This window comes from Nansenia antarctica (genome assembly GCF_963989245.1).
Source record: "Nansenia antarctica genome assembly, contig: SUPER_8_unloc_1, whole genome shotgun sequence".
NCBI lineage: Eukaryota > Metazoa > Chordata > Actinopteri > Argentiniformes > Microstomatidae > Nansenia > Nansenia antarctica.
Genome location: NW_027663471.1, coordinates 523949 through 596037, shown reverse-complemented (window position 1 = coordinate 596037; position 72089 = coordinate 523949). Strand labels below are relative to the sequence as shown.

Genomic DNA, 72089 nt, shown 5'->3' with positions numbered 1-72089 from the left:
AGAATGCAGTGGGGTTCTCCCCCTTTCCAAGGCCACTCCCCATGCCTCTTATTGGACCAGAGCAGAGCACCCACAGGCCACTCTGATTGGACCAGAGCACAGCTAGTGTGTATAACATTATTATTACCCATTTAAAACCTAAAATATAATGATAGAAAGCTGGTTGAAAATGGGTGAAGCCGTCTTTTAACTGCGAGGGCAGAGTAGCCTCCGCACTATAGTCTCACCAAACAAGAGAAAATCTACTTCAAAGCCCATTGCACACCGACCGTTTCACACCACTTTGAGGAAACATGCAAGTCATTAATATCTGTATTTTTTCGATTGCAGATACAGCATGTTCAATGCTCTCAAGAAACGGGCCGAGAGGAAGATCCTGCCAACCTCCACAGAGGCTGAAGTGAAAAATTTGGTTCAGAGAGCCACCAAGCTTGCTTTCAAGCATATGGGAGGGAACGGGAGGGAACTGAATGAGTCGTGCCACAGCATGACAGACGTTTTTCTGTTGGCGTGGCACAAGGCAGTGCAAAGTGATAAAGATGCACAGACCGCAGCAGTTAACGCTGTTAAAGACAATGATTTATGATTTTACTTAGATTTTTGTACAGTTTTTTTTTTATTATTTGTTACATAAACGGCTGTCATGCTGTGGCATGACTTGTTCAGTTCCCTCCCATATTTTATAAAAATGAAATTGTATATACCGTAATAATTTAATATATTTACAGCCCCGCGGTGGTGTAGCGGTCTACGCACTGGCCGCTAGTGCATGCTGCCCACCGGGGCCGGGGTTCGTATCCCGGCTCGCCAGATCCAGAATATGGCCGAGGCACACGGGAAGCGGCATATTGGCCGGCCGCTTCCGAGGGGGGGTATAGGAGTATTTCTGGACTAGGATCCGTCGCGCAACACCGCCCCCTGGGGTGCCGGAATAACGGTACTGGGCTCGAGGAGCCAGTCAGCCTAGTCTGCCTGGCGCCCTCCTCTGGGACTGCCGGCCACGGGGTCGGGCGGCGGATCCAATGCAATAGGCAGGGGATAATTGGATGCTAAGTTGGGTTAAATTGGCTACCAAATTGGGTGAAAAAGGGAAAAAATCTGAAAAACAAATTTTATAAAAAAAAAATAATTTAATATATTTAATAATGTAATATATTTGTTATATATTTATTCTATTTATTTAATTAATATTTATTATACTATTTACTTGTTCTAATATTTAATGATTTGTTACATATTTAAAAAGATAAAAATGAAATTGTATAATCATTTAATATATTTAATAATATATTTGATATATATTTGTTCTATTTATTTAATTAATTAATATTTATTATACTATTTACTTGTTTTCATATTTAATACACTGTATTTACTTGTATTAAACTATTTTGTACTTTTCTATTTAATTGTACTTGTATTAAATGTTTTATCAACTTCCCAGAGATGTCACTCGTTGTTTATGCTCATCGTGAAGGCCGGGAGTGCATTCTGAATAGCCTAAAGTGCCTGTAAGTAAAAAATGATAGGTCAAAAAGTGTTTTATCTTGTTTGATTCCTATGCAAATCAGAGACCCTATAAAAACAAAGATATTGATTCCAAAATTACATTAACTATTATCCTTGCATTAATGCTCCGTTTTTTCATTCTCATCCATTTTATGTTATTGTTCTTGATGCCTATATAGTTTACCTTGTATTTTTGTAATTTATTTTTTATAAAATCTATTATTTATTATATATTATTTTAATTCACATTATTTAAGATCAATTCAACTTATTGAGTGATTCGTTGATTACATTTTTTGCTTTCTTACGCGATTTGAAAAGTACACGCACAGATTTGATAGGGGCGGAGAATCACGTGTTTGCACCACGTGTTTGGAAAGGTCAGGGGTGACGCACACTCAGGCTTTGATTCCGTCCAACTTTATTTGATCGTCGACGACGATAGAAAATGGCAACGAACAAGGTGCAGCAGCACTTTTGGAGCGAGGAAGAGACCTCAGTCTTCCTTCAAATTATGAAGGAATAAACATTAAATATAATGGAATACGTCGATGGAAGACGTCGTCGAAATAACGACATATTTAAAACATGTGTGTGACAAACTTCATGGGGCGGGGACTGGGCCTGGGATATCTCCCTCAGGGTCAGGGTCATCTGGGATGTGAGGAAGTGGCAAGCGGTACATGATGCAGATGTTGTGGAGGATGAATGCACGGGGGATGATTTTACACGCCCTTTCAGGAGTGTATTGGAGCACTCCACCAGAACGGTCAATGCATCTGAATCGGGATTTTACTACCCCAATGCACCTCTCCACAACACCCCGGGTTTTGCGTTGCGCACGGCTGTAGCGCTCGTCTGGCTCTGTTGCTGCGTGGAGGATTGGGGTCATCAGCCATGGCCTTAGGGCGTAGCCACTGTCACCTATCAGTAGTATAGGAAAGTAGTTAGGATAATACAGTGCATGTCTTTGTGTAACCTAAAGTACAATTCATGACTAGTTACTCACCTCAGTCAACAACCATCCATCAGGCATTTCTCCCTCATTGAATTTTATCCCTGTGCCTGAATTGCTCAGTATGAAGCCGTCCTCCTCATCACTTGGTGCCTATGGAATAAAGATGAATAAAATGAAACACTATTTAAGTTAACACTTTAAACACCACGTAAAATGTGTTTTGATTCAAGCTGATACTTTTATAAACAACATAAAAAAAAACATGATAGATTTGCAAAAAGGAATAGGATTTTTACTTTGATTGCAATATGTGTCCCATCAACTGCCCCCTAACACATTAGGAAATCCTGCTACTTCAAAGAATTGCTGCTTGGTTCTAATGCATTCTGCATTTGTTGCTGGAAACTTAATGAGCTGCCTTGCTCTTCTACAGAGTGCATTTGATACATCTCTGACCACTCGGCTAATAGAGGACTGGCTCACACCCAGTGTGACCCCACCACCATTTGAAAAGACCCAGAGGCGTAGAATCTCAGGGCAGCCGTAATCTGCAACACCACTGGAAGAGATATCTCCCTCAGGGTCAGGGTCATCTGGGATGTGAGGAAGTGGCAAGCGGTACATGATGCAGATGTTGTGGAGGATGAATGCACGGGGGATGATTTTACACGCCCTTTCAGGAGTGTATTGGAGCACTCCACCAGAACGGTCAATGCATCTGAATCGGGATTTTACTACCCCAATGCACCTCTCCACAACACCCCGGGTTTTGCGTTGCGCACGGCTGTAGCGCTCGTCTGGCTCTGTTGCTGCGTGGAGGATTGGGGTCATCAGCCATGGCCTTAGGGCGTAGCCACTGTCACCTATCAGTAGTATAGGAAAGTAGTTAGGATAATACAGTGCATGTCTTTGTGTAACCTAAAGTACAATTCATGACTAGTTACTCACCTCAGTCAACAACCATCCATCAGGCATTTCTCCCTCATTGAATTTTATCCCTGTGCCTGAATTGCTCAGTATGAAGCCGTCCTCCTCATCACTTGGTGCCTATGGAATAAAGATGAATAAAATGAAACACTATTTAAGTTAACACTTTAAACACCACGTAAAATGTGTTTTGATTCAAGCTGATACTTTTATAAACAACATAAAAAAAAACATGATAGATTTGCAAAAAGGAATAGGATTTTTACTTTGATTGCAATATGTGTCCCATCAACTGCCCCCTAACACATTAGGAAATCCTGCTACTTCAAAGAATTGCTGCTTGGTTCTAATGCATTCTGCATTTGTTGCTGGAAACTTAATGAGCTGCCTTGCTCTTCTACAGAGTGCATTTGATACATCTCTGACCACTCGGCTAATAGAGGACTGGCTCACACCCAGTGTGACCCCACCACCATTTGAAAAGACCCAGAGGCGTAGAATCTCAGGGCAGCCGTAATCTGCAACACCACTGGAAGAGATATCTCCCTCAGGGTCAGGGTCATCTGGGATGTGAGGAAGTGGCAAGCGGTACATGATGCAGATGTTGTGGAGGATGAATGCACGGGGGATGATTTTACACGCCCTTTCAGGAGTGTATTGGAGCACTCCACCAGAACGGTCAATGCATCTGAATCGGGATTTTACTACCCCAATGCACCTCTCCACAACACCCCGGGTTTTGCGTTGCGCACGGCTGTAGCGCTCGTCTGGCTCTGTTGCTGCGTGGAGGATTGGGGTCATCAGCCATGGCCTTAGGGCGTAGCCACTGTCACCTATCAGTAGTATAGGAAAGTAGTTAGGATAATACAGTGCATGTCTTTGTGTAACCTAAAGTACAATTCATGACTAGTTACTCACCTCAGTCAACAACCATCCATCAGGCATTTCTCCCTCATTGAATTTTATCCCTGTGCCTGAATTGCTCAGTATGAAGCCGTCCTCCTCATCACTTGGTGCCTATGGAATAAAGATGAATAAAATGAAACACTATTTAAGTTAACACTTTAAACACCACGTAAAATGTGTTTTGATTCAAGCTGATACTTTTATAAACAACATAAAAAAAAACATGATAGATTTGCAAAAAGGAATAGGATTTTTACTTTGATTGCAATATGTGTCCCATCAACTGCCCCCTAACACATTAGGAAATCCTGCTACTTCAAAGAATTGCTGCTTGGTTCTAATGCATTCTGCATTTGTTGCTGGAAACTTAATGAGCTGCCTTGCTCTTCTACAGAGTGCATTTGATACATCTCTGACCACTCGGCTAATAGAGGACTGGCTCACACCCAGTGTGACCCCACCACCATTTGAAAAGACCCAGAGGCGTAGAATCTCAGGGCAGCCGTAATCTGCAACACCACTGGAAGAGATATCTCCCTCAGGGTCAGGGTCATCTGGGATGTGAGGAAGTGGCAAGCGGTACATGATGCAGATGTTGTGGAGGATGAATGCACGGGGGATGATTTTACACGCCCTTTCAGGAGTGTATTGGAGCACTCCACCAGAACGGTCAATGCATCTGAATCGGGATTTTACTACCCCAATGCACCTCTCCACAACACCCCGGGTTTTGCGTTGCGCACGGCTGTAGCGCTCGTCTGGCTCTGTTGCTGCGTGGAGGATTGGGGTCATCAGCCATGGCCTTAGGGCGTAGCCACTGTCACCTATCAGTAGTATAGGAAAGTAGTTAGGATAATACAGTGCATGTCTTTGTGTAACCTAAAGTACAATTCATGACTAGTTACTCACCTCAGTCAACAACCATCCATCAGGCATTTCTCCCTCATTGAATTTTATCCCTGTGCCTGAATTGCTCAGTATGAAGCCGTCCTCCTCATCACTTGGTGCCTATGGAATAAAGATGAATAAAATGAAACACTATTTAAGTTAACACTTTAAACACCACGTAAAATGTGTTTTGATTCAAGCTGATACTTTTATAAACAACATAAAAAAAAACATGATAGATTTGCAAAAAGGAATAGGATTTTTACTTTGATTGCAATATGTGTCCCATCAACTGCCCCCTAACACATTAGGAAATCCTGCTACTTCAAAGAATTGCTGCTTGGTTCTAATGCATTCTGCATTTGTTGCTGGAAACTTAATGAGCTGCCTTGCTCTTCTACAGAGTGCATTTGATACATCTCTGACCACTCGGCTAATAGAGGACTGGCTCACACCCAGTGTGACCCCACCACCATTTGAAAAGACCCAGAGGCGTAGAATCTCAGGGCAGCCGTAATCTGCAACACCACTGGAAGAGATATCTCCCTCAGGGTCAGGGTCATCTGGGATGTGAGGAAGTGGCAAGCGGTACATGATGCAGATGTTGTGGAGGATGAATGCACGGGGGATGATTTTACACGCCCTTTCAGGAGTGTATTGGAGCACTCCACCAGAACGGTCAATGCATCTGAATCGGGATTTTACTACCCCAATGCACCTCTCCACAACACCCCGGGTTTTGCGTTGCGCACGGCTGTAGCGCTCGTCTGGCTCTGTTGCTGCGTGGAGGATTGGGGTCATCAGCCATGGCCTTAGGGCGTAGCCACTGTCACCTATCAGTAGTATAGGAAAGTAGTTAGGATAATACAGTGCATGTCTTTGTGTAACCTAAAGTACAATTCATGACTAGTTACTCACCTCAGTCAACAACCATCCATCAGGCATTTCTCCCTCATTGAATTTTATCCCTGTGCCTGAATTGCTCAGTATGAAGCCGTCCTCCTCATCACTTGGTGCCTATGGAATAAAGATGAATAAAATGAAACACTATTTAAGTTAACACTTTAAACACCACGTAAAATGTGTTTTGATTCAAGCTGATACTTTTATAAACAACATAAAAAAAAACATGATAGATTTGCAAAAAGGAATAGGATTTTTACTTTGATTGCAATATGTGTCCCATCAACTGCCCCCTAACACATTAGGAAATCCTGCTACTTCAAAGAATTGCTGCTTGGTTCTAATGCATTCTGCATTTGTTGCTGGAAACTTAATGAGCTGCCTTGCTCTTCTACAGAGTGCATTTGATACATCTCTGACCACTCGGCTAATAGAGGACTGGCTCACACCCAGTGTGACCCCACCACCATTTGAAAAGACCCAGAGGCGTAGAATCTCAGGGCAGCCGTAATCTGCAACACCACTGGAAGAGATATCTCCCTCAGGGTCAGGGTCATCTGGGATGTGAGGAAGTGGCAAGCGGTACATGATGCAGATGTTGTGGAGGATGAATGCACGGGGGATGATTTTACACGCCCTTTCAGGAGTGTATTGGAGCACTCCACCAGAACGGTCAATGCATCTGAATCGGGATTTTACTACCCCAATGCACCTCTCCACAACACCCCGGGTTTTGCGTTGCGCACGGCTGTAGCGCTCGTCTGGCTCTGTTGCTGCGTGGAGGATTGGGGTCATCAGCCATGGCCTTAGGGCGTAGCCACTGTCACCTATCAGTAGTATAGGAAAGTAGTTAGGATAATACAGTGCATGTCTTTGTGTAACCTAAAGTACAATTCATGACTAGTTACTCACCTCAGTCAACAACCATCCATCAGGCATTTCTCCCTCATTGAATTTTATCCCTGTGCCTGAATTGCTCAGTATGAAGCCGTCCTCCTCATCACTTGGTGCCTATGGAATAAAGATGAATAAAATGAAACACTATTTAAGTTAACACTTTAAACACCACGTAAAATGTGTTTTGATTCAAGCTGATACTTTTATAAACAACATAAAAAAAAACATGATAGATTTGCAAAAAGGAATAGGATTTTTACTTTGATTGCAATATGTGTCCCATCAACTGCCCCCTAACACATTAGGAAATCCTGCTACTTCAAAGAATTGCTGCTTGGTTCTAATGCATTCTGCATTTGTTGCTGGAAACTTAATGAGCTGCCTTGCTCTTCTACAGAGTGCATTTGATACATCTCTGACCACTCGGCTAATAGAGGACTGGCTCACACCCAGTGTGACCCCACCACCATTTGAAAAGACCCAGAGGCGTAGAATCTCAGGGCAGCCGTAATCTGCAACACCACTGGAAGAGATATCTCCCTCAGGGTCAGGGTCATCTGGGATGTGAGGAAGTGGCAAGCGGTACATGATGCAGATGTTGTGGAGGATGAATGCACGGGGGATGATTTTACACGCCCTTTCAGGAGTGTATTGGAGCACTCCACCAGAACGGTCAATGCATCTGAATCGGGATTTTACTACCCCAATGCACCTCTCCACAACACCCCGGGTTTTGCGTTGCGCACGGCTGTAGCGCTCGTCTGGCTCTGTTGCTGCGTGGAGGATTGGGGTCATCAGCCATGGCCTTAGGGCGTAGCCACTGTCACCTATCAGTAGTATAGGAAAGTAGTTAGGATAATACAGTGCATGTCTTTGTGTAACCTAAAGTACAATTCATGACTAGTTACTCACCTCAGTCAACAACCATCCATCAGGCATTTCTCCCTCATTGAATTTTATCCCTGTGCCTGAATTGCTCAGTATGAAGCCGTCCTCCTCATCACTTGGTGCCTATGGAATAAAGATGAATAAAATGAAACACTATTTAAGTTAACACTTTAAACACCACGTAAAATGTGTTTTGATTCAAGCTGATACTTTTATAAACAACATAAAAAAAAACATGATAGATTTGCAAAAAGGAATAGGATTTTTACTTTGATTGCAATATGTGTCCCATCAACTGCCCCCTAACACATTAGGAAATCCTGCTACTTCAAAGAATTGCTGCTTGGTTCTAATGCATTCTGCATTTGTTGCTGGAAACTTAATGAGCTGCCTTGCTCTTCTACAGAGTGCATTTGATACATCTCTGACCACTCGGCTAATAGAGGACTGGCTCACACCCAGTGTGACCCCACCACCATTTGAAAAGACCCAGAGGCGTAGAATCTCAGGGCAGCCGTAATCTGCAACACCACTGGAAGAGATATCTCCCTCAGGGTCAGGGTCATCTGGGATGTGAGGAAGTGGCAAGCGGTACATGATGCAGATGTTGTGGAGGATGAATGCACGGGGGATGATTTTACACGCCCTTTCAGGAGTGTATTGGAGCACTCCACCAGAACGGTCAATGCATCTGAATCGGGATTTTACTACCCCAATGCACCTCTCCACAACACCCCGGGTTTTGCGTTGCGCACGGCTGTAGCGCTCGTCTGGCTCTGTTGCTGCGTGGAGGATTGGGGTCATCAGCCATGGCCTTAGGGCGTAGCCACTGTCACCTATCAGTAGTATAGGAAAGTAGTTAGGATAATACAGTGCATGTCTTTGTGTAACCTAAAGTACAATTCATGACTAGTTACTCACCTCAGTCAACAACCATCCATCAGGCATTTCTCCCTCATTGAATTTTATCCCTGTGCCTGAATTGCTCAGTATGAAGCCGTCCTCCTCATCACTTGGTGCCTATGGAACAAAGATGAATAAAATGAAACACTATTTAAGTTAACACTTTAAACACCACGTAAAATGTGTTTTGATTCAAGCTGATACTTTTATAAACAACATAAAAAAAAACATGATAGATTTGCAAAAAGGAATAGGATTTTTACTTTGATTGCAATATGTGTCCCATCAACTGCCCCCTAACACATTAGGAAATCCTGCTACTTCAAAGAATTGCTGCTTGGTTCTAATGCATTCTGCATTTGTTGCTGGAAACTTAATGAGCTGCCTTGCTCTTCTACAGAGTGCATTTGATACATCTCTGACCACTCGGCTAATAGAGGACTGGCTCACACCCAGTGTGACCCCACCACCATTTGAAAAGACCCAGAGGCGTAGAATCTCAGGGCAGCCGTAATCTGCAACACCACTGGAAGAGGTGTCGATCGCCTTGTTTCCCTTTTCAGATCATCTGACAAATGATCAGCCAGAAAAACAATTGCGGGCCTAGGAAGCCTATATTGTCTAAGTAAGACATGATCAGGTAGTGTATTCATTATGTCTCTCAGAGGCCTTGGTGGATTTTCCTCCCTAGCTGCTACCCAAATAACTTCCATCTAAAATAAATAATAGTAAGGACATGGTTTCAGTTACTTGGCCTACTTAAATAACATGTTCATAATGATTAATTAAGTAGTATACATCAAATACAACAACTGCCTCCTTGATTTACTTTCTGAGTACATTGTAGTGTAATCTAGGAATAGGCCTACTGTACATGTGACACAGGCTGAAAGGCCCATTTCAGTTATATCTCAAACATGCTTTATGTGATAGGCTACATTCACACAAAAGTACTCTGACCAACTTAAATTAACAAAATGTGTTAACACATTGTCTAGGGCTAAACTAAATATTAATAAAATCAAATAAATGCAATACAAGGCTGACAAGGCCACCTATGCGAGGGAGCTCACCCTGGCCATGGCGAGCCTGCTTGAGGTCACCATGACAACAAAAGCAGAGACAGCTATGAGAAAGGGTCTCATTGGCCGTCTCTTTAAGCAAGCCCTCACAGACAAGGGGGCTGGCCAAGCAGGAGGTGTCGAAGGAGAGAGCCTTCCTCATAACCTCTTACCTGCAGGCCAAGCCCAGGCGGAGAGAGAGCTAACCCTGGCCATTGTGTGTCTGCTCAAGGTCGCCAAGACCCAAAAGGCGGAGGCAATTAAGCAGGAGGTGGCCCAGGCTAGGTGGGAGAAGGAAAGAGCCTTCCTCATAACCTCCCAGGTTAAAGGCCAAGCCCAGCCTGCTGCAGGTGGAGCAGCGGAGCACTGAGTCTGAGGAGAGGAGCAGGGCGGAGGTGGACTCGCTGAAGAGAGACCTGGTCACCCGTCACCATCAGCAGTGGCTCTCCGAGACCAAGCTGCAGCAGCTGGAGTTCCAGTGGAAGGAGCAGGTGGACGGTCTGGAGTGGCAGATGGAGGTCCAGAGGAAGGAGCAGGTGGACGGTCTGAAGTGGCAGATGGAGGTCCAGAGGAAGGAGCAGGTGGACGGTCTGAAGTGGCAGATGGAGGTCCAGAGGAAGGAGCAGGTGGACGGTCTGAAGTGGCAGATGGAGGTCCAGAGGAAGGAGCAGGTGGACGGTCTGAAGTGGCAGATGGAGGTCCAGAGGAAGGAGCAGGTGGACGGTCTGGAGTGGCAGATGGAGGTCCAGAGGAAGGAAGAAGAGAAGAAGTCATGTACTACTTTAAACACTACATTTTGAAAAAAAGTGTTTGACTTACTGACACTGAGATACGCACACACGCACGCCCGTACGCACGTACGCACGCACACACACACACACACACACACACACACACACACACACACACACACACACACACACACACACACAAACATCTAGACCAGGGGTCGGCAATTAGGTTTGGCCTCGGGCCAATTTATTTTTGAGCCACCAGATGGCGTGCCAAAATATAATCAAAGGCTAATTTAAGTAATTGATTGTTAAAAAATGAAACGTGACACGTTCGAATGCTTTGACTTATCTTTCGAAAAACGTGAATACATTTCCGCGTTGTTGTAAATCAATGACACATCGCTAGTCAACTAACTTGCTTAAAAGCTTGTTTTGTGAGCCTGCTAACAATGTGAAGTAGTGTTATAGTTAACTAGGTAACAATGTGAAGTAGTGTTATAGTTAACTAGGTAACAATGTGAAGTAGTGTTGTAGTTAACTAGGTAACAATGTGAAGTAGTGTTGTAGTTAACTAGGTAGCAGTGGGGAAATCCATTGCGTCGCTATTCTGGCGTGACTACTGAGTTTGTGTTGTGATTCTCAAATTGAAACGTAGTTCCGTGTTTCAAAAGAAAAGTCATTTTGATCATCCGATCGTCACAAATGTTACTGGAACTCCGCGACGGACCGCCTTATAAGACATGCATTTGTGGGAGATGCAGAGAATTGATCAAGATAACTGTAAACAAGCTGTATAGGTGGCGTAATAAACTTAACTGTAAACGAGGAGGTTTTTTTCCCTTTTCATATTTTTGAATAATAAATGTGTGGACTGACGATGTACCTGCTAGCAAGAGAAAAATAAAATGTCATCCAAAGGTCTAAAGAGGAAGGTTGACGGTGAAAACAGGGCATTTAAAGCGGAATGGACAGAGAACTATGCGTTCATCCTACCTGGTTTCATTAATGCAAAGCCAATGTGTCTGATCTGTAATGAAGTCGTGGCTGCTTGCAAATACTATAATATTAAGCGGCACCACGAGACGGTGCACCTCGCTGCCTGATTGTCTGTCCCTGTGTCATTCACTCTCAACATGGATAAAGTACAATAAGCATTCTTTATGTGGTGGTAGATTCTCTATTCGGACATTATAGCCGCTATATGTGGGAATGTCGGTCCGATATTGTAAAAAAGAAAAAAAGTGGATTCTCAAAATAATCTGCTGGGCCAACTATTATTGGTGATGGGCCAGGTTAATAAAGCAAATAGCCTAAAGTGCCTGTAAGTAAAAAATGATAGGTCAAAAAGTGTTTTATCTTGTTTGATTCCTATGCAAATCAGAGACCCTATAAAAACGAAGATATTGATTCCAAAATGACATAAACTATTATCCTTGCATTCAGATCAATTCAACTTATTGAGTGATTTGTTGATGACATTTTTGCTTTCTTACGCGATTTGAAAAGTACACGCACAGATTTGATAGGGGCGGAGAATCACGTGTTTGCACCGCGTGTTTGGAAAGGTCAGGGGTGACGCACACTCAGGCTTTGATTCCGTCCAACTTTATTTGATCGTCAACGAACAAGGTGCAGCAGCACTTTTGGAGCGAGGAAGAGACCTCAGTCTTCCTTCAAATTATGAAGGAATACATATTAAATGGAATACGTCGTCGAAATAACGACATATTTAAATAATGTGTGTGACAAACTTCAGGAGGCAGGATTTGACGGAACAGTCGACAGGCGAGGTGCCGGTGGAAGAGCCCCCAGGCGGCCTTATTCAAAGGCTAAAAGACAGAAAAGCACCAGCGGCTCGAATCCTTAAAAACTTGATTAATTTCGCCGCTATGGATGAAACACTGGGACGGAGACGGAGACCACACACGTTGAAGGGGAGTGGATGTCGTCTCTGAGACCATCCACGACGACGACACCGGTGAGTTGAGCTAACTAGCGACTCTGACCTCTGAAGCTAAACTAAGCTAGCACAGACACGTGCTACAGGGTTAACTAACAATGATCACCTATGTTAGGCAGCCATCTACTTAAGCTAAGCTAAGCTAGCACACACGTGCTGCGACTACACTCCTCATACACAATTATCGTTTATCGCATACAGTTGTTATTAAGACATACAATTGTAATAGAAAAGTGAAATGTTGTGTTACACTCTAACCAAGTTAAGTGGTAAATGCTAACTACTAAATGGTTCAGGCGGCATAGAGCAGATTACCATTCAGACAGGAGGATATGCCAGAGAGCTTTTTTGGATCCACACCCTAGAAAGTTTACAACGCCTAGGCTTGAATGAGGATTGTGTGATTGAGTGTTGTGCTATGAATAAATTACTTTAGACACGATGTTCTATGCTATATGATGGCTACTGCCTGATGTCTGCATGTTTGTAGCATTTCTCTATTGTTTTTTCTTCTGTTAAGTAGATATTGTAAATATTTCATGTACTTTGGTGTTTCCTGTCTGAAACATGAACACATGTTTTTTGTAGTCCACTAAATCTAGGACTACAATTCCCTTGATGCCTAGCCACTAGGTGAAATATGTGACACAGATGTTGTGCATTGGCTAATTAAGTGATGTTGTTTGAAGCCTTTATACCACTGCATTCAATTGTCTGCTTTATCCCTGAAGAAGGTTTATGACTGAAAGTTCGTGCAATAAACTAAGTTTTTTTGCACAGATTTGAGTGTGCGGACAGATGCTGTTTTTTTGCACTTTATTGATACTCTTCAATTCCAGCACCTCAGCTCAAGTCTGATCACGGATGAGCGGTGGTATTTTCATTATTTTAACAGCTAAATGGTTAAAATGTAAATGGGTGTAACATGTAAACAGTAGTGATCTGGTATTGGTTGTGACTAATGTAAGATTTTGCCTGACTTCAGCTCCTGTGGAAAAGCCCTCTGGTACTCCAGTACAGAATCACATGGCCTCTGGTCCTGAGGACCCCGTCCCTGACAGCTCAGGGGGACACCAGGATCAAGGATGTCTGCACATGGAACTCACACAACCTGAGCCACAGCTCATCCAACAAGGGCAGCTATTTGAAAAATGTGTCATAAAAGTGAGTCTGTTTCTCTTTTTACCTCATTAATATTCTGTATGTGATTCAATTCAATTCAATTCAACTTTATTTGCCATGTGCAGTGCACTAGGAACATGATTTAGTATTCTCCATGCTAAACAAGCTACAGTACATACAACAACAAGACGACAACACGACACTACTCAAGACAAAATATACAGTACCAATATGAGTGGATATTATGAATAAATATACTGTACAACTAAGTGCAAGAACATGTAAAGTGCAAGGTGAAACTGTAACATTACTTTAAATGCTTGTAGTAGTTCCCTCCTACTAGAAGTCATGTTTTTTTGTGAAGAACATTTAATGAGATATTTAATGATATTGGTCTCATTGCACTTCACATTATATGAATGGGAACTCACCCAATCACCACTAGTGAATGTGTTGTGTTTGATTGGCCACGATGCAGCTGGAGGAGAAGCTCAGGCAGCGTATCCTGGAGAACGGCCATGCGGGAACCGTCAGTGAGGAGCTGAAGGCCAATCTTCGCCAGGTCAGTTTACATTTTCCCAAAGCGACTTACAATAAGTACATTTGTTTAAGTAAACGAGTCAGGAGCCAGACTATTGAGTTGCTCCTTTATGGGTTACACCTTAACTGCTCCTCCTGAGACATTCACTACCCCCCAGCACTGTGTCTCCTGAGACACCCGCTTTTCCCCTTTTACTGTGTCCCCCAAGACTTCTACTGCCCCCCTTGTACTGTCTCTCTGTTCTCCAGTGTCTATAGATATTTTTAAAAATCACTGAGACTGCCAATGGCCCCTGGCCTGAGCTAGATTACTCTTCCTGATACGCCTGGTGGATTGATGATTCACTTGCTTAGTCAAATGTATTGATTGTAAGTCGCTTTGGAATAAGGCGTCTGCTAAATGCCAAAAATGTAAATGTAATGTAAATGGGTGGATACCGAAATCATTGAAATCTCCTAATGTTCTAGTCACACGTGATGGTGACTGAAGATTCTAACATCAGTGTGATTCCTTCTTTATAGGTTGTTGCTCAGAACAGTAAAGGAATATCAATTCATGATCTTCATGCCGAATACAAGGTAATTATACTAGTTTCCTTTATTACACAAATGGTAAATGGTCCAAAGCGCTTTACAACGGCCTCTCATTCACCCATTCACACACACATTCACACACCAATGGCGGCAAGCTGCCATGCAAGGTGCCGGCCCGCTCACTGGGAGCAATTTTGGGGTTCCGTGTCTTGCCCAAGGACACTTCGACATGTGGCCAGCCGGGGCTCGAACCTCTGATCTGCCAACCTTGTGATCATTAGACGGTGACTCTACCTCCTGCTGGCCACATGTCATAAGTCCATTTACCATTTCCCCCTGGTCAACAGAGGATGTTTGGGGAGGAGCTCCCAGTGGCCAAGAGTGGCTTCCTGAGTGTGACGGAGATGGTGGGGGCGCTGAGCGACACGCTGCACCTGCGGCCTGTGGCCGGGGACGAGGGCCCCAGCTGGATGATCACCCACATCCAACACACCGGCCACATGCAACCAGGTCAGCTGGATGGTTTCACGTTTTATTGTTTTGTCACATTATACAAGTGTAAGAGAGTAAAAATCTTTGGCTTCGTTTCCTTGACATTGCAGCACAAAGACAAATAAGTCAAGATAAATAAAGTGCCAATAGATATAAGACATAAGTGAGAGAATTGGACAAGTGACAAGTACTAGTCTGCTAAATGGCTAAAATGTAAAAATGCATCCTATCTATTCTATTCAGCTAATACCATTGCATTCCCACATTATTGAGAGATCACTGAGAGATCACAGCCATTTGTCCCATTGGGGGAAGGGTCATTTGAAGATAGGGGGGGCAGAACTGAGTACTGTATCTTATAGCTCATGGCGTTCTATAAACGCAGCACCCTCCCTGATGTTTTTGTCCAGGGGCTGTAGAGCCCGACAGCCCCAGGGATGCTGAGCAGGGTGACGGTCTGAACCCCTCCAGCCAGGGGTACTACTTCAGCTCTGGGGAGTCGCCCTGGGAGGGGCGCAGAGAGGAGGAGGACGGGGAGGACCCTGCCGACTTGATGTCAGAGACAGACCTCCGCATCGCCACCACGACGTTCCAACAGGTGAGAGACGAGACCCGTCTTGTGACGTTAGAATTATAAGGTTCTATCTACATGTTTGGTAAAAATTGCATTTTTACATAATCTGATCCATTAGGTGTTTATTAATGCCTGTGTGGTGTTATGTCTGTACATCTTCTTTGGTGATTGTTAAATGTTCAAGGACAACCCCATTCAATCCACAAGAAGTCTCTTTGTGGTGACAATAAAAACGTGTGCGTGTGTGTATACACGCACATTCATGTGTGTGTGTGTGTGTGTTTGTGGACACTCATGGCTGTGTGTTTCTACCCCCTCTAGATGGTGGCCATGTTCCCTGCCGTGCAGGTACGGTGTATGGCAGGTATGGTTCCTCTCGACGCCCTGCGGGGCCAGCGCCTGAGGGCCCCCACGCCCAGGGACCCTGGGGAGGTGATCGCTGTGCTGGTGGAGCATGTGGAGTCACCCAGCAACTTCTACATCCGCTTCCACGAGACCCAGGAGGCCCGCGCCCTGGAGAGCATGATGGTGGAGATGAGGTGAGGAGACGGTGCCGCTTAGACCGGGGAGGAAACATGATTGAATCAGAATCAGAAGACTTTATTGCCATGACATGTAAACATGTTAGGAATTTGGTTTGGGACAGTAGAGCGCAGTTTACAACAGGACAGGTGCAAGACAGGACAAGACAGTGCAAACCAACATCATTCAGGGGTGCAAACTTGTCACCTTTCTGCTAAATTAGCCGTTTTTATCTCAAAATAGGTCATCCATGTGAATTGTGTAGATCTGGGTGTGGTGGGGGGGGGGGGGGGGGGTGTCTAAGTCTCATCCATGTCACATGATGCACAAGCTAGCTAATCTCCCTGTCTGCTAAACTCTGCTGCAGTTGAAATAACATTTAGCTTCAGGGAGCTAGGTACAGTTCCAGACAGCATAGAGAACACAGTCACGGTAAACTGTTTTAGAAGTAATTCTGCAGGTGTTGAGGTCAGGGCTGCTGCTACTTACACACGCATCATTGTTAGACCACCGTTAGTGCTAGCGATATCTATTTAACACTAGGGCTGTTACGATTATTCGACGTCGTCGACGTCATCGACTACGTCAATACGTCGGTTAGCGTAATATGCGTCGGTTAGTCGTAAATAAACAAAATGGCGTTTTTTTTTTTTTAAACCTTTATTTTACCAGGCGAGACAATTAAGTGTATGAGTGGAAAATGGATAGCTACTAGCTAATGTTACACAAGCAATGTAGCTCACCACAGTTCGTATGTCTTGTCTTCTGGTGTTAGTAACGTTAGCTATGTAGCTGGCTAGCTACGGTAGCCTATTGTCATTGTGGTGCGAGTAGGGGTGGGACGATTAGAAAATGTCATGTCACGATTATCGTGGGCAAAATAATCGCGATCCACGATATTATCGCGAGAATGAAAAAAAAAAAAAAAAAAAAACTTTTTTTTAGAATGCCAATAAAACACACTGTAATCACTTTAACTTAGATTGTGTTGTATTTTTATTGAATCATTGTGTTGTATTTTTATTGAATCATGTTAATAACATTAACATCATTTTAAAAACATCTTGACAAAAATAAAAATCTTTAATAAAATCTTAAATAAGGTAATGATAAATTATAAGGTATCACTGCATAAATAAAGGAAAAAAATACTGTCAAACAAAACTTGAACACTGACACTTTTCTGTCATCAAACTGAGTGCTAGCCTTGTGGCTTAGAGACGTGAAAGCTTCAAGATAGGTTAAAGTGCAAAAATGTCAACATGTTCACTTTTTCTGCCTTTAGCTGTGCTCGGAGAGGTGTGAGTATGTGCCCACTGGCACTAAACACTCTCTCTGAAGGAACACTAGTTGCAGGTATGCATAGAAGCCTGCGTGCAACCCTGGAAAGGTGAGGCAATGGACACGGGGCCGATGCAGCCATGGTGAGAAGGCTAGCATACGTTAGTGACTGACTGACAAGGCTGACTTGACAGTCACGTTACCCATGCAGGCTGAACAATCGCGCGAGACAAATTTCTGTGAGGATATTCGCGCGCGGCTCATGTGAGAAATCTCAATTATATTATTATTTATTTATAACATACGATTATTACATCCTCCCTCTCGCCAGTTTGGGGCAACATAGACTTCTCCCCTGGTGCCACGGATAGGGGTTTCAAGCGGTGGGACAGCAAAGGGATGGTTACTATCGGACATTTATATGATACGGAAATACTACTTTCATTTGACCAATTATGTAAGAAATATGACCTACCACGAAATGAGTTTTTCAGATACCTTCAGATACGAAGTTTTTTAAATAGCCAAAAAGACACTGGCCTCTGTCACCAACCCTCTCCGCTGGAGGAGATAGTCTCTGCTGGAAAGACGAGAGGCATTCTGGGGCTTGGGTCAGGGTTTCCGTTAGAAAAAATTGCCGCCGGACATCGTGTCCGGGAAGATTTCGATTTACCGGACAAACGTGATATATTCCGGTCATCATATTAAAATATTTAAAAAAAATAAATAAAATAATAATAATAATAATAATTTCTAATATAGCTGTTTGTCGCGGTGATTACTGTTGTGTAGCGGCCTATATATGCCATTTAATGTCTATTTCTCATCCGATACGATTAGATGCGAGCTATATAATATATAATAATATAACATGATTCGCATGCGCGCTATGCTATTATGTCCAGCGCTGAACGGGCGCCTCACTGGGAACTGAACAGACAGCATCGATCAATGAACAGACTCCACATTACGTTAACTGAAGTTTGTTAAATTGTTTGGGATTAATGTGAGTTTTCTATTTTCTCTTTCCAGTTTTACCCTTTTTTTTATCAATAAAACAACGTCATTTCTATAACCAGGTCTCGCTGGTTGGGAAGGCATTTCGTTTAGCTGCCTGTCAAATCATACTTAATCGGACTCGGGAGTATGTCAATGAGGAGAACATAACTGTTTATTGAGAAACAATAGGCAGGCTGGGATACGTATATAAAGAAATACCACAATGTCTAGATGTATAACATTTTATTGAACAGTGCAAGCATGTAGGCTTCTGGCGTGACATCGTACCCCTAACGTTCTTAGGGCTTGTTTGAAAAGCTTAGACTGAAAGTTAGTGCCCTGGTCAGATTGTATAACAAGAGGAAGACCGAATGTGGAAAAAAACGTTGTTAAAGCTTTCACCACTGAGCTGGCTGATATGTTACGCAACGGAACAGCTTCGGGAAAACGAGTAGCAGCGCACATAATAGTAAGCAAATACTGACTTCCACTTTTAGTCCTAGGCAAAGGTCCAACACAATCAATTATTACACGTTCAAATGGCTCCCCTATAGCAGGAATGGGATGCAATGGTGCGGGTGGAATGGATTGATTAGGCTTACCCGCCATCTGACAAGTATGGCAACAGCGGCAGTGCTTGGCAACATCCGCCTTCAGTCCGGGCCAAAAGAAATGTTTCAATATCAGCTGATAAGTTTTAGTTATACCTAAATGTCCTGACCACTGGCTCTCATGTGCTACAGATAACACCTGTTGTCTATAACCCACAGGCACAACCACTTGTTTTACAGTATTCCACTCACAACCATTTGCATTAGGAGGAGACCATTTACGCATTAATATCCCATCGTTAAGGAAATAAACTACGTTGCCCCCTATTTCAGATTCCTCACTAGCTGCATGTAAAAAACATTTGTTTAATGACTGATCAGCTACTTGAGCGACACGCAATCGCTCGCCGGTTACAGGCAGAGATAGGCTGTCAGCGGATGGTATGGTAGGACTCGGGGAGGATGGTAACTCTACTACCACTTTCTCCCTGGGAGAAGCTGAAACAATCGGGTTCTCATCCCTTTCAGAAAAGGCTTGCACAATCACACTATCACAGAGAGAAACATCGCTATCCTCCTCTCTGCCTCGACTCGATTGTGCACGAGTTATAGCGCACACCGGAAACAACCGCTGTTTCGCATAGGCAGCCTACACATTAGGAGTCATCATCATGCCGGTGTCAAATCATATCATAATAAAATAAATACATAGCCTATATATTCGTCTTTTTTAAAATAGAAGGAATCAGAATGTGAACTTTAGCGAATTGTATTCAAATTGTGCTTAGAGGGAATTATTTTCACCGGACATTTATGTCCGACGAGTTTTCAATTTGTCGGACTTCAACAACTTTTACCGGACAAAGTCCGGGAATTACCGGTTAACGGAAACCCTGGCTTGGGTATAGAGCACTTTCGAAATATGATAAAGGCAAACCTGCATTTACGCCCAAAGACTGGAATAATGACCTGAACATTAATACTGATGCAGCAACTTGGTCACTAATATGGCAATCGGCAAACGACATCTCAATCTGTAATAGGACGAAGGAAACGCAATTTAGACTACTACAACGTTTGCAGATTACTCCCCAACTTAGACATAAAATGGATCATAACAAATCGGAAATGTGTACAAAGTGTATTACCGAGGTTGGGAGCTTTGTTCATTGTGTTTGGACTTGTAGATATATAGATGATTACTGGAAAGGTATAGTGGATAAAATTCATCTAATTCTAGATGTTACATTGGATAAGGACCCCATGTGTCTATTGTTTGGGTTGCCAGACAAACAACTTAAAAGTATGCATTCCAAAAGACTTCTGTGTATCCTCACTTTTTGTGCAAGGAAAAATATATTGCTGAAATGGATAGACTGCAAACCGCCTACAATAGCTGGATGGCACAAGGTAATTTTTGATATGATTCCTATATCTGACATATAGGTATAAGTGTAAGATAAAGACATTCTATAAGATTTGGTCTCCGTTCTTAGATTATATTGGTACCAGACTGGCTGCCATTGTAATGAAAGGTTTGGTGGATTACACTCAAGAAAGTACACAAGACTAATGTGTAACAGATCTACAATGTATGGGTCACAATATTATTTACTGTGCTGGTGTTGTGCTGCCGCTGTGTTTAGGACTGTAAGACATGGATGCTGTCTCCGATGGGGGTGATCCCCCCATATATTATGGCATTTGTTGTCATTTTCTTTTCTGTTTATTTCTGATATGTGACATGGCCTCCTCCCCCCCTGTTTTTTTGTTTTTGTTTTGTTTGTCTTTGTTTTTTGTTTGTTAGTTTGTTTAAAAAAAAGAGAAAAGAGAAAGAACATGTTCTGTTATTGTTTATGGACAATGTACTGCATAACAAAGTGCAAAACTAGTTTTCTACTATTAATGGGACAATAACCTCCCCCACGGATACTAGTTGTTGTTGTTATGTCCTGTTGTGTACATGTCTCTGTGAAACTCAATAAAAATATTAACAACAACAACAAAAAACACACATAGGTCACATACATTAATACATACAATAAAAACAGACAGATCAAATCATGATACAGGTGATGGTACTCCTGCTGGGCATTGCTGCCTGACGCACCTCCAACAGTGCCTTTAGAACAGGTGTGCTGTGACACCTCACTGAACACCTATGTGGGCCTAACTGGGTCATCAGCTGGGGACCACCAGTCAGACAAAGCAGTGTTTATAAAATGTAGTGCCTATTTAAAAAGTCCAGTCATTTAAAATAAAAATAAAAATAAAAATAAAAAAACGATTATGACGATTATTCAACTAATTAAAATTCTCCACGATAAAGTTATCGCGGGTGTTTTTATCGCGATTAACGATAAACACGATAATCGTCCCATCCCTAGGTGCGAGCACCTACTGTACGTTATCTAGCTCGTAGCTCGCATGCTACGTTAGCATCAATTTAGCTAATCATAACATAGCAGCGAGAGTAACGTTAGCTAGCTATGTGTTGTGGTGATGGATAGACTTCTAAATGGCCATGTTGGCATTCAAGTTGGCTAAACATAGCAGTGAGGTGGAGACAAATACGTTTTTTTTTTCGTTTTTTTTACAGTACAAAAATTATCGTTAGACTTATCGATAAATTAGTCGTTAGACTAATCGAATAATCGATAAAATAATCGCTAGATTAATCGTTAGAAAAATAGTCGTTTGGGACAGCACTATTTAACACCATTAGTGCTAGCGCTACCCCCCCCCCCCCCCCCCCCTAAGGTTAGCCACCCAAAAATGTGTCACCTTTTTGGGCCATCACCTGTTTGCACCCCTGTATTATGTATAAACCACTTTCTCACAGATCCAGTTCAGTGTCACTCTACATGGGTAGTCATACCATTGATTAAGTTTACTTCCATAATTAAATATGCAAACACAGTCATCATCCCTATAACTATTTGGCTGATTGTGACCCCAGTACGCTGTGTTGAGAGGTGTGCCATCCACCCATTTCCAGGTCCCCTCTGTGTCTCTCTCAGTCAGACCAATCCAGACAAATTTCTTATTCAAATCAATGATAAAGTCCTGTTCCTCTCTGCTGTTGATGACCACCAGGTCTGCTCCTCTGTCTCTGCAGTCCTGTCTGCTCTCATCCCAGGTTCTAGTCTCAGTGGAGAGGAAGTAGCAATTGCAGCCAAACTTCATCCATCCTTCTGCACAACCGGTTTTCAGTTTCCTCTGAAGGTCGTCTCTCTCTTTAGTCAGGTTGTTGTAACTGGTCTGTAACCAGTCTGTGTGATCATTCTCATATTTGTCTGAGAGACAGGAGAAGCTGTGGTTAGGTTGACAGCCTGGCGGTTTATAACTTGTTCTCACCATCAGGTTCTACTGAACTGATTCAGTTCATAAGAATTACGACCATGTGACATTCAGTTTGGTGGTTTCTCTTTATAGAGCTCTCTGTTAGGGCTTTCACACCGGCAAAGAACCGTGCCGGTTCGCGTTCGGGAACCTCCGAACATTGGTGCTGTCTGGCGAACGAGCCCGCGTTCATACCAGTGTAACCAGAACCATCAGGGGTCATACCAGTGTAACCAGAACCATCAGGGTTCATACCAGTGTAACCAGAACCATCCGCGTCATCAACGCTGGGTGATGAATGAATGAATGAATGAATGAATGAATGAATGAATGAATGGTCTTTATTGTCATTGATATAGTACAGGTACCAAACAACGAAATTTGGGAGGGGGGGCTCCCCTGGTGCTAGGAAAAAAAAAAGTTAAAACAAGAAGGGAAAAGAGCTGGTTTACATAAATAAAGGCTATGTACACTATCCACTATACTATACTATACAAATAAAACACTGTGCTGTACTCTATGCTATGCTATACCTATTCTAACATTTCCTATCTCTGAACCTTATGTTCCCGAGGGTTGTCATATGAAGGGGCGGGATAAACAAAAATGTCACAACTAGATGGCAGCTACTTCACTGGACATGAGGATAATATCTTCCACTACAGTATCTGAAATAAACACAATTTTATATGAAACAAAACAAAAGACACTTTCTACACGCCTTCTCTTACTAACCAGCTGCTCCATTACTGGAATAGAAATGGCTTACGAAATTCGCGTTCGCGCATGTCCGCGAGCGTGTGTGTGTGTTTGCTGAGCATGTGAGGAAGATAGAGAGAATAATGAAACTTTTGATATTGTTTTTAATCACTAATGATTAGATTTAGATTCAGATTCAGATTCAGATAACGTTTATTGCCATTATGCATACACATATAGGAATTTGCTTCGACATTACAGTAAGTGCGTTTATACTTTTTTCACGTGTCAAAAAGCAGGACAACACAGGACAGACAACAGTGCATTGGATAGTGCAATATAAAGTGCTTCACTTCACTTACGCCTATCGCTCCTTTTGGAGGAGCATAGGCCGTCGACAACAGTTCGCCAGGGTCCTCTGTCCTGTGCTTTGCTTTCCAGCTGTTTCCATGTTAGTCCACTCTGTGTGATGTCTGTCTCCAAGTCCCTGCGCCAGGTGTTCTTGGGCCGGCCTCTCTTCCTTTTGCCTTGGGGGTTCCATCTAAGGGCCTGTCTGGTGGTGCTGGTGTTTGGTTTGCGTAGTGTGTGGCCGATCCATCCCCACCTTCTTTTCTTGATTTGTTCTTCCACTGGTTGTTCGCCCGTTCTCTGCCAGAGATCGTTGTTACTGATGGTATCTGGCCAGTGGATGTTCAGGATCCGCCTCAGGCATCTGTTGATGAATGACTGCACTCTAGTCATTGTGATCTTGGTTGTCCTCCACGTCTCTGATCCGTATAGGAGTACTGGCTTGATGTTGGATTTGAAGAGTCTGATCTTTGTCCGCTGACTGATTACCTTGGAGCTCCAGATGTTCTTTAGTTGGATGTATGAGGCCCTTGCCTTGCTGATTCTTGCTCTGACATCTGCCTCCGTGCCACCCTTCTTGTCTATGATGCTACCTAGGTAGGTGAAGGATTCTACTTCCTCGAGTGCTGTTCCCTCCAGGTTTACTGGGTCTTCGTTGTTTGTGTTGATCTTTAGGATTTTGGTCTTTGCTTGGTGGATGTTGAGGCCTAGTTGTGTTGAGGTGTCTGCCAGTATATTCGTCTTCTCCTGCATCTGTTGTCGACTGTGGGATAGTAGGGCAAGGTCGTCTGCGAAGTCTAGGTCGTCCAGTTGTGTTGTGAGTGTCCACTGGATCCCGTTTCTCCTCTGTGCCGTTGTGGTCTTCAATATCCAGTCAATGGCCAGGAGGAAGAGGAAGGGGGACAGTATACCGCCTTGCCTTACTCCGGTCTTCACTTGGAAGCTTCGTGTGAGCTGCCCGCTGTGTATGACTCTGCAGGTCATTCCTTCATAGGAGTTCCTCATGATGTTGACAAGCTTTTCTGGTATGCCGTAGTGTCGAAGCAATTTCCAGAGGGTGTTTCTGTGGAGACTGTCAAATGCCTTCTCGTAGTCTACAAAGTTGATGTATAATGGTGAGTTCCATTCCAATGATTGCTCAACTATGATTCGGAGGGTTGCAATCTGGTCTACACATGATCTATTGGGTCGGAAGCCTGCCTGCTGGTCTCTTAGCTGCGGATCCACCACTTTCTTTATTCGCTCGAGGAGGATTCTGTTGAAGATTTTTCCTGGCACTGATAAAAGCATGATTCCTCTGTAGTTGTGGCATTGGCTGAGGTCTCCTTTCTTAGGTATTTTGACCAAGTAGCCTTCTTTCCAGTCTGTTGGCCCTTCCTCTTCCTCCCATATCTTCTCGAACAGGGGGTGTAGCATCTCTACCGAGGTGTCTATGTCTGCCTTCAGTGCCTCGGCAGGGATGTTGTCTGGTCCTGCTGCCTTACTATTCTTTAGTTGTGCAATGGCCTGTTGGATTTCCTGCTTGCTGGGCTTTCCACAGTTGATGACTAAGTCAGTCTCCGCAGGTTGAATGTCCGGGGGGTTATGTGGTGTCGGTCTATTCAGGAGTTCTTCAAAATACTCTGCCCATCCCTCTTGCTGTTGGTCCAGTCTTGTGATGGTCTTTCCTTCCTTGTTTTTGATTGGTCGTTCTGGTCTGCTGAACTTTCCGGACAGTTTCTTGGTGGTGTCATACAGTTCCTTCATGTTTCCTTTTGCTGCTGCCTCTTCTGCTTCTTTAGCCAGGTTGTCGATGTAGTTTCGCTTGTCCTTCTTGGCATTTCTTTTGACCTTTCTGTTTGCCTCAGTGTACTCGCTTTGGGCTTTTGCCTTGGTTGCCCTTGTTCGGCTGTTGTTAACTTCTGTCTTTTTCTGTCTCCTTTCTTCTATGTTGCGTAGTGTTTCTGCTGATATCCACTCTTTATGGTTTCTCTTCTTTATTCCAATCACTTCCTTACATGTTGTTATGAGGGTTTCCCTTATCCTTTCCCATTGGTCTTGCTGGTCTCCTTCGTCACTGCTTAGATCTTGCAAGGCTTGATATCTGTTCTTCAGCTTCAGTGTGAACACTTCTCTTGTCTGTGTGTCTTTTAAGAGGTGGACATTGAATTTCTGTTTCTTTGATGTTGTTTCCATCCAGTGCTTCTTCAGTTTCAATTTGAGCATAGCGCTTAGTAGGTGGTGGTCTGATGCTATGTCTGCTCCTCGCCTTACTCGCAGGTCCTGTAGTGATCTCCTGAACTTGCTGGTTATGCAGAAGTGGTCTATCTGGTTCTCGGTCACTCCATCCGGTGATACCCAGGTTGCCTTGTGGATCCTCTTATGTGGGAAGACGCTTCCTCCGATAACCAGGTTGTTCAGGGCACAGGTGTCCACAAATCTTTCTCCATTCTCATTCATTTCTCCTAGGCCATGCTTTCCCATCACTTTTTCGAAGCCTGTGTTGTCTCTGCCAATCTTTGCATTGAAGTCCCCCATGAGAATGTTGATGTCTTTTCCTTTTTGTTGATCCAGGATGCTCTGCAGTCTGTTGTAGAACTCATCCTTTTTTCCATCGTCACTGTCATTGGTTGGTGCATAGCATTGTATCACGTTCAACTTGATTTTCCTTTTCTTGGTTCTGAAGGTGGCTGTTATAATTCTTGATCCATGTGCCTCCCATCCAATCAGTGCTTTCTTTGCTGTTGTTGATAGCAAAAGGCCAACCCCCTCAGTGTGAGGGGCTTTGTCTTCTTCGTGCCCAGAGTAGAGTAGCAGCTCTCCTGTCTGCAGTCTTTGTTGTCCAGATTGTGTCCATCGTGACTCACTAATTCCTAAAAGATCTAGTTTGTACCTCTTCATTTCTGCTGCTACTTGTATGGTTTTTCCGGTCTCATACAAGGTCCTGACGTTCCATGTTCCAATTCGTGTGTCTCTGGTTGACAGAAGGGGTTTCGGCTCTGTGACTTCTGTGACTTGACAGCTTTCATCACACAGCGTCATATTTCCTCTCATTGAGGATCCTTCTTCTTCCAGGGCTGAGGTCTGTTCTGTCGTCAACGTTTTTGTAACAGATTGTTTTCTACGGGATGGGGTTGTTGGCCCCACGCCCAACCCCCAACCTGGAGGACCAGGTGCTGCTTTTCGTCTGGCCCCTCCTCTGAAACCTGCCCGGCTTGGTTGAACCTGCCAGGGGTGTAAACCCCGGCCGGTATAGCTCTCAGAGTCATAATATAAAGTGCAGTGCAGAGTTTTTACAGTGAGTCCAGTGCATATTCAGTCCTGGGCAGACTTGGGGGCGGGGGGGAGGGGGAAGCCAGAGTCATTTATCAGCCTGGCGGCTGAGGGGTAGAAACTGAGCCTGTGGCGGGCCTTCAGTGCCTTAGGCAGCCGCAACCTTCTTCCAGAGGGAAGCAGGGTGAGGAGGCCGTGGCCGGGGTGGAAGGGGTCTGCCATGATCTTCCTTGCCCTCCTCAGAGCCCTGGTGTCATGCAGGGAGTTGAGGGAGGGCAAGGGACAGCCGATCACCCTCTCTGCTGAACGTAACACCCGCTGCAACTTGGCCTTGTGATGATGGAGTGGGTGAGGATGGAGTCTATGATGGCCGTGTAAAACTGGACCATCATGGACCTCGGCAGCCTGAGTTTCCTCAGCTGCTGGAGGAAGAACATCCTCTTCTGGGCCTTCTTCGTGAGGGCCTCGGTGTTCCGCTCCCACTTGAGGTCCCGGGAGATGGTCATGCCTAGAAAGCGGCATGACTCCACGGAGGCCACCGGGGTACCTCCCAGCGTGATGGGAGGGGGCAGGGCTGCTTTCCTACGGAAGTCCACCACCATCTCCACTGTTTTCAGAGCATTGAGCTCCAGATTGTTTAAACTGCACCAGCTCTGCAGCCCCTCGATCTCACCCCTGTAGGCAGATTCGTCCCCCCCGGAGATGAGGCCCACCAGGGTGGTGTCGTCTGCAAACTTCAGGAGCTTGACCGAGGGGTGGCGGGAGACACAGCTGTTGGTGTAAAGGGAGAATAGTGCTGGAGACAGGACGCAGCCCTGCGGGGAGCCCGTGCTGGTGGACCTGGAGCTGGAAATGCTCTTCCCCAGCTTCACCCAGATTAGATTACATTTTGTCTACTTCCTTCTTGCTGGTCTTTGCAGCCTAGAATATGACACACCCACTGACGACGTGACTGTTCTACGTTTTGGTTTGCGCTTGAGAACCACTATTTTCTGGTTCCCGCTGCGAACCAACTTTTCAGGCTCCTAACCAATTGAGTTTGGGTTTGCATGCGCCGGCCGTTTCCAGACTTGGTTCGCGAACCGGCACGGTTCTTTGCCGGTGTGTACGCCCTATGTGTGTATTCAAGGATAATATCATAATCACAAGTCAGGAGACTCACAGTGGACGAGACGCAGGGAGACGTTCAGTGTGACTTGTAGAACACACATCAGCCCAGCAACCAGCATGTGGATTCTCCTACCTGCAAGAGACACACGCACACACCATTCTACATCACTGAATCTCATATCAATGAACAAACATAAAATGATGATTGTTAGTCACTCATATCTCTTTGAATCTGTGCTGATTCTATGTCTTTAGAGTCGTGAGATTTTAATGTGTAAATAATTAGATAAAATAATAAAGTATAAGAAAGTCCACAAGATGGCAGCAGACATTTGCACAAGTGTCTGAAGCGTTAATGTGTGTGTGTGTGTGTGTGTACGTTTATGCATGTGCGCGGACATGCTGTGTGTGTGTGTGTGGACAGCATGCTGTGTGTGTGTGTGTGTGTGTGTGTGTGTGTGTGTGTATCGGTGTGTGTGTGTGTGTGTGGACAGCATGCTGTGTGTGTGTGTGCGTGTGCGTGCGTGTGTGTGTGCGTGTGTATGTGTGTGTTCACACCTAGACAAGTTCTCGCTACAATTACCTTTTATACTGTTTTTAATATTCTTCCTCTTTTTACTCATTCCTTTCTTTTGAGGGCAAAAACCACCACAGGGTCACATTCAGTTAGCGACATGCTACATGCTGATACAGCTAGATGCAGTAAGAGACCATATATACAGTTTGGTAGAGAGGAAGTAACTCTATCAAAGACATTGACACTGAACTTGAAAGGTGAATATTTAGGCCTTCCAAACATTTTTCCAAATATACCAACCATTTAAAAATGAGTCTCTACAGTATGTGCATTTTAAATCCATAAGTCTTACTCTGTTTCAGGTGTGTGTGTGTGTGTGTGTGCGCGCTTCATCAGAAAAGGGAGATTCAGAAATCACAAGCATGATTCATGATGACAGTTATTAGTTACTGACATGAGTGAGGACAGTTATTAGTTACTGACCTGAGTGAGGACAGTTATTAGTTACTGACATGAGTGAGGACAGTTATTAGTTACTGACCTGAGTGAGGACAGTTATTAGTTACTGACCTGAGTGATGAGACTCTCTGACCACAATCCTCTCCTCCACCTCCCCTCTGTGGAACCTGACGTTTTCATCCTTGTCAGGGTTGGCATGGATAACCTCAGACATCTTTCCAATACTTTTTATTCTAACTTTACCTCAACTCTACTGTATAGTCTCTTTGTCTGTGTAGCTGCGTTAGCATGTGTGCCTGACTGACAGCTGAATGTGAGACTGTTGTTGCTGCCCTCAGTAGGAAAGGAAGTGTACAACGATGATGAGGAAGTACACAGGTGTTTGTGTCTGCACTGAAACTCTGCCCCCCCCCCCTTCTTCAGGGGACTAATATTACTTTATTTTTCTTATTCAATTGGAAAATGGTTTTTAACAATTTTGTCTAACTATATTATATTTATAGATTTTTAAAATACATTTTATTTCCATTCATCTATGACAGGTCTCTAATATGCAACATACTAGTTGTTGTCTTCTTTTTTTAGCTCTAGCTTTTTTCATGATGCGCGAGCTAACTAATCTTCCTGTCTGCTAAACTTTCAACAACGCTGCTGTTGAAATAACTTTTAGCTTCAGGGAACTAGGTACAGTTCCAGACAGCATAGAGCACACAGAGAACACAGTCACAGTAAACTGTTTTAGTTGTAATTCTGCAGGTGTTGAGGTCAGGGCTGCCGCTACTTACACATGCATCATTGTTAGACCACCGTTAGTGCTAGCGATATCTATTTAACACCATTAGTGCTAGCGCTATTCAAAGGTTAGCCACAAAAAAAATGTGTCACCTTTTTGGGCCATCACCAGTTTGCACCCCTGATGTTATTAATGAAGAATTGTCTGTTTCTGGTATCCTCCAAGGAGCATTATTATGATGGCGAGAGTGGCACTGGATACCTGGCCTGGAGGATCAAAACTGTTCAGAGAAGCACTGCTAAAGACAGACAAGCTTCATTTGGAGGTAACTGTAATTATATTGTAAAAATGTATGGAACAAAACCGTTACAAGATTTTTTGCACATAATGTTTGTCCAGCCAATAATAAAATAAATAAATACAAATTCTAAAGTTGGGTCAAATCCAAGTTGCTGAAAGTGTTTTAAAATGTACATATTTGTCATCAGTATTGAGCAGGTATTTTCCCATATTGTTTAGCTTCAGCAGAAAGACCATTTGGTAACAACATTTCTGGAGGACCAACTGACAGACGAGAGTCACAATATGTACCAGAGACTGCCCTGAGCGAAGATCAGTGCAAAGAAGCAATCGCACTAATGAGACATGCAGCTGATGAGGACATGGTCAAGAAGAAGATGAAGGTGACATTTGCCTATCGCCGCAACTTGGTCCTTAATCCCCAGCAGTCAAGCGACATACTTTCAGAATTTCCACGCTTCAGGGATGTCAAAGGCTTGGTAATTATGTCATTATTTTGACAGCGTTATGACCATTATTGAGTAGTTTTGAATAGTAGATGGGTATTGTAGTGATGCATGAATAACTAGCACCTGTTAACTTTGGTTGGCTGTAAAACTCTGAGATTGTCCCCCAATACCTTTACCCCAGGTTGAACAGGATTTCCTTCTGATGTTTGGAGAGGATGCATCAGGCAAGTTTCTGGAGAGGTGGACAACCACATTCAAGAAAAAGATTATCCAACAATGCAGAAAGCTCCCATCCATCAGTGAACTTGAAGAACTCCTGCTGGCTGCTGATCCTCCTGAGGATGGCACTGAAGCGGATTTTGACTTTGGTAAGCTGTAAGGATACTGACGTTGTATGGCACTCATAGACTTGTATCGACATCGGGCCCTAATTTATTGACTGCGTTTGGGTTAAGGCATTGCCCGTCAATAAATGAGGGCCCATAATGTATCATGTCTAAACATATATCAACATAATACTAATTCTCATTTCTAATAAGAAAGTGCATCCAAACTTTTGACTGGTTCTGTATATTGAACAAGGACTCAAACGCACTGAAGTCTTTGGCTCAGCTATAAGGATTTGTAGTGGGAGAGCTTCTTGTGATTATATAGAAATGCTATCTTTTCTGTATTTTGTAAAAATGCTGCTGACAGTGCAAGTCAAGTGCAATTCTGTGTTGCAGGTTGGGACAGTGACCTCTCATCAATTTTACTGCTGTCACACCTGATTCCACCGACTGCTCAGGGTCTGAAGAGACCAGGGAAGGTGTCGGCCTCCCAAGCGGAGAAGCATCTTGTGGTCTTCAAGAAGGTTTGTGTGTATATATATTTATTATTATTATTATTTTTAAATTATTATGTGTTTTTTTTAATGATGAGAATTATTTTTTTATTACAACCATGTAATACTAATCGTCACTCCATGTGTATTTGTCTTCTCAGACTGGAACAAGCATCCAAGAGAATCTCGATGCCATCACTACGAGCACTCAACCCTATCTCCTGGCTGTTGGCGTTAAGAAGAATGCAATCCACCAGTTCTTCATCATTCTCGACAAGAATGCCATACCTTGCAGGTCAACCTCTTCTCTTGGTGCTTTTGATTAACTATTCAAGGCACATTTTGTGTTTGGCACATCATACAACACCATGCTCCACAACATGTACCTGTTCATCCAGACCACTGAGTATAACATTGATGTTGGTAAAGTCAAAGAGAGTCCTCGTGTTGCTGAAGTTAGGGCAAGGTTGCTTCATTAGTGCTTGAATTTCTCCTCCATTATGCAGTGTTTTGTTTGTTTAAGTTAACAAGTTCAAATATGCTTATTAGGCATATACAATCAGTTCACGGTTCACCCAGAACTTGCAGACATGTTCAAGCCCAGGCACATTCACAAGGAAGGTGTGTATGCAGATTTAAGAGATGCCACCTATTTGAAAGAAAGTCCCCTATTTTCTGTAGAAAAAGATGCCTTGCAGATTCAGCTGTTTTATGACGACTTCGAAACGTTTTTTGGCCAATGTCAGTGTAATGTTTTTAAAGCTTTTTAATTGTCTCTTAAAGAAATTATGTTTGGCTTCATAACGCATGCACCACATGTGCAGAATTGGGCCGATGTTCCTTATATTGCGAGGATAATGTAGCATGAAGTGATGCTTTGGTAAGAGATTGATTGAAGGAAATAACTGCTTGAAGAGTCGATGGTGGTCAATGATTAAATGTTTGAGGTATATGGTCATGCCTTCTGACAGGATTGGTGAAAATATAATGTTGACGATCTGAAGAAGCAAAAGTAGAAGATGCCAGTACTTATCATCTGTCTGTATCAAATCACCAAATAGCAAAGGCATATTGCGTAATAAGCACCAAGACTGTATGGCATTCAACCCCAAATCATTACTTCCATCAAACAAACTTCACTCTTGGCGGACGATTTCGCTGTTGATTGTAACCATAGTCAAAAGCATGTATTCTACCAGCCAGTTGTTCAGCATTTAGGAAGTTGTCCTTAATGTACTGCAGAACAAGTTTCACTTCAAACTGACCAACCCCCTCTAGAATATCATGCATTATGTCTACTGAAAAATGATTGGCCGTGTTGAAATACTGAAGTGAATTCAACAGACAACTGTGTTTCACACCTTATACATGAGATAGTGTAGGCAGGGGCGCCGCTAGAGATTCTGGGCCCCATGACAGAATATCATTTTGGGCCCCCCCCCACCTAAACCACCCATCAACCTAGACAACCCGGCGGGCCTTGCATGGTAGCTTGCCACCATTGGTAGGTGAATGGGTGAATGAGATGCCATTGTAAAGTGCTTTGGAATAAGGCGCTATAGAAGTCAATCCATTTAGAATTCTTTCCTATCTGAATCCTATCTATATTTCAGGATATTTTTGACTCGGAGCCTGAATGTCAACAGTTTCCAAGTCAACTCATACATGCATGCTTTGAGGATATACAAGCTCAAGGTCACTAATCTGTTGAATCACCTAAACCACCCATCATCCTAGACAACCCAGTTGAAGTTGATGAACTATTGATGCACTGCAAGAAATCCAATGATGGCCATCTTTTGTAAATGTAATGGAAAATTACAGTTAATACTTTTCAAGACACCGCGGATACCCTGTAAAAAGACAGATGATGAAAGACATAGCATGTAGCTACAGAATTACTGCAGGTAAACATCTTTCGCCACGATTGTTGTTGGGATGTAGAGGTAAGCTGATGTGGTAGTGCTACAAGGCCCTGCACACTGAGTTTTTTCAGAGGCACACTCCAAATGTAGTTACGTGAAATCTCCCAGAATGCCTTGCGAATCATCACCTATAGCCTAGGACCTGTTCACATGTGTCTGAGGGCCTTCTTGCAGCTTTCCCAATGTTCCTCAACATCTCCCATTTCTGCTAATGCTTGGAATCTGTTTCTAAGTGTAAGCCCTGCTTCCTGTCTAACCTGGTGATCCCCTAGTTTCCTGATGTTGAATTTTCTCTGGGTCCTACTTCCTTCCCCTGTCCTTGCAGCTAGTTTCAGTCTGAACTCTCCTATCAGCAGGTGGTGGTCAGAGTCGATGTCTGCTCCCCTCTTTACCCTAACATCTAGCAGCAGTTTTCGCCATTTTCTTGTTATTGCTATATGGTCGATCTGGTTTTCTGTCTTTAGATCAGGAGAGATCCATGTCGCTTTGTGTGTGGACTTGTGTGGGAATACAGTTCCTCCGATGATCAGTTCGTTGAAAGAGAAGAAGTCCGCAAAGAGGGTTCCATTCTCGTTCATTTCTCCGAGACCTTCAGTTCCCATGGCGTTCATCCAGTGCCTGTTGTCCCTTCCAACCTTGGCATTCATATCTCCCATGACTATCTGGATGTCTCTCTTTGGGGTCTTCTGTACTTGCGCTTGGAGTTGTTGGTAGAACATTTCATTTTCCTCAGTTTCAGCCGAATTTGTCGGTGCATAACACTGGATGATGGTGATGTTACGACCCTTGGATAGGAACCTGGCAGTGATTATGCGCTCTGAAACTGGTTTCCAATCAAGGAGGCTTCTTGCAGCGTCTTTAGAGATAATTAAGCCCACCCCATGCATATGTGGATCCTCTTCGTTCTCCTTTCCTGAATACAGGAACCTCTCCTGTGGCGATGGTGACTTCCCCAAAGGTGTTCCATCTACACTCACTTACTCCTATTATACTAATGTTGTATCTTCTCATCTCCTTTGCTAGTTGTGCTAACTTTCCTATTTGGTATAGAGTTCTCACGTTCCAGCATCCTACTCTGGTATTGGACTTGAAGTGGAGCAGGCCTTTCCTCCCTTGGGCTTCCGTTAGGGTTTGTCCCAAGGAATTCATTTATCTCCTACTGGTAGGGCGGCATGCCTGATTCAGGTGTGATTTCTTAGTTCTGGTTTCGGTTTCAGTAATCAGTTTTACGTCTGGGTGGGTGATTGGCCCAAGCAGCCGTTGTCAGCTGGTGGGGTTGCCACCTTACAGCCTGCTGACCTGCTGGATTTTTCGTTAGGGGTTTTCTCCCGTAGCCTTCGCCTCAATAGGCCCACAAAGCAGTGGGGCTATTTGACCCATAGCTGGGGTTATTTGGCCCATAGCTGGAGTATTTGACCCATAGCTGGGACAGGGGTGAGAGGCGCCAGGGCGTGTCCACACACCGGTGGGCCTGCGCGCCATCTCTCTGGGGGCCCCTGTACTCCGAGATCCCCCACAGATTAGCCTGGGACCGCAAGGTCCCAGTTACCGTGTGTGGCCGCGTGGAGGCCCTGCAGGAGTCTTGGCGGTGTAGAGCTTAGGTAGTGGTTATAGAGCTGAGGCTGACAGAGCAGGTCTTACCCAGACAGTTGGTGGCGTCGATCTGTTCTTTGAGGAACTCCACGCACATCTTCTTGACGGGCTCTATCTGGTACTGGTTGGCTGCGTCCAACAGGGACTGGACGTTACTGCTGTTTACTGAGATCCGTGCTGTGTAGATGAACTCCACCAGCAGCTCAATGATCTCTGGCTCAGCACTCTTCAGCTCCACCTCATGAGAGGTCGACTCCAGCATACTGGTGGTAAACATGAGGCTGAAGAAGTGGCTGGCTGCAGCGAGCACCACTCTGTGAGCAGGGAAATGTCTCCCCTGCACCACCATTGATTGATTGATTGAAAACTTTATTAGAAGATTTGCAGAAGTAGGTACATGAAAGTACATATTACATACAAGGTCATCTAAAAGGATAAAAACCCAAGAAAGCCACTGGCTTATTTCAATTGGGGTCCTTGATTCTCAATTCATCGTTACATGTAAGACAGACAAAAAAAACTAGTACTATCTACAAGATAATACAGACAAATAACTATTACTATCTACAAGATAAACATACATCCATCATGGGAAGAACAATACAACAAAACATAAGGTATGTACAGCGGGTAGGACAGGTGGGGACATACACCACAGGTGGGGGCGGGGGACGAAACACAGAGTATGTACAGTGGGTAGTTGGGGTCTTTTAATCAGATTTTTGATTTAGAGGGTCCAGTTACGGATTGCAGCCTCCTGTAAATGTTTTTTGAGAGTGGTTTTGAAGGTGGGCAGTGTTTTGCACTCCTTTAAGATTATAGGAAGGGCGTTCCACATTTTTACTGCATAGTTTGCAAACGAGTTTAACCCCTTGTTTGTGGTGCAACGCGGTTGAACGTGGTTCGTGGAGCTTCCTCTGGTGTTGTATGTGTGGACGTTGTTCACTTTTTGGAAGTATGTTGACAGGTACTTGGGTGTCTTTGTGGTGTAGCGTATCTTGAAGACCAGGCCCAGTGCAAGCTGCTGCACTCTGTCAACTACTCGTAGCCAATCCAGGCTCAAAAAATGAGCAGCGGTTAGATGTGTCCTAGGGTTGAGGCCTAGTAGAAGCCTAACCAGTTTATTTTGGGCTGTCTGGAGTCTTGTTTTATGGGCCTTTGTGGTTCTATAGTACCATGATGTTACGGCATAGTCGAAGTGACATTGAATGAGAGCTCCTGATAGGGTCCTCAGTGTGTTTTTACTGACAAGTGAGGATATCCTGTACAAGAATCTAGTTCTATGGTTCACTTTTTTGATTACTTTTGCTGCCATTTTATCTCCGGAAAGATTTGCCTCTAAGATGGAGCCCAGGTATGTAATATCCTCTTTTCTTGTGATATTAATGTTACCCACTTTTATTTTAAATTTTTCAGCCTTTCTGATTTTAGATGGGGATCCGTATAGGATGGTTTCAGTTTTACCTAGGTGTATTGATAGTTTATTGTCAGCTAGCCAGATGCAGATTCTACTCAGTTCAGTGCTTAGCGCTTTTTCCACCTGCAATATGTCCCTGTCAGAGACCAGCAGAGCCGAGTCATCCGCGAACAGGAACAAATTGCAATCACATGCTGATGACATGTCATTCACATATATTAGGAACAGTAAAGGTCCCAATATGCTTCCTTGTGGAACGCCGCAGGTCACTGGGAGGGGGGGGGGCAGTGTTCCGTTCACACTAACCACCTGTTCCCTCCCCTCTAAGTAGGATTGCATCCAGCTCACCGATGTTCTATCGAACCCAATTGCTTTCAGTTTATCTAACAATATGTGGTGATCTACTGTGTCGAAGGCCTTCTGGAGGTCCAGCATGACCATGCCGCAGTACTTGCCCGAGTCCACCTCATGGTTGATGTGGTCGTTCAAATAGAGAAGGCATGTGTCAGTGGAATGGGATGTTCTGAATCCTGATTGAAATTCATACATCAGATTTTTTTCGGTAAGGTACCTATCAACCTGTTCATAAACTATTTTTCCATAAGTTTCGAGATGGAATTAAGAATAGAAACAGGTCGGTAGTTGCCTGGGTCTAATTTGCTTCCTTTTTTATACAGTGGGGTTACCCTTGCTATTTTAAAGTCAAGGGGGACGTGTCCCTGTTTGATGGAGAGGTTTATTATGTGGGTGATGATTGGGGTAATGGAGGCAGCTGAGTCTTTTAGAAATCTGGCTGGAATATTGTCATGGCCCGTGGCCTTTTCTGAGTGTAGAGCGCCCAGCTTTTTAAACACCTCATCGTTTGACACCATGGAGAGTTTAAAATCATCTTTGCGTACACCCAGTTTATTGTAGAACGCACGGATGTGCTCTACACCATAACGCCCTGAGTGGGGTGGTAGATTGTTAACTAATTTAGTGGCTATGGTTGTAAAGAAAGTGTTTAAGCACTTAGCCACATCCAGCTTGTCTGTAAGGAGAGAATCTCCAGATTTTATGCTGATGTTTGTAGACCTGGTTTTGAGTTTTTGACTGCAACCTAGTTGGCTATTAAGTAGCTTCCAAAGGTCACGTGGTTTGTTTAAGTTTTCTTCGATTTTGTTATCGAGGTATTCTTTCTTAGCAGATTTGGTCATGGTAATTACCTGATTGCATAGTTTGTTGCATTGTTTTTTAATTTTCTCAAAGTGGGTTTTGTGATCTTCGTTTAAGTGTTTCACTAATTTTGATTTGCATTTTTGAACTTCAGAGCATTTTAGGTCTCTGACTTTCATAGCATTTAGAATGTCCGAATTCATCCATGGTTCCGATCGGGCTTTAACCCTGGTGGTTCTCATGGGGGCTATACTGTCAATAATATTTAGGAATTTGGTTTTGAAACCTAGCCATGCCTCTTCAACCTGTGTGCATTTTAGTTCATCTAACCAGTCTTGATTCTCCAGTTTATGGTTTAAGGCCTCACTAGAATAGGATTTAAGGGATCTAGTGGTTACAGTTTTATGACCGCCAGCCTTGGGTTTATGTTTTTTACGAGTGCAAAAGATCATGTAATGATCACTTAGCCCGCATACAATAACCCCACTCTTGGAGATTTTGGACTCATCCGATGTTAGAATGAGATCTATGGTGGTTTGAGTAGAAATACACACCCTAGTGGGTTTGGTAATTTGTTGACGGAGACCGTGTAATTCAGAAAACCTAGTGAAGGATTTGAAAACGGATGCTTCATTTCTGAGCATGTCCGTGTTCAAATCCCCAATAAGAATCTTTTCCACACAGTCAACGTCATCCAAGCACCCCTCAAGAATATCATAGAAATCATTCTGATCGGGAGGTCTGTAGATAGTACCAACCAGCACCGGTTTTGCTTTGTTAAAGATAATTTCAACCCAAACAGATTCTAATTTGTCACGATTCAGGTCATACCGGGTGTTAAAGATAATATCGTTGTGAATGTACATGCAGACACCACCCCCATACCTGTTCCTGTCGTTTCTGATGACTGTGTAGTTAACTATTTCAATCTCTGGGTCATTGATTGATTCATCAAACTTGGTCTCAGAGAAGCTCAAAATGTGAACCTTGCTGTCATGGAACATTTCTCTGATTTGGTCCAGTTTAGGCACAAGACTGTTCACATTAAGGTGAACAATATGCAGGCCCTTACTGCTGTGTCCAAATAAAGAGTTCATGTCCTTGACTTGGAAATAGTCACTACCATTCTGGTCATCGTCAAGTTGAGGATTGGGGGATGGGGGGGGTCGCCCATTGTTCAACGGTTTCGTTAGAGAGTCTCCGGGTGGAGAAGGGGGGGGGGGGGGCGTCGTCGGGTGGGGGAGGGAGGGGGGGGGTCATCGCCGGGTGGGGGAGGCCTCTGTGTTCACTGGATAGCTGGTGGAAGTTAGGTGGGGGGGTAATGTTGTTAGCATAGCTACCCATTGTTTTGTTAGCCTCGTCTGAATCCAGGAAGTCCGCTGCTGATACCGGTTTGACCGGTTTGTCGACAATGGCGTCAATGGCTTCAGTAACATTTGCCTGGTAAAGGCATAGCTGTTCTCTGGCCAAACGTGTAGCTTGCCTGGTTGAGACTGGTCCGGGATTCAGCTGAATGTCTCCCGAGAGAAGTAGATAGAGCCAGATCATGGTCCTTCGGTCCATTCTACCTACCGGGGGCTTGTTTTTCCGCGTCAGGTCAGCAGTCAACGTTGTGTGAATAGCTGCCGTTCCGAAGTTTATATACTTCTTTGCAGCGTGGAGATAAAAGTCGCTATGGGTCTCATTTTTTCCAATAAAGTTTGTCTCCTTCTCCATAAGATGTAAGTTCTGTGGTGATTTAATGTATAAATCCGTAATCCACAGAAGGAACAGGAGAAAGTGCGGAATAATCCTTGCTGTTGCATTGTTGCAGCAGGAGGGGCGTTGAGAGATGCGACCGCTCATGTCTGTGTCCTGAGCTTGACAATCGTACGGCTGTTCATGTAATGAAACAGTGGTCGATTTAATTAGTCGATTTCCACTTACTTCCCCTCATTTGCAGGCAGTTATTCCCGGTCCCGTGCGATCCAAGATCCCGCTGAATCACAATGAAAAACCTAAAATGCTTTTCTAGCGGCGTTTCTGACTGGACTTCTCTGCTCTGCTTTCTACTAAACTTGAGAGCTGAAGCTTCTTGCACTTGCAAGCCCTTATAGGGCGAACAAAGCTCGTGCAAATATGTCTAATCCTCCGCTCATCAAAACGGTGTATCAACTACCCCAGTGAACACAGCAGCCAAGCTTGGCTGAATAACCACAAAATGGTGGTGTCTTATCGAAGTAAACCGCAGCTCTCCATGCCAGAGACCAGAGACACATCACACAGGGTTCCCTGTTTCCTGAGGTTGTTCATGACTCCCATGATGCTGGACAGCTGCCTGTTCTCTTCCTTGGCAGCAAACTTCCTCTCGCTCTTCTCCTGGGCCGGAGGAGTCGCCATGCTACAAACACTAAGCCTGTTAAACTACCAACCTAACCCTCACTCATATACTCACTCATATACTCACTCATATACTCCCTCATATACTCACTCATATACTCCCTCATATACTCCCTCATATACTCCCTCATATACTCACTCATATACTCACTCATATACTCACTCATATACTCCCTCATATACTCCCTCATATACTCACTCATATACTCCCTCATATACTCCCTCATATACTCCCTCATATACTCACTCATATACTCACTCATATACTCACTCATATACTCCCTCATATACTCACTTATATACTCACTCATATACTCCCTCATATACTCCCTCATATACTCACTCATATACTCACTTATATACTCCCTCATATACTCCCTCATATACTCCCTCATATACTCCCTCATATACTCCCTCATATACTCACTCATATATAGGGCTGGGTTAAAAAAATCGATTTCCCGATTCTGAATCGATCTTCATTAAAATGAGCGATTATCGATTCATAAATCCCGAGATCGATCTTTCTTTTTTTTTTGCTTGCAGCTTCAACCCGCAACGAGATCTCGTGGCCAGATCTCGCGCTACAGGAATTTATCATATCTCACGCAACGTGAGGTCTCAACACTAAAATCTAAAAACATGGCGATGGCAGGGACACTCAAGTCACCACCAGGCTTAAAGTCAGATGTCTGGGTGCATTTTGGATTTAAAAAATGTGACGTTAGAGATGAGCTGGACAAAAGCAAAGTCATATGTAAATAAAAAGTACATTCATGTAACTGCTTTGGAGTCAATTCATTGATATGTTTAACAATGCTACATGTTATAGGGTTCCTTGAACCATTTATAGCATTAGTTCGGAGAATCTCTTTCATATTCAAGCAAAAAATGTATATTGTAACTAGATCGAATCAGAATCGAATCGAATCGAATCGTGAATCGAATCGAATTGGGAGCTGTGAATCGGAATCGAATCGTTTTGGGAAATCAGTGGCGATACCCAGCCCTACTCATATACTCCCTCATATACTCACTCATATACTCCCTCATATACTCCCTCATATACTCCCTCATATACTCCCTCATATACTCCCTCATATACTCACTTATATGCACCACTCGGTGTCGTTTCTTCACGAACATCTTCATCCTCACCCGGAGGAGGAGGTGGCTCTGGGGAACAGGTCGCCATCGTCTGAACTTTGTTTGATAATGATCTATTATAGTTACTAGTGATATAACTGTGTGAGATGGAGCTACTCGCAAACACCGAGTCTGTCTGACGCTAAACGGCAGTTGGTGAAAAAATTCGAACGAACTCCGGTTCTGTCTCGCGAGATCATGGAAGCGGAAGGTTTTGAAAATTGAAGCGTGAGACTGAATACTGCTACGTCCATAATGATAATAATAATAATAATAATAATAATAATAATGATTATTTATTTCTTCTTAGATTGTTGTTGGGATGTAGAGGTAAGCTGATGTGGTAGTGCTACAAGCACATCTTCTTGACGGGCTCTATCTGGTACTGGTTGGCTGCGTCCAACAGGGACTGGACGTTACTGCTGTTTACTGAGATCCGTGCTGTGTAGATGAACTCCACCAGCAGCTCAATGATCTCTGGCTCAGCACTCTTCAGCTCCACCTCATGAGAGGTCGACTCCAGCATACTGGTGGTAAACATGAGGCTGAAGAAGTGGCTGGCTGCAGCGAGCACCACTCTGTGAGCAGGGAAATGTCTCCCCTGCACCACCAGAGACACATCACACAGGGTTCCCTGTTTCCTGAGGTTGTTCATGACTCCCATGATGCTGGACAGCTGCCTGTTCTCTTCCTTGGCAGCAAACTTCCTCTCGCTCTTCTCCTGGGCCAGAGGAGTCGCCATGCTACAAACACTAAGCCTGTTAAACTACCAACCTAACCTAACCCCCAGTACCAACTGGGTTTGTTTGGGCTTAGCAGTTAGCTTAGCTATCCAGAGCTCTGGCCCTGACTTACTAAACAAAGGGGTGTCCAGATCGCAACTAATGGCTACTTACTGTAGCCTACAAACAAGCTCGTACAGACTCAACGTTTGTTCTCCCTGTCAATGTAGACACAATGGTCAGCATCATTTTGCACAAACCCATTTTCTGTAAGATGATCATGCAATAACTTGTTCCAGTTACGCCCGGATTGCTTTAAACCATACAATGACTTGTTGAGTTTGCACACTAAGTGTTCTCCTGTTTTTGATTTTTCCTCAAAACCTTTGGGCTGTTCCATATATACCTCACAATCAATCGGTGCATGGAGGTAAGCAGTTTTCACATCCATTTGGTGTAGGATAAGATCCTCCTGTACAGCCACCTGCATCAATGTTCGTACAGAAGTCATATTGGCTGTCGGTGAAAAAGTTTCCTTGTAATCAATTCCTTCCACTTGACCATAGCCTTTTGCTACATATCTGGCTTTAAAAGTCTCAGACCCATCTGGGCTTTCTTTTACTGCATATACCCAACGTCCTCCCACTGCTTTCTTGCCCTTTGGTAGTGTGGTCAGACTGAAAGTCTCATTCTCTGTTAAAGAGTTCATCTCCTCCTTCATTGCATCAGCCCATATTTTTGATTTCTTAGAGCCCACAGCCTCCATGTATGTTTTGGGTACTGTTGTGTTCATGCGCAGGGTTGTGGGGGAGGTGTCACCAGTATCACATTGGCTGGGGCAGGGTGGTCGTGTTCCGGTCAATGTCAGTGGTTGTTATCAGGTTGGGGTTAACCTGTGTTTCCTCCTCTGGTCTGCTCTGGTTCCTCACCCGGCTGTCCCGCCGAGAGAACACTGCAGAGCTGACATGTTTGGTACACATCATATTATTATCTACTAATAGGCTATTTACCTTGTTCATAGTTTATGAAGCTCTGAGTGCACATGGTTGTTGTGGTTGTGTTCATAGCAGTTTTGGTTGGGGAGCTGTGAGTGGTTAGGCTTTCCGTCCAAAGACGTGTGGTCAGACCCGCCACTGGTGTTCTGGTGTTCTGAGTGGTCACACGCTATTTATGTCGATTTATGTCTCGTTCTTTTAAAAAAAAGTATTATTATCTTAGGACTGTGTTGATTGTTAGCACGGCTTGCATTTAAATTCGTATGTTCACTCGCGCGACAAACCGCCAAGTGAACTACGGCATCATTACTTGGACACACAACATGTGTTTTAGGCAAATGGCAAGAAAACAATAAATATACTCATATACTCATATACTCCCTCATATACTCCCTCATATACTCCCTCATATACTCCCTCATATACTCCCTCATATACTCCCTCATATACTCACTCATATACTCACTCATATACTCACTTATATACTCACTTATATACTCCCTCATATACTCACTCATATACTCCCTCATATACTCACTCATATACTCACTTATATACTCCCTCATATACTCACTTATATACTCACTTATATACTCCCTTATATACTCCCTCATATACTCACTCATATACTCACTCATATACTCACTCATATACTCACTCATATACTCCCTCATATACTCACTCATATACTCCCTCATAAACTCCCTCATATACTCACTTATATGCACCACTCGGTGTCGTTTCTTCACAAACATCTTCATCCTCACCCGGAGGAGGAGGTGGCTCTGGGGAACAGGTCGCCATCGTCTGAACTTTGTTTGATAATTATCTATTATAGTTACTAGTGATATAACTGTGTGAGATGGAGCTACTCGCAAACACCGAGTCTGTCTGACGCTAAACGGCAGTTGGTGAAAAATTCGAACGAACTCCGGTTCTGTCTCGCGAGATCATGGAAGCGGAAGGTTTTGAAAATTGAAGCGTGAGACTGAATACTGCTACGTCCATAATGATAATAATAATAATAATAATAATAATAATGATTATTTATTTCTTCTTAGATTGTTGTTGGGATGTAGAGGTAAGCTGATGTGGTAGTGCTACAAGCACATCTTCTTGACGGGCTCTATCTGGTACTGGTTGGCTGCGTCCAACAGGGACTGGACGTTACTGCTGTTTACTGAGATCCGTGCTGTGTAGATGAACTCCACCAGCAGCTCAATGATCTCTGGCTCAGCACTCTTCAGCTCCACCTCATGAGAGGTCGACTCCAGCATACTGGTGGTAAACATGAGGCTGAAGAAGTGGCTGGCTGCAGCGAGCACCACTCTGTGAGCAGGGAAATGTCTCCCCTGCACCACCAGAGACACATCACACAGGGTTCCCTGTTTCCTGAGGTTGTTCATGACTCCCATGATGCTGGACAGCTGCCTGTTCTCTTCCTTGGCAGCAAACTTCCTCTCGCTCTTCTCCTGGGCCGGAGGAGTCGCCATGCTACAAACACTAAGCCTGTTAAACTACCAACCTAACCCTCACTCATATACTCACTCATATACTCACTCATATACTCCCTCATATACTCACTCATATACTCCCTCATATACTCCCTCATATACTCCCTCATATACTCCCTCATATACTCCCTCATATACTCCCTCATATACTCCCTCATATACTCCCTCATATACTCCCTCATATACTCACTCATATACTCACTTATATACTCCCTCATATACTCCCTCATATACTCCCTCATATACTCCCTCATATACTCACTCATATATAGGGCTGGGTTAAAAAAATCGATTTCCCGATTCTGAATCGATCTTCATTAAAATGAGCGATTATCGATTCATAAATCCCGAGATCGATCTTTCTTTTTTTTTTGCTTGCAGCTTCAACCCGCAACGAGATCTCGTGGCCAGATCTCGCGCTACAGGAATTTATCATATCTCACGCAACGTGAGGTCTCAACACTAAAATCTAAAAACATGGCGATGGCAGGGACACTCAAGTCACCACCAGGCTTAAAGTCAGATGTCTGGGTGCATTTTGGATTTAAAAAATGTGACGTTAGAGATGAGCTGGACAAAAGCAAAGTCATATGTAAATAAAAAGTACATTCATGTAACTGCTTTGGAGTCAATTCATTGATATGTTTAACAATGCTACATGTTATAGGGTTCCTTGAACCATTTATAGCATTAGTTCGGAGAATCTCTTTCATATTCAAGCAAAAAATGTATATTGTAACTAGATCGAATCAGAATCGAATCGAATCGAATCGTGAATCGAATCGAATTGGGAGCTGTGAATCGGAATCGAATCGTTTTGGGAAATCAGTGGCGATACCCAGCCCTACTCATATACTCCCTCATATACTCACTCATATACTCCCTCATATACTCCCTCATATACTCCCTCATATACTCCCTCATATACTCCCTCATATACTCCCTTATATACTCCCTCATATACTCACTCATATACTCCCTCATATACTCACTTATATACTCCCTCATATACTCCCTTATATACTCCCTCATATACTCCCTTATATACTCCCTCATATACTCACTTATATACTCCCTTATATACTCCCTCATATACTCACTTATATACTCCCTTATATACTCCCTCATATACTCCCTTATATACTCCCTCATATACTCACTCATATACTCACTCATATACTCCCTCATATACTCACTTATATACTCCCTCATATACTCACTTATATACTCCCTCATATACTCCCTTATATACTCCCTCATATACTCCCTCATATACTCCCTCATATACTCACTTATATACTCCCTCATATACTCACTTATATACTCCCTCATATACTCCCTCATATACTCCCTCATATACTCCCTCATATACTCCCTCATATACTCCCTCATATACTCCCTCATATACTCCCTCATATACTCCCTTATATACTCACTCATATACTCACTCATATACTCCCTCATATACTCACTTATATACTCCCTCATATACTCCCTCATATACTCCCTCATATACTCCCTCATATACTCCCTCATATACTCCCTCATATACTCCCTCATATACTCACTTATATACTCCCTCATATACTCCCTCATATACTCACTTATATACTCCCTCATATACTCACTTATATGCACCACTCGGTGTCGTTTCTTCACGAACATCTTCATCCTCACCCGGAGGAGGAGGTGGCTCTGGGGAACAGGTCGCCATCGTCTGAACTTTGTTTGATAATGATCTATTATAGTTACTAGTGATATAACTGTGTGAGATGGAGCTACTCGCAAACACCGAGTCTGTCTGACGCTAAACGGCAGTTGGTGAAAAAATTCGAACGAACTCCGGTTCTGTCTCGCGAGATCATGGAAGCGGAAGGTTTTGAAAATTGAAGCGTGAGACTGAATACTGCTACGTCCATAATGATAATAATAATAATAATAATAATAATAATAATGATTATTTATTTCTTCTTAGATTGTTGTTGGGATGTAGAGGTAAGCTGATGTGGTAGTGCTACAAGCACATCTTCTTGACGGGCTCTATCTGGTACTGGTTGGCTGCGTCCAACAGGGACTGGACGTTACTGCTGTTTACTGAGATCCGTGCTGTGTAGATGAACTCCACCAGCAGCTCAATGATCTCTGGCTCAGCACTCTTCAGCTCCACCTCATGAGAGGTCGACTCCAGCATACTGGTGGTAAACATGAGGCTGAAGAAGTGGCTGGCTGCAGCGAGCACCACTCTGTGAGCAGGGAAATGTCTCCCCTGCACCACCAGAGACACATCACACAGGGTTCCCTGTTTCCTGAGGTTGTTCATGACTCCCATGATGCTGGACAGCTGCCTGTTCTCTTCCTTGGCAGCAAACTTCCTCTCGCTCTTCTCCTGGGCCGGAGGAGTCGCCATGCTACAAACACTAAGCCTGTTAAACTACCAACCTAACCTAACCCCCAGTACCAACTGGGTTTGTTTGGGCTTAGCAGTTAGCTTAGCTATCCAGAGCTCTGGCCCTGACTTACTAAACAAAGGGGTGTCCAGATCGCAACTAATGGCTACTTACTGTAGCCTACAAACAAGCTCGTACAGACTCAACGTTTGTTCTCCCTGTCAATGTAGACACAATGGTCAGCATCATTTTGCACAAACCCATTTTCTGTAAGATGATCATGCAATAACTTGTTCCAGTTACGCCCGGATTGCTTTAAACCATACAATGACTTGTTGAGTTTGCACACTAAGTGTTCTCCTGTTTTTGATTTTTCCTCAAAACCTTTGGGCTGTTCCATATATACCTCACAATCAATCGGTGCATGGAGGTAAGCAGTTTTCACATCCATTTGGTGTAGGATAAGATCCTCCTGTACAGCCACCTGCATCAATGTTCGTACAGAAGTCATATTGGCTGTCGGTGAAAAAGTTTCCTTGTAATCAATTCCTTCCACTTGACCATAGCCTTTTGCTACATATCTGGCTTTAAAAGTCTCAGACCCATCTGGGCTTTCTTTTACTGCATATACCCAACGTCCTCCCACTGCTTTCTTGCCCTTTGGTAGTGTGGTCAGACTGAAAGTCTCATTCTCTGTTAAAGAGTTCATCTCCTCCTTCATTGCATCAGCCCATATTTTTGATTTCTTAGAGCCCACAGCCTCCATGTATGTTTTGGGTACTGTTGTGTTCATGCGCAGGGTTGTGGGGGAGGTGTCACCAGTATCACATTGGCTGGGGCAGGGTGGTCGTGTTCCGGTCAATGTCAGTGGTTGTTATCAGGTTGGGGTTAACCTGTGTTTCCTCCTCTGGTCTGCTCTGGTTCCTCACCCGGCTGTCCCGCCGAGAGAACACTGCAGAGCTGACATGTTTGGTACACATCATATTATTATCTACTAATAGGCTATTTACCTTGTTCATAGTTTATGAAGCTCTGAGTGCACATGGTTGTTGTGGTTGTGTTCATAGCAGTTTTGGTTGGGGAGCTGTGAGTGGTTAGGCTTTCCGTCCAAAGACGTGTGGTCAGACCCGCCACTGGTGTTCTGGTGTTCTGAGTGGTCACACGCTATTTATGTCGATTTATGTCTCGTTCTTTTAAAAAAAAGTATTATTATCTTAGGACTGTGTTGATTGTTAGCACGGCTTGCATTTAAATTCGTATGTTCACTCGCGCGACAAACCGCCAAGTGAACTACGGCATCATTACTTGGACACACAACATGTGTTTTAGGCAAATGGCAAGAAAACAATAAATATACTCATATACTCATATACTCCCTCATATACTCCCTCATATACTCCCTCATATACTCCCTCATATACTCCCTCATATACTCCCTCATATACTCACTCATATACTCACTCATATACTCACTTATATACTCACTTATATACTCCCTCATATACTCACTCATATACTCCCTCATATACTCACTTATATACTCCCTCATATACTCACTCATATACTCACTCATATACTCACTTATATACTCCCTCATATACTCACTTATATACTCACTTATATACTCCCTTATATACTCCCTCATATACTCACTCATATACTCACTTATATACTCCCTCATATACTCCCTCATATACTCCCTCATATACTCCCTCATATACTCACTCATATACTCACTCATATACTCCCTCATATACTCACTTATATACTCCCTCATAAACTCCCTCATATACTCACTTATATGCACCACTCGGTGTCGTTTCTTCACAAACATCTTCATCCTCACCCGGAGGAGGAGGTGGCTCTGGGGAACAGGTCGCCATCGTCTGAACTTTGTTTGATAATTATCTATTATAGTTACTAGTGATATAACTGTGTGAGATGGAGCTACTCGCAAACACCGAGTCTGTCTGACGCTAAACGGCAGTTGGTGAAAAATTCGAACGAACTCCGGTTCTGTCTCGCGAGATCATGGAAGCGGAAGGTTTTGAAAATTGAAGCGTGAGACTGAATACTGCTACGTCCATAATGATAATAATAATAATAATAATAATAATAATAATGATTATTTATTTCTTCTTAGATTGTTGTTGGGATGTAGAGGTAAGCTGATGTGGTAGTGCTACAAGCACATCTTCTTGACGGGCTCTATCTGGTACTGGTTGGCTGCGTCCAACAGGGACTGGACGTTACTGCTGTTTACTGAGATCCGTGCTGTGTAGATGAACTCCACCAGCAGCTCAATGATCTCTGGCTCAGCACTCTTCAGCTCCACCTCATGAGAGGTCGACTCCAGCATACTGGTGGTAAACATGAGGCTGAAGAAGTGGCTGGCTGCAGCGAGCACCACTCTGTGAGCAGGGAAATGTCTCCCCTGCACCACCAGAGACACATCACACAGGGTTCCCTGTTTCCTGAGGTTGTTCATGACTCCCATGATGCTGGACAGCTGCCTGTTCTCTTCCTTGGCAGCAAACTTCCTCTCGCTCTTCTCCTGGGCCGGAGGAGTCGCCATGCTACAAACACTAAGCCTGTTAAACTACCAACCTAACCCTCACTCATATACTCACTCATATACTCACTCATATACTCCCTCATATACTCACTCATATACTCCCTCATATACTCCCTCATATACTCCCTCATATACTCCCTCATATACTCCCTCATATACTCCCTCATATACTCCCTCATATACTCCCTCATATACTCCCTCATATACTCACTCATATACTCACTCATATACTCACTTATATACTCCCTCATATACTCCCTCATATACTCCCTCATATACTCCCTCATATACTCCCTCATATACTCACTCATATATAGGGCTGGGTTAAAAAAATCGATTTCCCGATTCTGAATCGATCTTCATTAAAATGAGCGATTATCGATTCATAAATCCCGAGATCGATCTTTCTTTTTTTTTTGCTTGCAGCTTCAACCCGCAACGAGATCTCGTGGCCAGATCTCGCGCTACAGGAATTTATCATATCTCACGCAACGTGAGGTCTCAACACTAAAATCTAAAAACATGGCGATGGCAGGGACACTCAAGTCACCACCAGGCTTAAAGTCAGATGTCTGGGTGCATTTTGGATTTAAAAAATGTGACGTTAGAGATGAGCTGGACAAAAGCAAAGTCATATGTAAATAAAAAGTACATTCATGTAACTGCTTTGGAGTCAATTCATTGATATGTTTAACAATGCTACATGTTATAGGGTTCCTTGAACCATTTATAGCATTAGTTCGGAGAATCTCTTTCATATTCAAGCAAAAAATGTATATTGTAACTAGATCGAATCAGAATCGAATCGAATCGAATCGTGAATCGAATCGAATTGGGAGCTGTGAATCGGAATCGAATCGTTTTGGGAAATCAGTGGCGATACCCAGCCCTACTCATATACTCCCTCATATACTCACTCATATACTCCCTCATATACTCCCTCATATACTCCCTCATATACTCCCTCATATACTCCCTCATATACTCACTCATATACTCCCTCATATACTCACTTATATACTCCCTCATATACTCCCTCATATACTCACTCATATACTCACTCATATACTCACTCATATACTCCCTCATATACTCACTCATATACTCCCTCATATACTCACTTATATACTCCCTCATATACTCCCTTATATACTCCCTCATATACTCCCTTATATACTCCCTCATATACTCACTTATATACTCCCTTATATACTCCCTCATATACTCACTTATATACTCCCTTATATACTCCCTCATATACTCCCTTATATACTCCCTCATATACTCACTCATATACTCACTCATATACTCCCTCATATACTCACTTATATACTCCCTCATATACTCACTTATATACTCCCTCATATACTCCCTTATATACTCCCTCATATACTCCCTCATATACTCCCTCATATACTCACTTATATACTCCCTCATATACTCACTTATATACTCCCTCATATACTCCCTCATATACTCCCTCATATACTCCCTCATATACTCCCTCATATACTCCCTCATATACTCCCTCATATACTCCCTCATATACTCCCTCATATACTCCCTCATATACTCCCTTATATACTCACTCATATACTCACTCATATACTCCCTCATATACTCACTTATATACTCCCTCATATACTCCCTCATATACTCCCTCATATACTCCCTCATATACTCCCTCATATACTCCCTCATATACTCCCTCATATACTCCCTCATATACTCCCTCATATACTCACTTATATACTCCCTCATATACTCCCTCATATACTCACTTATATACTCCCTCATATACTCACTTATATGCACCACTCGGTGTCGTTTCTTCACGAACATCTTCATCCTCACCCGGAGGAGGAGGTGGCTCTGGGGAACAGGTCGCCATCGTCTGAACTTTGTTTGATAATGATCTATTATAGTTACTAGTGATATAACTGTGTGAGATGGAGCTACTCGCAAACACCGAGTCTGTCTGACGCTAAACGGCAGTTGGTGAAAAAATTCGAACGAACTCCGGTTCTGTCTCGCGAGATCATGGAAGCGGAAGGTTTTGAAAATTGAAGCGTGAGACTGAATACTGCTACGTCCATAATGATAATAATAATAATAATAATAATAATAATGATTATTTATTTCTTCTTAGATTGTTGTTGGGATGTAGAGGTAAGCTGATGTGGTAGTGCTACAAGCACATCTTCTTGACGGGCTCTATCTGGTACTGGTTGGCTGCGTCCAACAGGGACTGGACGTTACTGCTGTTTACTGAGATCCGTGCTGTGTAGATGAACTCCACCAGCAGCTCAATGATCTCTGGCTCAGCACTCTTCAGCTCCACCTCATGAGAGGTCGACTCCAGCATACTGGTGGTAAACATGAGGCTGAAGAAGTGGCTGGCTGCAGCGAGCACCACTCTGTGAGCAGGGAAATGTCTCCCCTGCACCACCAGAGACACATCACACAGGGTTCCCTGTTTCCTGAGGTTGTTCATGACTCCCATGATGCTGGACAGCTGCCTGTTCTCTTCCTTGGCAGCAAACTTCCTCTCGCTCTTCTCCTGGGCCGGAGGAGTCGCCATGCTACAAACACTAAGCCTGTTAAACTACCAACCTAACCTAACCCCCAGTATCAACTGGGTTTGTTTGGGCTTAGCAGTTAGCTTAGCTATCCAGAGCTCTGGCCCTGACTTACTAAACAAAGGGGTGTCCAGATCGCAACTAATGGCTACTTACTGTAGCCTACAAACAAGCTCGTACAGACTCAACGTTTGTTCTCCCTGTCAATGTAGACACAATGGTCAGCATCATTTTGCACAAACCCATTTTCTGTAAGATGATCATGCAATAACTTGTTCCAGTTACGCCCGGATTGCTTTAAACCATACAATGACTTGTTGAGTTTGCACACTAAGTGTTCTCCTGTTTTTGATTTTTCCTCAAAACCTTTGGGCTGTTCCATATATACCTCACAATCAATCGGTGCATGGAGGTAAGCAGTTTTCACATCCATTTGGTGTAGGATAAGATCCTCCTGTACAGCCACCTGCATCAATGTTCGTACAGAAGTCATATTGGCTGTCGGTGAAAAAGTTTCCTTGTAATCAATTCCTTCCACTTGACCATAGCCTTTTGCTACATATCTGGCTTTAAAAGTCTCAGACCCATCTGGGCTTTCTTTTACTGCATATACCCAACGTCCTCCCACTGCTTTCTTGCCCTTTGGTAGTGTGGTCAGACTGAAAGTCTCATTCTCTGTTAAAGAGTTCATCTCCTCCTTCATTGCATCAGCCCATATTTTTGATTTCTTAGAGCCCACAGCCTCCATGTATGTTTTGGGTACTGTTGTGTTCATGCGCAGGGTTGTGGGGGAGGTGTCACCAGTATCACATTGGCTGGGGCAGGGTGGTCGTGTTCCGGTCAATGTCAGTGGTTGTTATCAGGTTGGGGTTAACCTGTGTTTCCTCCTCTGGTCTGCTCTGGTTCCTCACCCGGCTGTCCCGCCGAGAGAACACTGCAGAGCTGACATGTTTGGTACACATCATATTATTATCTACTAATAGGCTATTTACCTTGTTCATAGTTTATGAAGCTCTGAGTGCACATGGTTGTTGTGGTTGTGTTCATAGCAGTTTTGGTTGGGGAGCTGTGAGTGGTTAGGCTTTCCGTCCAAAGACGTGTGGTCAGACCCGCCACTGGTGTTCTGGTGTTCTGAGTGGTCACACGCTATTTATGTCGATTTATGTCTCGTTCTTTTAAAAAAAAGTATTATTATCTTAGGACTGTGTTGATTGTTAGCACGGCTTGCATTTAAATTCGTATGTTCACTCGCGCGACAAACCGCCAAGTGAACTACGGCATCATTACTTGGACACACATGTGTTTTAGGCAAATGGCAAGAAAACAATAAATATACTCATATACTCATATACTCCCTCATATACTCCCTCATATACTCCCTCATATACTCCCTCATATACTCCCTCATATACTCCCTCATATACTCCCTCATATACTCCCTCATATACTCCCTCATATACTCACTTATATACTCCCTCATATACTCCCTCATATACTCCCTCATATACTCACTTATATGCACCACTCGGTGTCGTTTCTTCACAAACATCTTCATCCTCACCCGGAGGAGGAGGTGGCTCTGGGGAACAGGTCGCCATCGTCTGAACTTTGTTTGATAATTATCTATTATAGTTACTAGTGATATAACTGTGTGAGATGGAGCTACTCGCAAACACCGAGTCTGTCTGACGCTAAACGGCAGTTGGTGAAAAATTCGAACGAACTCCGGTTCTGTCTCGCGAGATCATGGAAGCGGAAGGTTTTGAAAATTGAAGCGTGAGACTGAATACTGCTACGTCCATAATGATAATAATAATAATAATAATAATAATAATAATGATTATTTATTTCTTCTTAGATTGTTGTTGGGATGTAGAGGTAAGCTGATGTGGTAGTGCTACAAGCACACCTTCTTGACGGGCTCTATCTGGTACTGGTTGGCTGCGTCCAACAGGGACTGGACGTTACTGCTGTTTACTGAGATCCGTGCTGTGTAGATGAACTCCACCAGCAGCTCAATGATCTCTGGCTCAGCACTCTTCAGCTCCACCTCATGAGAGGTCGACTCCAGCATACTGGTGGTAAACATGAGGCTGAAGAAGTGGCTGGCTGCAGCGAGCACCACTCTGTGAGCAGGGAAATGTCTCCCCTGCACCACCAGAGACACATCACACAGGGTTCCCTGTTTCCTGAGGTTGTTCATGACTCCCATGATGCTGGACAGCTGCCTGTTCTCTTCCTTGGCAGCAAACTTCCTCTCGCTCTTCTCCTGGGCCGGAGGAGTCGCCATGCTACAAACACTAAGCCTGTTAAACTACCAACCTAACCCTCACTCATATACTCACTCATATACTCACTCATATACTCCCTCATATACTCACTCATATACTCCCTCATATACTCCCTCATATACTCCCTCATATACTCCCTCATATACTCCCTCATATACTCCCTCATATACTCACTCATATACTCCCTCATATACTCACTCATATATAGGGCTGGGTTAAAAAAATCGATTTCCCGATTCTGAATCGATCTTCATTAAAATGAGCGATTATCGATTCATAAATCCCGAGATCGATCTTTCTTTTTTTTTTGCTTGCAGCTTCAACCCGCAACGAGATCTCGTGGCCAGATCTCGCGCTACAGGAATTTATCATATCTCACGCAACGTGAGGTCTCAACACTAAAATCTAAAAACATGGCGATGGCAGGGACACTCAAGTCACCACCAGGCTTAAAGTCAGATGTCTGGGTGCATTTTGGATTTAAAAAATGTGACGTTAGAGATGAGCTGGACAAAAGCAAAGTCATATGTAAATAAAAAGTACATTCATGTAACTGCTTTGGAGTCAATTCATTGATATGTTTAACAATGCTACATGTTATAGGGTTCCTTGAACCATTTATAGCATTAGTTCGGAGAATCTCTTTCATATTCAAGCAAAAAATGTATATTGTAACTAGATCGAATCAGAATCGAATCGAATCGAATCGTGAATCGAATCGAATTGGGAGCTGTGAATCGGAATCGAATCGTTTTGGGAAATCAGTGGCGATACCCAGCCCTACTCATATACTCCCTCATATACTCACTCATATACTCCCTCATATACTCCCTCATATACTCCCTCATATACTCCCTCATATACTCCCTTATATACTCCCTCATATACTCACTCATATACTCCCTCATATACTCACTTATATACTCCCTCATATACTCCCTTATATACTCCCTCATATACTCCCTTATATACTCCCTCATATACTCACTTATATACTCCCTTATATACTCCCTCATATACTCACTTATATACTCCCTTATATACTCCCTCATATACTCCCTTATATACTCCCTCATATACTCACTCATATACTCCCTCATATACTCACTCATATACTCCCTCATATACTCACTTATATACTCCCTCATATACTCCCTTATATACTCCCTCATATACTCACTTATATACTCCCTTATATACTCACTCATATACTCACTTATATACTCCCTTATATACTCCCTCATATACTCCCTCATATACTCCCTCATATACTCCCTCATATACTCCCTCATATACTCCCTCATATACTCCCTCATATACTCCCTCATATACTCACTTATATACTCCCTCATATACTCACTTATATACTCCCTCATATACTCCCTCATATACTCCCTCATATACTCCCTCATATACTCCCTCATATACTCCCTCATATACTCCCTCATATACTCCCTCATATACTCCCTTATATACTCACTCATATACTCACTCATATACTCCCTCATATACTCCCTCATATACTCCCTCATATACTCCCTCATATACTCACTTATATACTCCCTCATATACTCCCTCATATACTCACTTATATACTCCCTCATATACTCACTTATATGCACCACTCGGTGTCGTTTCTTCACGAACATCTTCATCCTCACCCGGAGGAGGAGGTGGCTCTGGGGAACAGGTCGCCATCGTCTGAACTTTGTTTGATAATGATCTATTATAGTTACTAGTGATATAACTGTGTGAGATGGAGCTACTCGCAAACACCGAGTCTGTCTGACGCTAAACGGCAGTTGGTGAAAAAATTCGAACGAACTCCGGTTCTGTCTCGCGAGATCATGGAAGCGGAAGGTTTTGAAAATTGAAGCGTGAGACTGAATACTGCTACGTCCATAATGATAATAATAATAATAATAATAATAATAATAATGATTATTTATTTCTTCTTAGATTGTTGTTGGGATGTAGAGGTAAGCTGATGTGGTAGTGCTACAAGCACATCTTCTTGACGGGCTCTATCTGGTACTGGTTGGCTGCGTCCAACAGGGACTGGACGTTACTGCTGTTTACTGAGATCCGTGCTGTGTAGATGAACTCCACCAGCAGCTCAATGATCTCTGGCTCAGCACTCTTCAGCTCCACCTCATGAGAGGTCGACTCCAGCATACTGGTGGTAAACATGAGGCTGAAGAAGTGGCTGGCTGCAGCGAGCACCACTCTGTGAGCAGGGAAATGTCTCCCCTGCACCACCAGAGACACATCACACAGGGTTCCCTGTTTCCTGAGGTTGTTCATGACTCCCATGATGCTGGACAGCTGCCTGTTCTCTTCCTTGGCAGCAAACTTCCTCTCGCTCTTCTCCTGGGCCGGAGGAGTCGCCATGCTACAAACACTAAGCCTGTTAAACTACCAACCTAACCTAACCCCCAGTACCAACTGGGTTTGTTTGGGCTTAGCAGTTAGCTTAGCTATCCAGAGCTCTGGCCCTGACTTACTAAACAAAGGGGTGTCCAGATCGCAACTAATGGCTACTTACTGTAGCCTACAAACAAGCTCGTACAGACTCAACGTTTGTTCTCCCTGTCAATGTAGACACAATGGTCAGCATCATTTTGCACAAACCCATTTTCTGTAAGATGATCATGCAATAACTTGTTCCAGTTACGCCCGGATTGCTTTAAACCATACAATGACTTGTTGAGTTTGCACACTAAGTGTTCTCCTGTTTTTGATTTTTCCTCAAAACCTTTGGGCTGTTCCATATATACCTCACAATCAATCGGTGCATGGAGGTAAGCAGTTTTCACATCCATTTGGTGTAGGATAAGATCCTCCTGTACAGCCACCTGCATCAATGTTCGTACAGAAGTCATATTGGCTGTCGGTGAAAAAGTTTCCTTGTAATCAATTCCTTCCACTTGACCATAGCCTTTTGCTACATATCTGGCTTTAAAAGTCTCAGACCCATCTGGGCTTTCTTTTACTGCATATACCCAACGTCCTCCCACTGCTTTCTTGCCCTTTGGTAGTGTGGTCAGACTGAAAGTCTCATTCTCTGTTAAAGAGTTCATCTCCTCCTTCATTGCATCAGCCCATATTTTTGATTTCTTAGAGCCCACAGCCTCCATGTATGTTTTGGGTACTGTTGTGTTCATGCGCAGGGTTGTGGGGGAGGTGTCACCAGTATCACATTGGCTGGGGCAGGGTGGTCGTGTTCCGGTCAATGTCAGTGGTTGTTATCAGGTTGGGGTTAACCTGTGTTTCCTCCTCTGGTCTGCTCTGGTTCCTCACCCGGCTGTCCCGCCGAGAGAACACTGCAGAGCTGACATGTTTGGTACACATCATATTATTATCTACTAATAGGCTATTTACCTTGTTCATAGTTTATGAAGCTCTGAGTGCACATGGTTGTTGTGGTTGTGTTCATAGCAGTTTTGGTTGGGGAGCTGTGAGTGGTTAGGCTTTCCGTCCAAAGACGTGTGGTCAGACCCGCCACTGGTGTTCTGGTGTTCTGAGTGGTCACACGCTATTTATGTCGATTTATGTCTCGTTCTTTTAAAAAAAAGTATTATTATCTTAGGACTGTGTTGATTGTTAGCACGGCTTGCATTTAAATTCGTATGTTCACTCGCGCGACAAACCGCCAAGTGAACTACGGCATCATTACTTGGACACACATGTGTTTTAGGCAAATGGCAAGAAAACAATAAATATACTCATATACTCATATACTCCCTCATATACTCCCTCATATACTCCCTCATATACTCCCTCATATACTCCCTCATATACTCCCTCATATACTCCCTCATATACTCCCTCATATACTCCCTCATATACTCACTTATATACTCCCTCATATACTCCCTCATATACTCCCTCATATACTCACTTATATGCACCACTCGGTGTCGTTTCTTCACAAACATCTTCATCCTCACCCGGAGGAGGAGGTGGCTCTGGGGAACAGGTCGCCATCGTCTGAACTTTGTTTGATAATTATCTATTATAGTTACTAGTGATATAACTGTGTGAGATGGAGCTACTCGCAAACACCGAGTCTGTCTGACGCTAAACGGCAGTTGGTGAAAAATTCGAACGAACTCCGGTTCTGTCTCGCGAGATCATGGAAGCGGAAGGTTTTGAAAATTGAAGCGTGAGACTGAATACTGCTACGTCCATAATGATAATAATAATAATAATAATAATAATAATAATGATTATTTATTTCTTCTTAGATTGTTGTTGGGATGTAGAGGTAAGCTGATGTGGTAGTGCTACAAGCACACCTTCTTGACGGGCTCTATCTGGTACTGGTTGGCTGCGTCCAACAGGGACTGGACGTTACTGCTGTTTACTGAGATCCGTGCTGTGTAGATGAACTCCACCAGCAGCTCAATGATCTCTGGCTCAGCACTCTTCAGCTCCACCTCATGAGAGGTCGACTCCAGCATACTGGTGGTAAACATGAGGCTGAAGAAGTGGCTGGCTGCAGCGAGCACCACTCTGTGAGCAGGGAAATGTCTCCCCTGCACCACCAGAGACACATCACACAGGGTTCCCTGTTTCCTGAGGTTGTTCATGACTCCCATGATGCTGGACAGCTGCCTGTTCTCTTCCTTGGCAGCAAACTTCCTCTCGCTCTTCTCCTGGGCCGGAGGAGTCGCCATGCTACAAACACTAAGCCTGTTAAACTACCAACCTAACCCTCACTCATATACTCACTCATATACTCACTCATATACTCCCTCATATACTCACTCATATACTCCCTCATATACTCCCTCATATACTCCCTCATATACTCACTCATATACTCCCTCATATACTCCCTCATATACTCCCTCATATACTCCCTCATATACTCCCTCATATACTCCCTCATATACTCACTCATATACTCACTTATATACTCCCTCATATACTCCCTCATATACTCCCTCATATACTCCCTCATATACTCCCTCATATACTCACTCATATATAGGGCTGGGTTAAAAAAATCGATTTCCCGATTCTGAATCGATCTTCATTAAAATGAGCGATTATCGATTCATAAATCCCGAGATCGATCTTTCTTTTTTTTTTGCTTGCAGCTTCAACCCGCAACGAGATCTCGTGGCCAGATCTCGCGCTACAGGAATTTATCATATCTCACGCAACGTGAGGTCTCAACACTAAAATCTAAAAACATGGCGATGGCAGGGACACTCAAGTCACCACCAGGCTTAAAGTCAGATGTCTGGGTGCATTTTGGATTTAAAAAATGTGACGTTAGAGATGAGCTGGACAAAAGCAAAGTCATATGTAAATAAAAAGTACATTCATGTAACTGCTTTGGAGTCAATTCATTGATATGTTTAACAATGCTACATGTTATAGGGTTCCTTGAACCATTTATAGCATTAGTTCGGAGAATCTCTTTCATATTCAAGCAAAAAATGTATATTGTAACTAGATCGAATCAGAATCGAATCGAATCGAATCGTGAATCGAATCGAATTGGGAGCTGTGAATCGGAATCGAATCGTTTTGGGAAATCAGTGGCGATACCCAGCCCTACTCATATACTCCCTCTTATACTCACTCATATACTCCCTCATATACTCCCTCATATACTCCCTCATATACTCCCTCATATACTCCCTTATATACTCCCTCATATACTCACTCATATACTCCCTCATATACTCACTTATATACTCCCTCATATACTCCCTTATATACTCCCTCATATACTCCCTTATATACTCCCTCATATACTCACTTATATACTCCCTTATATACTCCCTCATATACTCACTTATATACTCCCTTATATACTCCCTCATATACTCCCTTATATACTCCCTCATATACTCACTCATATACTCCCTTATATACTCACTCATATACTCCCTCATATACTCCCTTATATACTCCCTCATATACTCACTCATATACTCACTTATATACTCCCTCATATACTCACTCATATACTCCCTCATATACTCCCTCATATACTCCCTCATATACTCACTTATATACTCCCTCATATACTCCCTCATATACTCACTTATATACTCCCTCATATACTCACTTATATGCACCACTCGGTGTCGTTTCTTCACGAACATCTTCATCCTCACCCGGAGGAGGAGGTGGCTCTGGGGAACAGGTCGCCATCGTCTGAACTTTGTTTGATAATGATCTATTATAGTTACTAGTGATATAACTGTGTGAGATGGAGCTACTCGCAAACACCGAGTCTGTCTGACGCTAAACGGCAGTTGGTGAAAAAATTCGAACGAACTCCGGTTCTGTCTCGCGAGATCATGGAAGCGGAAGGTTTTGAAAATTGAAGCGTGAGACTGAATACTGCTACGTCCATAATGATAATAATAATAATAATAATAATAATAATAATGATTATTTATTTCTTCTTAGATTGTTGTTGGGATGTAGAGGTAAGCTGATGTGGTAGTGCTACAAGCACATCTTCTTGACGGGCTCTATCTGGTACTGGTTGGCTGCGTCCAACAGGGACTGGACGTTACTGCTGTTTACTGAGATCCGTGCTGTGTAGATGAACTCCACCAGCAGCTCAATGATCTCTGGCTCAGCACTCTTCAGCTCCACCTCATGAGAGGTCGACTCCAGCATACTGGTGGTAAACATGAGGCTGAAGAAGTGGCTGGCTGCAGCGAGCACCACTCTGTGAGCAGGGAAATGTCTCCCCTGCACCACCAGAGACACATCACACAGGGTTCCCTGTTTCCTGAGGTTGTTCATGACTCCCATGATGCTGGACAGCTGCCTGTTCTCTTCCTTGGCAGCAAACTTCCTCTCGCTCTTCTCCTGGGCCGGAGGAGTCGCCATGCTACAAACACTAAGCCTGTTAAACTACCAACCTAACCTAACCCCCAGTACCAACTGGGTTTGTTTGGGCTTAGCAGTTAGCTTAGCTATCCAGAGCTCTGGCCCTGACTTACTAAACAAAGGGGTGTCCAGATCGCAACTAATGGCTACTTACTGTAGCCTACAAACAAGCTCGTACAGACTCAACGTTTGTTCTCCCTGTCAATGTAGACACAATGGTCAGCATCATTTTGCACAAACCCATTTTCTGTAAGATGATCATGCAATAACTTGTTCCAGTTACGCCCGGATTGCTTTAAACCATACAATGACTTGTTGAGTTTGCACACTAAGTGTTCTCCTGTTTTTGATTTTTCCTCAAAACCTTTGGGCTGTTCCATATATACCTCACAATCAATCGGTGCATGGAGGTAAGCAGTTTTCACATCCATTTGGTGTAGGATAAGATCCTCCTGTACAGCCACCTGCATCAATGTTCGTACAGAAGTCATATTGGCTGTCGGTGAAAAAGTTTCCTTGTAATCAATTCCTTCCACTTGACCATAGCCTTTTGCTACATATCTGGCTTTAAAAGTCTCAGACCCATCTGGGCTTTCTTTTACTGCATATACCCAACGTCCTCCCACTGCTTTCTTGCCCTTTGGTAGTGTGGTCAGACTGAAAGTCTCATTCTCTGTTAAAGAGTTCATCTCCTCCTTCATTGCATCAGCCCATATTTTTGATTTCTTAGAGCCCACAGCCTCCATGTATGTTTTGGGTACTGTTGTGTTCATGCGCAGGGTTGTGGGGGAGGTGTCACCAGTATCACATTGGCTGGGGCAGGGTGGTCGTGTTCCGGTCAATGTCAGTGGTTGTTATCAGGTTGGGGTTAACCTGTGTTTCCTCCTCTGGTCTGCTCTGGTTCCTCACCCGGCTGTCCCGCCGAGAGAACACTGCAGAGCTGACATGTTTGGTACACATCATATTATTATCTACTAATAGGCTATTTACCTTGTTCATAGTTTATGAAGCTCTGAGTGCACATGGTTGTTGTGGTTGTGTTCATAGCAGTTTTGGTTGGGGAGCTGTGAGTGGTTAGGCTTTCCGTCCAAAGACGTGTGGTCAGACCCGCCACTGGTGTTCTGGTGTTCTGAGTGGTCACACGCTATTTATGTCGATTTATGTCTCGTTCTTTTAAAAAAAAGTATTATTATCTTAGGACTGTGTTGATTGTTAGCACGGCTTGCATTTAAATTCGTATGTTCACTCGCGCGACAAACCGCCAAGTGAACTACGGCATCATTACTTGGACACACATGTGTTTTAGGCAAATGGCAAGAAAACAATAAATATACTCATATACTCATATACTCCCTCATATACTCCCTCATATACTCCCTCATATACTCCCTCATATACTCCCTCATATACTCCCTCATATACTCCCTCATATACTCCCTCATATACTCACTTATATACTCCCTCATATACTCCCTCATATACTCCCTCATATACTCACTTATATGCACCACTCGGTGTCGTTTCTTCACAAACATCTTCATCCTCACCCGGAGGAGGAGGTGGCTCTGGGGAACAGGTCGCCATCGTCTGAACTTTGTTTGATAATTATCTATTATAGTTACTAGTGATATAACTGTGTGAGATGGAGCTACTCGCAAACACCGAGTCTGTCTGACGCTAAACGGCAGTTGGTGAAAAATTCGAACGAACTCCGGTTCTGTCTCGCGAGATCATGGAAGCGGAAGGTTTTGAAAATTGAAGCGTGAGACTGAATACTGCTACGTCCATAATGATAATAATAATAATAATAATAATAATAATAATGATTATTTATTTCTTCTTAGATTGTTGTTGGGATGTAGAGGTAAGCTGATGTGGTAGTGCTACAAGCACACCTTCTTGACGGGCTCTATCTGGTACTGGTTGGCTGCGTCCAACAGGGACTGGACGTTACTGCTGTTTACTGAGATCCGTGCTGTGTAGATGAACTCCACCAGCAGCTCAATGATCTCTGGCTCAGCACTCTTCAGCTCCACCTCATGAGAGGTCGACTCCAGCATACTGGTGGTAAACATGAGGCTGAAGAAGTGGCTGGCTGCAGCGAGCACCACTCTGTGAGCAGGGAAATGTCTCCCCTGCACCACCAGAGACACATCACACAGGGTTCCCTGTTTCCTGAGGTTGTTCATGACTCCCATGATGCTGGACAGCTGCCTGTTCTCTTCCTTGGCAGCAAACTTCCTCTCGCTCTTCTCCTGGGCCGGAGGAGTCGCCATGCTACAAACACTAAGCCTGTTAAACTACCAACCTAACCTAACCCCCAGTACCAACTGGGTTTGTTTGGGCTTAGCAGTTAGCTTAGCTATCCAGAGCTCTGGCCCTGACTTACTAAACAAAGGGGTGTCCAGATCGCAACTAATGGCTACTTACTGTAGCCTACAAACAAGCTCGTACAGACTCAACGTTTGTTCTCCCTGTCAATGTAGACACAATGGTCAGCATCATTTTGCACAAACCCATTTTCTGTAAGATGATCATGCAATAACTTGTTCCAGTTACGCCCGGATTGCTTTAAACCATACAATGACTTGTTGAGTTTGCACACTAAGTGTTCTCCTGTTTTTGATTTTTCCTCAAAACCTTTGGGCTGTTCCATGTATACCTCACAATCAATTGGTGCATGGAGGTAAGCAGTTTTCACATCCATTTGGTGTAGGATAAGATCCTCCTGTACAGCCACCTGCATCAATGTTCGTACAGAAGTCATATTGGCTGTCGGTGAAAAAGTTTCCTTGTAATCAATTCCTTCCACTTGACCATAGCCTTTTGCTACATATCTGGCTTTAAAAGTCTCAGACCCATCTGGGCTTTCTTTTACTGCATATACCCAACGTCCTCCCACTGCTTTCTTGCCCTTTGGTAGTGTGGTCAGACTGAAAGTCTCGGACAAAATACTGCATAACAATACACACTTTTAAAGGGCATATTATTTGGTCAACATGGAAAATATGATTGAGAATTTGAAAATATTAGTTAGTTTGGTTGGTTGGATGGATGGATAGAATGTTGAATGTCCTCTCCTGATATCTAACCATTGGATTATTTTCTAGCCTTCAATCGTGCTATGATAGTTTGCTATCTTTAACTGATTTTAACTGATTTTGACCCACAAAAACTTGAATATTTCATAAACCATTCACCAAAACCTTCCACAAAGCAATAGCAACAAACTATGCAAACAAAACCAAAACTAAACCGGTCACATGTCGAAGTGTCCTCGGGCAAGACACTGAACCCCAAATTGCTCCCAATGAGCGGGCCATTGGTGTGTGATTGGGTGAATGAGAGGCTATTGTAAAGCGCTTTGGAATAAGGCACTTAATAAATCAGTCCATTTACAATAGTGTTGCTTGCTACAGCAAGCACACCAAATAAACAAACCCAACCTCCTCTTGGCAGAATCTATCTCTTCTATACCCCAAACAGAAAGAGAAACCTAGTTCGTTCAGTAAAGCTTTTTGTTCAATTAATACTACAAACTTTTCATTCTCTGTTAAAGAGTTCATCTCCTCCTTCATTGCATCAGCCCATATTTTTGATTTCTTAGAGCCCACAGCCTCCATGTATGTTTTGGGTACTGTTGTGTTCATGCGCAGGGTTGTGGGGGAGGTGTCACCAGTATCACATTGGCTGGGGCAGGGTGGTCGTGTTCCGGTCAATGTCAGTGGTTGTTATCAGGTTGGGGTTAACCTGTGTTTCCTCCTCTGGTCTGCTCTGGTTCCTCACCCGGCTGTCCCGCCGAGAGAACACCGCAGAGCTGACATGTTTGGTACACATCATATTATTATCTACTAATAGGCTATTTACCTTGTTCATAGTTTATGAAGCTCTGAGTGCACATGGTTGTTGTGGTTGTGTTCATAGCAGTTTTGGTTGGGGAGCTGTGAGTGGTTAGGCTTTCCGTCCAAAGACGTGTGGTCAGACCCGCCACTGGTGTTCTGGTGTTCTGAGTGGTCACAGCACGGATAGTGGTGTTGGCTCTGACACTGGCCATGGTCGTGGGGCTGTGTGGTGTTGTGGTCACAGTCCAGAGAACGGTTGCAGTCGAGGCTGGTACACACACACACACACACACACACATCCTGGCACTCTAGTGAGACTCCCAAACCTGCCCCTACATCAATAGCTACCCACTCCTCCAGCTCAGAGTTACTACTACCCTGCATTTTTATTACTTTTCATTTAGATCTTCTGTGCCAGTGTCCCTCCTGGCTGATGGTGAAATAATCTACATTTTCACTTTCATCATTACACTCAGCCTTACACTGATACTCTTTTAAATATTCTGGGGCGTTCCTTAATCTAGTGGGATAGCGCTGTGCACTCTCTCCCTGTTCTCTTTGGGTACTATCTGTCTGGGTCTGACTAGCCTCAACAGTCACCTCACTATAGGACTGTAGACCCACATTAGGCTCTCCCCGACTCTGATTTACAATTTTTGTCTCTGCTGGTGTTGTGGGAATAATTTCTACATAACTGTCAACATCTATGTTATGATTGAGATTGAGATTGTTTATTTGAGGTAAGCCCCTTGAGAAGAATCTTCTCATTTTCGAGGGGGTCCTCACATGACGATACAAACATAATCGCAACACATAACAAATAACAATACAAAGCACCTACACACACACTCACACACACAGCCCGTCATCACTCCACAACCCACCACTACAACCCAACCGCAATATATACAAGCAACAGTCAGATACATACATAATATAATTATCCGAAGACATCAGCAAGTAATCGAAATTGGCAACAACAGAAAGCACATTTAAGGAAAATACAGATACGAACAACCTGAAAACTAGCCGGTCCAAACCCCCCACATAATTAATAGCATAAGCAGGGCTTTTTTAAATAGGAAAGTAAAGATGATTTAAAGGATTGAAAGGATGTGATGGACCTTAAAGGGGAAGGGAGATTGTTCCAGTCACTAGGGGCCTTGTAGGCAAATGAATTACGACCTAATTTTTTTCGGTATCTGGGAACACAGAAAAAGAGGTTTTGATGTTGTCTGAGTGGATAGGGAGAACTACGGGGGACCAAGTAAACTTTTAAATACATGGGATATTTAAAGTAAATACATTTATAAATAAATTGTAACCAATGGGCTTGCCTTCTGTCTTCAAGTGAAAACCAGTTGAGTGAATCATACATTAGACAGTGGTGTGTAAAATAATGACATCTGAGAACAAAACGACAGAGGGAGTTGAACAAGACATTTAGGGGACGAAGACAGGTCTCAGAGGTACCCTGGTACACAATATCAGCATAATCAATAATTGGTAAAATAAGCTGAGAAACTAATCTTTTCCTGATTTCAAAAGTAAAGCAATCAATAGAACGATATAAAGAACCAAGGCAACCATAGGCTTTTTTAACAAGATTATCAATGTGTGGCTTGAAACAGAGTTCAGGGTCAACCCAGAGACCAAGATATTTAAATAATTTAGCATTTTCTAGGGGTGAACCATCATCATAAACAATATTTAAATCTAAGAGGTGGGGACGCCGATAATGTGCACCAAACACCATACAACAGGATTTGTTCATATTCAGAACAAGGTTATTATTAAAGAACCAGTTCTGAACAGATGCAAAATCTGATTGCAAGGAGCTTTGAATTTGTGTTAGATCTCTGTGAGAAGTATAGATAACCGTATCGTCTGCATAAAGATGAATATCAGAGTTAGAACAAGACTTAGGGAGATCATTAATAAATATAGAAAAGAGGAGTGGTCCCAGAGTAGAACCCTGAGGAATACCCTTGTCCACAATTAAGTAATCGGACTGAGAACCCTGTAAAGAAACATATTGACGGCGATTATGCAAATATGCATTAAACCAAAAAAGAGCCTTCTGAGAAAAACCAATGGAGTACAACTTATCAAGAAGAAGATAATGATCAATCAAATCAAAAGCTTTAGATAGATCGATGAAGATGGCACCAGTCAGTTGGTCTTTGTCACAGGATGAGAAAACATCACTAGTAAACTTGAGGAGAGCAGAAGTAGTTGAGAAGTTGGGTCTAAACCCAGATTGAAATGGTGAAAGAATATCAAATAAATTAAGGTAGTGAGACAGTTGATTGTAAATCAGTTTCTCAAAAACTTTTGCAGTGAAACAAATAATTGAAATTGGGCGATAATTATTCATGTCAGTTACATTTCCGTTCTTGAAAATAGGGGTAACACGGGCACATTTCCACATTGAGGGAATTGAGCAGGTAGAAATTGACAAATTAAATAAATCTGCAAGAGGATACATTAACACATGTGCTGCTAGTTTAACAAATGTATCTTCAATACCGTCTGGACCAGCACCACCACCTTTGAAATCAAAGATTGCATTATAAACATCCATAGGCATGATTTTATTAAAGGAGAAAGTAGTAGTAGGCCTATGTGTTGTGGGGTTTGAGGAAACTGCAAGATCCGAGTATTTAGTATTTATAACATCACCGATAGAAGTAAAATGTTGGTTAAAGGCCTGTGAAATATGTAGGGGGTCAGAAATTATATCATCGTTAATTTTTATTTGAGCTATGAGGCCTTTGTTAGTTTTATTGAGAGCTCGGTTCAACTGTTTCCAAAATTGTCGAGGGTTGTTAAAGTCTTGAGAAAGACTATCACGGAAGTAACTGGATTTTGCGTTACGCGTTTTAGTTTTGCAAGAGTTCCTCAAACCTTTATACATATCCCAGTCAGCAGGATCATTTGACAAACGATGTTTGGCCCAGGCTTTATCTCTCTGTTTAAAAAGATTGAATAGTTCAGTACTGATCTAGGGTAGATGCCTGCCTTTAACCCTAAATGTCTTTAGAGGTGCATGTTTATCAATAACTATTTTAAATTCTAAACATAAGAAACTCCATGCATCCTCCGGAAAGGGTATCAATTGGAATCTATCCCAGTTAATTGCAGTTATATCGTTAATAAATGAATCAACATTCATTTTTTTATATTGCCTCAAATTAATATATTTAGGTGGGGAGGAAGGTATTCTAATTTTCCAAACACAAAATATAACACAGTGATCACTAAAACAATCAGACAAAACACCAGATGCGGTTATTCTCTCAGGATTGGTGACCAGAATCCAATCTATTAAAGATGAGGATCCATGGTGATGGTCCACACGAGTTGGCTCACTGATCAACTGAGATAAATTAACACTGGAGAATAATGTTCTCTCATCAATAGAAGACTTATCAAGCCAATTAATATTAAAGTCGCCCAGAATGATCAGTTCATTATGCTTCTTTAAGGAGTTTATTGTAGATAGGATGCAGTTAGCTGAATCTGATAGAACTGGAGGTGGTCTATAAATGGTCCCAATTGTTAAATGTTTATTGTCATGAAACATGATGTTGATGAAAAGGCTTTCAAAATGAATTGGGTCAACAGTAGGAGTGGTACACTCTGAGGTAAATTTATCAGAAACATAAGTTGCCACCCCACCTCCTCTCGAAGGTCTATCAGATCTGTAAATAATATAGTTATCAATTTTAATTTCATCATTAGTAATATTATTATGCAACCAGGTTTCAGATAAAGAAATAACATGGGGTTTATAAAGAGCCACCCATGCTCTAAGTAAATCAATTTTCGGAGCAAGACTCCTAATGTTAATATGAACTATCTTTATTCCTTTTGCTGACTCAATAGCACAGAGAAAACAAATATATGTTGGTCATGAGACCGACCTGGGAAGTAGGCCTAGGGCGTAGACGTTGGGAGGGAGAGAACGAGCTGCGGAGTGAGGGACTAACAGGGGCACACACACACACACACACACACAGAAATAAAATAAATTGTAACATCATCAAGATGCAACACAAAAGCAGAGCAACAGCTCGGTCTGCAAGTCAATACAAGCATGAAAAGGATCAAACAATAGCAATTTAGTGATGGAATTTACACATCAGAAAGTAGGGTTACACATTTTTACGACAGTTTTTCGACAGTACAGCGCTTTACAACAGTCTAGGTTTACGGCAAACATGCCCATGCTGCATCTGATCTCCGAAACAGCAGCAGGGAAATACAGGGGCTAACGCTACTGGCAGGCTACATCGGGTACAAAATGTAGGCTAGCTAGCCGATAACTTAACACCAAACCAAAACAGAACATATTCAAATGGACTCAATATGAAAAATGAAAGAAGAGGATATAGTGAAGATCATCATGAGTCACATAAGAGCGTCGCTGGCCAGCGTTACTCGCTAGTTGTCAGTACCCACCATCATCGATAGTCCCAACCTGGAGCTTGCGGCAGAGGGGGAAGACAGAGTGGAGTCCAATGGTGGTGATGAGAGAAACATAGCTTTCGCAGCTTCGACATCAGTGTATTCGACCTTAACACCATTCATTTCCACCCACAAAGAGCACGGATACCTGAGGGTATAAGATAACTTCAGCTCTCGAAGCTTCTTCTTGACAGGATCAAACGCGCGCCGGCTCTTCTCAAGCTGAGCGCTGTAGTCGGGGTAGATGGAGATGCGACGCCCGTTGAACCGCAGCTCTTTCTGTTCTCGAGAGAGACGGAGTATGTTGGCCTTGTCTTGAAAGTGGAGTAGCTTTATCAAGATTGGTCTCGGGGCCATTTTGGGAAGCCCAGTTATGCTATCGATCTGGCGGGTGAATGGATTACGATGGGCCCGTTCAATGACCGGAGGAGAGGGGAACTTCTCAGCCCCCAGGAGCTGTGGGATCAGGTTGGTCATGAACTTAGTCATGTCATGGCCTTCTGCTGATTCGGGAACGCCAATGAATTTGAGGTTAGATGCCCTGCTCCTGTTTTCCATGTCATCCACCTTCTGCAACAGGTAACGATTATCCACTTCAAGTTTTTTTATTATCTTCGCGTGATCAATCACATTATCTTCTACTTGACCAACACGCTGTTCCAATTCCGAAACATGGTCATTGATGCCGATTAGTGAGTTTTGAATAGACTGTAGAGTAGAGATGATAGGATCAACTTTAGAGTCAATATGTGTTAACAGATCCCTTTTAATCTTCAGCGAAACAGCCTCGGCAACGAACTCGGCGATAGCGTTAAGCTGGGTAGGATCCATTGTTAGGTTGTCGGCCAACAAACAAATTACAGTCCTTAGGCTGATATATTGACTGGCGAGTAATATAAAGTCACCACAATGATCTACACATTTAGGTTGATGTGTGAATATTAACAGTCCATCAGATTGCTACTTTTTAGGCCGATATAGTCAAAAGCAGACCGGAGCTCGAAAAAGCGTGTTCACTCCATGAGCGTCATGTCACGCTGTTTCAAGAAAACAACTTGCGTGTGAATGTCGTCTTCACTCTGGGACTCTCTAAGCCGGGTAAGACGGTGGTCTGAGTCTGACTATCTGCGCTACTCTTGGTGATACATTTCACCAGCCTATGTTTCAGGACTTTCCCTGTCTCAGGATAAAAGACTTGGTATGCTGGACTATATTTGTCATAGCCTACAAAAATACCTTTAACACATCTAGAATCTAGCTTCTTCTTATCCTGTTTATACATGTAGCATTCAGAGCCAAATATTCTCATGTTGGACAAGTTGGGTGTTTTGCCTGTAAACCAATGCCCTGGTACATCTCCTACAATTCTCTTGCTGGGTGACATGGTTTTTACTTAGCCTGCCTGGCTCCTGTCTTACCGTACAAATGTGTTCAGCAATATCTTCGTTTCTCAGAATGATGAGTAGGGGGGACGAGGGGCTATCCTCATCCAGGCAAAATTTCGATGGTTCTACCTCAATGTGGCCCTCTGCTTTTAACAGATCCTACAGGAAATTAAGGATCATGATGTAGGTCACTTTACATTAGGTTGCCCCTACATGTGTAGTATCTCTTTACACTAGCAACGTCTTTGCATTAACATGCTGTTACATAGTACATTGGTAATCTCTTTTATTTTTCATTAAATTTCATTTATGTTCTTCCACTAGTGGAATAAGGACGGTTTCCGCTCCATATGCTGTGTAATAAACTAATGACTATGAAATAAGATGTTGACTATGAAACAAGATACAATGTAGGGCAGGGGTATTCAATTACAAATTCAGTTGGGCCAGATTTGAAAACCAAGAACTTTTGCTGGGCCAGACATTTTCAGCGGCCAGTAGCCTAGGCACCAGGTAATGACACATTTCAAACCAACACAAATGAATGTAGGCCTAATGAAATACAAGCAGTTTATTTATAGTTTTCCTTTCAAATTAGGTAACATCTGACACAGGCACGTCAAAAAGACTTGACTGAACACAATGAAAGAGCTGTAATTGAACAGAACCTAATAGCAATACTTTTTTCACTTTTTAGGTAATACAACAACATTTTGGTCTCAACTGACCCGTGCACATCTCAAAGTGCATAAAAAAGTGTACAGTAGTATACCAATAAAAAATGTCCTTTTGTAAAATAAAAATGTTGGTCATAGCTGACCCAGGCACATCACAAAGTGCCTTTAACTGAATGAAAATAACCATCCTTGAGTGCACAATTTAACAAGTTACAATTAAACAATAAAATGTAATCTAATCTTACCCTGCTGACTTTCTTAGTGTGAGAAGTGACATGTTTTATTCTGAACAAGAGCACGACATTTGGCTCATAAGATGTCAATGCAATCCGAAGGCATTGGTGAAGAGTACTGTCAGTCAGGGAACAACGAGAGCTGCTTTTTATTGTGTTCATTTGTGAAAAGCTTGATTCACAGGTGTATGTTGATCCAAACATACTGAGCACATGGATTGCTACTTTCTTAACGTTAGGGAACTGGTGCACGTTGACATCACTCCAAAACTTCGCAGGTCCATTAGCGCGAAGCTCCTGTGCCATGGTTACGGATGACTGCATGTCAACAAGTTCGAGTATGAATTTCCCCTCGTCGATGGAAGGCACCACTCCCTTTCCTCTGGTGGATAAGTCCCCTTCTATTGCAGCAGTGAACGGGACTCTGGCAAAGCCCATCACCTCTGCGGGCAGAGCAAGTCCATCCAGTCGACCAGCAAAGTTCTCTTTCAACCTCGCAATGAAAACAGTCATCACATCTGTGATTTGTGCCGGGGATGAGACGTATTTGCGGAGCGTCGGAAAAATGCAGCATTCTGCCGGTGCAGAAGTCGGCCGCGAAAAGGTCCAGTTTGACTTGGAATGCGCCTGCCTCTGTTGCTCTTCCACTGTTCTAGAGCTCGCAGGGCCAGGTGGTTCCGCTTCATGCTCTTGTAGCGGACCTTCTCCCCTTCTGCCAGGCGGGCCCACTCCACCACAGAGAAATGTCTCTGCACG

General features: G+C 43.2%; 11 protein-coding genes across 11 annotated transcripts; all 11 read right to left on the bottom strand.

Annotated features, from left to right (window-relative positions):
* Positions 1 to 34703: 34703 nt before the first annotated feature.
* Positions 34704 to 35048, bottom strand: LOC308164676 (kelch-like protein 7; the record flags this gene model as incomplete). The annotated part of the gene is made up of 1 exon (XM_080550749.1): positions 34704 to 35048. The coding sequence occupies one exon, from the start codon at positions 35046 to 35048 to the stop codon at positions 34704 to 34706; it is 345 nt and encodes a 114-aa protein (XP_080406875.1).
* Positions 35049 to 41145: 6097 nt separating this feature from the next.
* LOC308164675 (kelch-like protein 7) lies at positions 41146 to 41538 on the bottom strand (the record flags this gene model as incomplete). The annotated part of the gene is made up of 1 exon (XM_080550748.1): positions 41146 to 41538. The coding sequence occupies one exon, from the start codon at positions 41536 to 41538 to the stop codon at positions 41146 to 41148; it is 393 nt and encodes a 130-aa protein (XP_080406874.1).
* Positions 41539 to 43613: 2075 nt separating this feature from the next.
* On the bottom strand, positions 43614 to 44006 carry LOC308164674 (kelch-like protein 7; the record flags this gene model as incomplete). Its single annotated transcript, XM_080550747.1, has 1 exon — positions 43614 to 44006. One exon carries the CDS (start codon positions 44004 to 44006, stop codon positions 43614 to 43616), a length of 393 nt encoding a protein of 130 aa, XP_080406873.1.
* Positions 44007 to 46041: 2035 nt separating this feature from the next.
* LOC308164673 (kelch-like protein 7) lies at positions 46042 to 46434 on the bottom strand (the record flags this gene model as incomplete). Its single annotated transcript, XM_080550746.1, has 1 exon — positions 46042 to 46434. The coding sequence occupies one exon, from the start codon at positions 46432 to 46434 to the stop codon at positions 46042 to 46044; it is 393 nt and encodes a 130-aa protein (XP_080406872.1).
* A 2162-nt stretch (positions 46435 to 48596) lies between these two features.
* Positions 48597 to 48989, bottom strand: LOC308164672 (kelch-like protein 7; the record flags this gene model as incomplete). The annotated part of the gene is made up of 1 exon (XM_080550745.1): positions 48597 to 48989. The coding sequence occupies one exon, from the start codon at positions 48987 to 48989 to the stop codon at positions 48597 to 48599; it is 393 nt and encodes a 130-aa protein (XP_080406871.1).
* Positions 48990 to 51177: 2188 nt separating this feature from the next.
* Positions 51178 to 51570, bottom strand: LOC308164670 (kelch-like protein 7; the record flags this gene model as incomplete). Its single annotated transcript, XM_080550744.1, has 1 exon — positions 51178 to 51570. One exon carries the CDS (start codon positions 51568 to 51570, stop codon positions 51178 to 51180), a length of 393 nt encoding a protein of 130 aa, XP_080406870.1.
* A 1895-nt stretch (positions 51571 to 53465) lies between these two features.
* LOC308164669 (kelch-like protein 7) lies at positions 53466 to 53858 on the bottom strand (the record flags this gene model as incomplete). Its single annotated transcript, XM_080550743.1, has 1 exon — positions 53466 to 53858. One exon carries the CDS (start codon positions 53856 to 53858, stop codon positions 53466 to 53468), a length of 393 nt encoding a protein of 130 aa, XP_080406869.1.
* Positions 53859 to 55857: 1999 nt separating this feature from the next.
* Positions 55858 to 56250, bottom strand: LOC308164668 (kelch-like protein 7; the record flags this gene model as incomplete). Its single annotated transcript, XM_080550742.1, has 1 exon — positions 55858 to 56250. One exon carries the CDS (start codon positions 56248 to 56250, stop codon positions 55858 to 55860), a length of 393 nt encoding a protein of 130 aa, XP_080406868.1.
* Positions 56251 to 58145: 1895 nt separating this feature from the next.
* LOC308164667 (kelch-like protein 7) lies at positions 58146 to 58538 on the bottom strand (the record flags this gene model as incomplete). Its single annotated transcript, XM_080550741.1, has 1 exon — positions 58146 to 58538. The coding sequence occupies one exon, from the start codon at positions 58536 to 58538 to the stop codon at positions 58146 to 58148; it is 393 nt and encodes a 130-aa protein (XP_080406867.1).
* Positions 58539 to 60333: 1795 nt separating this feature from the next.
* On the bottom strand, positions 60334 to 60726 carry LOC308164666 (kelch-like protein 7; the record flags this gene model as incomplete). The annotated part of the gene is made up of 1 exon (XM_080550740.1): positions 60334 to 60726. The coding sequence occupies one exon, from the start codon at positions 60724 to 60726 to the stop codon at positions 60334 to 60336; it is 393 nt and encodes a 130-aa protein (XP_080406866.1).
* Positions 60727 to 62609: 1883 nt separating this feature from the next.
* LOC308164665 (kelch-like protein 7) lies at positions 62610 to 63002 on the bottom strand (the record flags this gene model as incomplete). The annotated part of the gene is made up of 1 exon (XM_080550739.1): positions 62610 to 63002. The coding sequence occupies one exon, from the start codon at positions 63000 to 63002 to the stop codon at positions 62610 to 62612; it is 393 nt and encodes a 130-aa protein (XP_080406865.1).
* Positions 63003 to 72089: the final 9087 nt, after the last annotated feature.